Source organism: Telopea speciosissima, chromosome 1, assembly GCF_018873765.1.
Source record: "Telopea speciosissima isolate NSW1024214 ecotype Mountain lineage chromosome 1, Tspe_v1, whole genome shotgun sequence".
NCBI classification, from domain to species: Eukaryota; Viridiplantae; Streptophyta; class Magnoliopsida; order Proteales; family Proteaceae; genus Telopea; species Telopea speciosissima.
Window position 1 is genome coordinate 17,029,038 of NC_057916.1, and position 72,089 is coordinate 17,101,126.

The 72,089-nt window shown below is 39.4% G+C and overlaps 3 protein-coding genes across 7 annotated transcripts in view; all 3 read left to right on the forward strand.

The window, feature by feature from the left end:
- Positions 1-2,941: 2,941 nt before the first annotated feature.
- Positions 2,942-21,027, forward strand: LOC122662377 (probable aspartyl protease At4g16563). Of its 2 annotated transcripts, XM_043858004.1 has the most exons (3): positions 2,942-4,350; positions 15,685-15,692; positions 21,017-21,027. In XM_043858004.1, the coding sequence occupies exons 1-2, from the start codon at positions 2,966-2,968 to the stop codon at positions 15,686-15,688; spliced, it is 1,389 nt and encodes a 462-aa protein (XP_043713939.1). In that variant the 5' UTR covers positions 2,942-2,965; the 3' UTR covers positions 15,689-15,692; positions 21,017-21,027. The 2 variants fall into 2 exon arrangements, with proteins under 2 accessions (XP_043713939.1, XP_043713934.1); XM_043857999.1 differs by lacking the exons at positions 15,685-15,692; positions 21,017-21,027 and adding an exon at positions 4,595-4,643 and having other exon boundaries at positions 2,942-4,387.
- LOC122662362 (protein TRANSPARENT TESTA 9-like) lies at positions 12,322-60,706 on the forward strand. Of its 2 annotated transcripts, XM_043857980.1 has the most exons (20): positions 12,322-12,528; positions 17,479-17,530; positions 17,667-17,743; positions 17,847-17,980; positions 18,254-18,353; positions 18,558-18,615; positions 19,689-19,797; positions 19,913-20,033; positions 20,137-20,326; positions 20,472-20,854; positions 25,386-25,474; positions 25,551-25,621; positions 40,132-40,194; positions 40,397-40,537; positions 47,956-48,061; positions 48,157-48,231; positions 48,353-48,408; positions 49,796-49,949; positions 50,035-50,201; positions 60,217-60,706. In XM_043857980.1, the coding sequence occupies exons 1-20, from the start codon at positions 12,476-12,478 to the stop codon at positions 60,493-60,495; spliced, it is 2,478 nt and encodes an 825-aa protein (XP_043713915.1). In that variant the 5' UTR covers positions 12,322-12,475; the 3' UTR covers positions 60,496-60,706. The 2 variants fall into 2 exon arrangements, with proteins under 2 accessions (XP_043713915.1, XP_043713922.1); XM_043857987.1 differs by lacking the exons at positions 12,322-12,528; positions 17,479-17,530; positions 17,667-17,743; positions 17,847-17,980 and adding an exon at positions 18,026-18,145.
- Positions 60,707-69,750: 9,044 nt separating this feature from the next.
- The window catches only part of LOC122663327 (protein SMAX1-LIKE 3-like), a 3,685-nt gene continuing 1,346 nt past the window's right edge, over positions 69,751-72,089 (forward strand). Inside the window, exons 1-5 of one of the 3 annotated variants that reach the window (XM_043860775.1) lie at positions 69,751-69,880; positions 69,915-71,153; positions 71,690-71,735; positions 71,778-71,933; positions 72,040-72,089. The exon at positions 72,040-72,089 is cut by the window's right edge and continues 1,346 nt beyond it. In XM_043860775.1, coding sequence (XP_043716710.1) covers positions 69,922-71,153; positions 71,690-71,735; positions 71,778-71,933; positions 72,040-72,089 — 1,484 coding nt within the window. In that variant the 5' untranslated portion in view covers positions 69,751-69,880; positions 69,915-69,921. Of the gene's footprint in view, positions 69,881-69,911; positions 71,154-71,689; positions 71,934-72,039 lie in introns of all 3 variants that reach the window. The other 2 variants (XM_043860008.1, XM_043859286.1) reach the window with 2 other exon arrangements.

Below are 72,089 nucleotides of genomic sequence, written 5' to 3' on the forward strand. Positions count from 1 at the left end.
GCATCTGCTTTCCAAAGTCAACTTCAGGTTAATGTGGCTCATAACAATTCAATGGTCTAATGATTCTTGACCACTAAAGTCAGTTATTCACTACTAGAATGAGGCATGGTTTTAAGGAAATAAGACCAATAGGTGTGTCTCAACTTGCTTGACTAAACAACCCTTGTAGTCAGGTGAATTTGGTCATCATCTAGAATTATTTTTATTGCAGTCTAACAAAGCTATGAATTGTTGATGATATGATCTTGCCATGTTGGCTTCATCCAATTGTTTTTTACTAAAAACATCAAAATTAATGGGTGTAAGGGTAAAAACGAAGACTGCAAATTTAAGAGGAACATCCAGATCAAGAGACATCACAAATGTTATTTCTTCCCTGTTTTTTCCCTCTTTCTAGCATCTATAACAGAGGAACATCCAGATCAAGAGACAAGGCTCACAAAGCAATCCATTCGGCTCAAAAAATTCAAGGCTATATAACAGGGAAAATTCAAGGGCAAAGGTCTTCGAGACATCAAAACATATAGAATCCAAAAATTGATGAATTATCTTTATAATTTACACTACAGATCTCATGAAAAAAAAAAAATAGAAAATGAGAAGAAAAAAAAGCCTAAGATCCTGAACAGGGAGCGAGAGAGAGGGAAAGAGAGAGTGAGTGAGAGAGAGTGCATGATGGAAAAGACAGAGAGTTACCTTGAGAGTTGCAGAAAACCACCAAAATTCGTTCAGATCGAGAACCCTAGAGCGAGAGAGCGAGACGAGTCAGTGAGACCAGGGAGAAGAGTGCGTGAAGAAGCTCTTTTTGCGCCACCAAGATCCCTTCTGATCTGTAGGAGAACCCCCAGAGAGTTCCAGGCAGCGAGAGAGCGAGAGAACGAGACCTTCGTGAAGTTGTGAGATTGATCTGTAGGAGAACCCACAGAGAGCGAGAGATCAGAGCGAGAGATCGAGAGAGTGAGAGATCGAGGGAGCGAGAGAGCAAGAGAGTTCCTTCGTTGAAGAATAGTGTTAGGTTTTGGGGTGGGGTTGGGTTAAAAGTATCGTGCACAGTTTTTAATCAGTTTGTGCTGAGCAAGCAGAACATGTAAGACATGTTCTATAAAATGTCTTCTGGAGAGTAGAAATTCTGATTTATGCTCCAGAAAACAATTTATAAAGAACAGTGGTTATCAAGCAGTTTTTGTGCTCTGGTGTGTTTCTCAGCAAAAAAGAACACCAGAAACTGTTTCTGGGAATGTTATCAAGCGGTAATTTTGAAAACTACCCAAAACTAATCTGCATACAATTTTTTACATTTTTGCCCTCTATTTATTTTGGGTCGATGTTCTCTTTGGGGGAGTATGGCCAAAGCACGCGAGTTAGCACATTAGGAGATGGGATTTTCGCCTTCATGGGGGTGGGGCGGTCATTTCGCCCCCCCTAAACTAAGAGATTGAGAGAAACGTGGTGTTTTATGAGGTATCCCTTCATCGTCAGTGAGGAGTGAGGACCTGAGGGGATATTTGTAATCTCCAGGACATGTGGGGGCAGTTTATGTCAAGGTGTGTGATTCGCCTAAACGAATTTTTAGCCGTTAAAACTAGAACCATAGAAGGCATAGTAGTTTCGGTTGGTGATTGCCCATTGGTGGAGTCTTTGACGTGGCAGGATGTAGGGCCCGGGGACAACAATAATAACATGCAAATCAAATGCAAGAAATGAGAAATCCTCTCGCTGGAGCCTCTAACACTCTTGCAAACCTCATTTACCTGTAGTTGCGGAAATCAGTGCGAATCGCCGTAGAGGATTCGGTTGCACTTGCACCACGGCACCACCACCATCACCACTTCTATCATTAAATGTATGTTCATAACTGGTAATGCTGCACAGTCTCCGTGGGCTCTGTTGCAGGCTGAAAGCCTCTGTGCCAGGTCTTAGGCGTTCACTATGGCTCTCTGTGTCTGTCTCAGAGTAAAGAACAAAAACATGCTTTTCACAAGTTGGGAAAAAAGGTAGTAAGAACTGTGGGATCCCATCGCGGCTCGAATTTTATTTTTGAATATAAAGCATGATGGAGCTGGGGGTGGATTTGGTAAGGGCGGCGGTGTTAATGGAGGAATAGGCAAGGGAGGGGGACTCGGTGGTGGAATTGGTAGAGAAGGAGGAGTTGGAGGTGGTGCTGGAGGTAGGGCTTCATGATGGTGATGGTGTTAATGGTGGGTGGTGTAAAAGAAGATGATGATTTGGAGAAGATGAGGGCATTTTGATCTTTTTAAATTTTAGTAAATAGGTCAAGGCAATTAATCTCTCTCTTGAGGTATTAGAGTAAAATCAAATCCAGTTTTGAATAATCTTGTGAATTTTTTCAAAAAATTAGGGCATGCAGTTTATGGGCCCATGTAATTGAGAAGATACTGTCAACGAACCACTCTGAATCCAATTTGGATCCTCTACTGTCTAGCTGTTCGACAGGACCGTGCTGCCTAGACAAGGCGAGACATGCAATGACCGCTTTATCCCAATCCAAGTGCCTTACCCGAGTGGGGTTAAGGCGGTCATTGTGGCTTCACCATGTCAGGGCAGTACGATCCTACCGGGCAGCTCAGCACATCTGAATCCCTCTGATTCGCAAGCACAAGTTGATATCCCATTCCACGCAAGCATGTACGCCAAGGTGGCAGTTCTGATATTTCAAACCAACGTAATGATGGCATTGGCATTCCCTTGTTTTGTATTTTGTCTGGCTTACACGATTCCACTCCATAATCCAACCTGCCGCCTTCAACAACATACAAAACGAGCACCGACGAAGCGACGACAGTGATGAGTGATGAGTGTTCTTTCTCTACTCTTGAACTATTCTCTCCATAGAAAACCATGGCTTCTTATCTTTCTGGGCTCCTCTGTCTTTTATCTCTGCTCTTCCTTTTCCCTTCCATTTCCTCGTTAGCTAACTCTTGAACTATTCTCTCCACAGAAAACCATGAATTCTTATCTTTCTAGGTTCCTCTGTCTTTCCTCTCTGCTCTTCCTTTTCCCTTCCATTTCATCGTTAGCAGATAACAAATCCATCGCTGTTACACTCTCCCTCTCGAAATTCAACAAGAACCCATCTTCAGATCCGTGGCAGAAGCTCAATCACCTTGCTTCTGCTTCTTTAATCAGAGCACGACACCTCAAGAATCCCCAAAAAAGTTCCCTTGTCTACAAAACCCCCCTTTTCCCTCACGGCTATGGAGGATACTCCATTTCCCTCAGCTTCGGTACTCCACCTCAGACCGTCTCTTTCCTCATGGACACAGGTAGTGATCTGGTCTGGTTCCCCTGTACCCACCATTATACATGCAGCAATTGTTCTTTCCCCAATCAAGATCCCTCAAGCATCTCAAATTTCATCCCCAAATTGTCATCTTCCTCCAAGATTATAGGCTGCCAGAACCCAAAATGTGGTTGGCTTCATAATTCCGACGTTAAATCGAGATGCAGTGGTTGCGAACCCAATTCGAGAAATTGCTCGCAGATGTGCCCCAATTACATAATCATCTACGGATCTGGATCCACGGCAGGTATTCTGCTCTCAGAAACGCTCGACTTTCCCGAGAAAAAAAAACCTAATTTCGTCGTCGGTTGCTCTATTTTCTCGGCAAGAGAACCCTCAGGAATCGCTGGGTTCGGGCGAGGCCCATCGTCGCTACCGTCGCAGCTCCGCCTGAAAACATTCTCTTACTGTCTCCTCTCTCACAGCCTAGACGACACCAAGGAGAGTAGCTTACTTGTCTTGAACGGAGACGACAAGACCACCGGCATCAGCTACACACCGTTCGTGAAAAACCCAACCACCGGGAATCCTGCATTCTCCGTCTACTACTACGTCGGACTGAAAAAAATCACCGTCGGAGGGAAAACGGTGAAAATTCCTTACAATTATCTATCACTGGGATCTGAAGGCAATGGCGGAACGATCATAGATTCAGGGTCGACGTTTACGTTCATGGAGAAGCAAGTGTTCGACTTGGTAGCACGAGAGTTCGAAACCCAAGTGAAGACTTACAAGAGAGCTCTCCACATTGAAGCGCTCAGTGGTTTACGCCCCTGTTTCGGTGTATCGGCCGAAAAGAATGTGTCGTTACCGGAACTGGTCTTCCACTTCAAGGGAGGAGCCAAGATGGCTTTGCCGTTAGCGAATTATTACTCGTTTGTTGGGAACACAGGTGTGGTGTGCATGACGGTGGTGACGGAAGGTCTCGTCGGTACCGAAATATCGGTTGGGCCTTCGATTATATTGGGGAACTATCAGCAGCAGAATTTCCATGTGGAATATGATTTGGAGAACCAGAGGTTAGGGTTTCGGCAGCAGAGTTGCGGCAAGTCACACGGACGGTAATAGTATCGTATCGTGTTTCAACTCTCAATTGCTAATTTCCGATACGTTACATTTCCACACGATAATGTGACGGCTCGACATTTGATTTGATTCGTTAGAGCATTGGGTGTTGTTAATTTATTTAACTTTTTTTATCTTTTGGATTATTATTACGATTAGAGTGATTAAGCACGTGGTTTGGCGAGACTCCGGAGTCGGGACAGCCGGGAGGCATGGAAAAGGAATAAGGCCCATCCGCTCTGGGGTTATGATTTGCTAGACCAAGGTGTATACTCATAACAATAAACTGGACCAAAACCATTCCTTTGGAATCTTCTTTCGTAAAATAAAAATCCACAATATTACAAAATGTGTGCCACAGAGATGAGGAAAAATGCTTCTGTAGCTCCAGGAGTTAGGGTTTATAATTTTTTTTTTTGGGTGCTAAAATTCTCCTTAGTAGGCACATCTATTTTTGCCATTGAAAGAGTGTGTGGTAAATCTAGTGGCTGTTGGATTTCATGGAGTGATTTGAATAGATAGACACATGCCGTGCAAATGATCATTGTGTCCCCATAAAAAGGTAGAAATCCCTGAAGTCACGGTGATCATTTTGCATGACCCTATATCTAAGCACACGAGCCACACGCTACACACAACCAGGTAGCGTTCTTTTCCTATTATTTTTTGTTCCTTAATCCTCTCATCTCTCCCTAGGGTGTCAATCGGTTTTGGTTCGATTCATGGTATATTATGTTTAAATCAAAATCAAACTGACATCAAATAATTTTCATAACCTCATATTGAAACTTTTTATTCAGTCTCTGCAATTCAATTGAAATACAATTCAAGTGAAAATAACCAACTGAAACAAATAAAGTTGGGAAGCAAATTTACATATAAAAATTCTCTGTCGTACTGCAGCGTGTACACCCTTGTGGCACAACAAAGGCCATGTGTACCATGTACGGCAGAGAATCTGGATTCCAAATTTACATCCTCATGAAGATACAATCTCACAATATTAAATTTGGTATCTTTCTATGAGAATGTAAATCTCAGTTAGTATGGTTTAGGTTCCGTTTATTTGGGTTTCATGTTATTTTTAGTCTAAAACAGAAACTGAGAATCAAACCTAACCAAATGAATGAAATTTCACTTTCCAAAATCAAAACCTAAATCAAATTCCCTTTTTTTTTTCAGTTGAAACCGAAATTTTTTTGTTTCAAATCTAAATTAACACACTTACCTCTCCCTTGAAATACAATTCAAGTGAAATAACTAACTGAAACAAATAAAGTTGGGAAGCAAATTTACATACAAAAATTCTCTGTTGTACTGCAGCGTGTGCACCCTTGTGGTACAACAAAGTCCATGTGTACCATGTACGGCAGAGAATCTGGATTCCAAATTTACATCCTCATGAAGATACAATCTCACAATATTAAATTTGGTATCTTTCTATGAGAATGTAAATCTCAGTTAGTATGGTTTAGGTTCCGTTTATTTGGGTTTCATGTTATTTTTAGTCTAAAACAGAAACTGAGAATCAAACCTAACCAAATGAATGAAATTTCACTTTCCAAAATCAAAACCTAAATCAAATTCCCTTTTTTTTTTTCAGTTGAAACCGAAATTTTTTTGTTTCAAATCTAAATTAACACACTTACCTCTCCCTAGGCCTCAACTTTGAAAGAGTATATAAGGCTTACGTTTCCCAAATTTTTATCCTCTCAATTACACTGTCTGTACTTGACGTCAAGTATATCTAATAGAGGGAGATGGATCCCACCTTGGGTAGTGTGTTTGAACAGGGGATAAGATAATCATTTCTACCTCCTCTTTTAGATGTACTTGACGTCAAGTACAGGCAGTGTAATTGAGAGGATAAAGATCCCACATTTCCCCCTTACGCTCTAGAAATCCCCTTCTCTCTTTTCTTTTCAAGGGATGGGGCCAGGGGTGGGTGTGGGAGAATCAATAAAGAAAAGCATAATTTTGCTATTCATGTCATACTCGGTTGGTTGTTCAATCAAGTCGTTCACATGACTGGGTTTGGCCGATTATGGAGTTTGGAGTTTAGAGTTGCATTATTGTTGAGATACATTAATGGAGAGCTCTATCTTTAGCTTTGTCCGGACTCCAGACCAGATATACAAGTTGAACGAAGAATGGAACAAGTCTAGTCCGTCGTGGGGCTCGTGGTTGTCTCCTAACATGTTTAGCCTTTATGGTGTCGTATGGATTAGGTAATGGTAGGTGTCCTGACCATTCTGGTTTATGCGTTATTTATTTATTTGGTAATAATTTTGCCTGTTATGTAACCTTGGTAGGTGAAGTTTTTGAAAATCACAAGATAAATTTGGGAAAATGAAAACTAACCGGTGTTGTGTCTGAGCGTGTACCTGTGGTAAGACACAGTTCAGAGCGAAAAGACCAGTGTTGCCCCCTAAAAATGAGGAAAAAACCAGGGGCAATGTCAAACTTTTTGCGTCGGACTGTGTCTGACAACAAGTACACACCCAGACACAACACTGGCTAGAGTTCTTCCTCCCATATATTTTTAATCTCAATTATCTATTTCATTTACAATTGGAGAAATGCATGGTAATATCTAAAGTACTAGTACATATGCATGTGATGTGTACCAATACAAAATGGGGAATTAGATTGAATTAGACTCTACAATTTGACACATGGCTAATCTAGACCATGTCCTCTCTATCCAACTGTCAAAATGAACATATCATCTGTTCACGTAGCTGAATAAATGTTTTGTCACATTTGAAAAAATAAACTTTTGTGATGATAACAATTCGCCTATTTTAGCATGTTTGATTGTTACATGCTATTTATTCTAGGGGACAATGACATGCATGTTGGTAGTGCAATAGTGCATGCATTCTCATATCTTTCTGACATTTTCTCTTCCCCCTAACTATGTGGGTATGCAAACACAATGTATTCATTGATCGTTTATGATGAGTACATTTTTCGAATGCACGTTATGTCATTATCAAAAGCTTTCATTTTGTCATACACATTTTTCGAATACACATGTGAAATAACATTATTACCCTTCTTTGAAAAAAAAATATCTTATGTACTGAAAACTCAAAAAAGTAAGGTTAGAAATTATTTGAAAAATATATCTCTTATTCTTCAGTGTATGTGAAATTACTTGTCATATTGAAGATTGATTTCTCTTGTGTTATTTCCTTAAAGATTTTAAGGTGGGATGAAGTATTTCATTGACATATGTGGTTTTGTTTGTTTGTTTGTCGGCAAGGATCGCCTATGCTTGCCTTCTTTTTAATCAATTGGGAGGCAGTATAGGACTAATTGTGATGTTGCACCTTCCATGAATTTCCGTTAATATGGAAAAAAGCATAGAAGAGTATAATGGAACAAAAAACCAGAGCAGTGTATGAGAATGACAGATTTGATCAGTGAGCAGTGGTACTGGTGGTTGTGAAGATGGAACCCATGTGAATATGTGATGTCTGGTGCTCTCTCTCTCTCAAAAGCTGGTGGAAGCATCCTTGTACCCAATTAGTAACTTCAGCCAAGAAGGAAAGAACCCATCGCTGGGTTATGACTCTAGATCCCACTAATGTGCTCCTCTTGAGTCCAATTCCTCTGCACATACATGTGAGAGGTAACCACCTGTCTCATTTTTGTCATTTACAAGAGAGGAGGGGTATTAATGGAAACAAAAGGACAAGTAGTTACTTTTCACATGTACATTCACCAGTACATACATGCAGATGATCCATTCTCGCTCCCCCCGCCCACTTCTTACTCTAAAATGTGGATCTTTAGTATTTACCCGGTTCAGTTAACCCATCTAAAGCCTAAACCCCACCTGCTCTTTCCAGTTTGAAACAAGTTCAATGCTTTTATGAGCTGGTCTGGGGCATGAGAGTCCTGTCTATCTTTGAAACAGCTTGAGTTCAACAATTAACTTAATAGCCTAAATGTAATTATAAAGGGGAGCACAAGGGCCACGTGCATGCGACAGCCAATGAGAGTGTGCACGTTGGCATCTCAAGGAGCGGGATTTCAGCCTTTCATGGGGGGCAAGGCAATCATTTCGCTCGCCCCCACTGTGCCTAGGCGTGGCCTACGGTCCTACGCCCCCCTCTCCACAGATAACATTTTCCCTAATAATAATTAAGGCTAAGTTATGATAGACACACTTCCTATGTAGGATGATGATCTACTGTGCTAGGCCAATGGAGCATGAGAGGGGGCCTTGCACAGTTCATATAGAGACTGAACACACTATTAGTGTAGGATGGAATCCACCGTGCCAAGCCATTGGGAGCATGGGAGGGGGCATTGAATAGTTCATATAGAGGGGGAATTAATATGTTAGAGAAGAGAGTATGTGAGAGGACGGATGATACCCGTAGAGTGGAGATCATTTTCCCTAATAATAATATGGGAAAAGATTCTTTGAGCCGTTAGAGTAGGGTAAGCTAATACCTCTGTGTCTATTTCTTTCCTTATCGCAACCCTCCAATATTCGATACCATTTACCATACCTCACTAGTGCGCTCCTCAGTGCCACTTGCTCATGAACTATCTCCATAGTAATATAGAATAAACTTACATGTGTGAGAAGAACAGTGTAAGTATTTATATCTATAATGGAAGCTTCCTCTCCATCATATACATATACACATACACATACACATAAACACCAGTTAGTGGAAGCATCCATGAATCTAATTCATCCACTACAAAGAATTACCTGAGCTAAAAAGGAAATAAAACCCATCGATTGGGACTTATGACTCTAGATCTGATGTCACTCATGTTTTTTTTTTTTTTAATTTTTATTTTAAATATGTAACTAGGGGCCTTAGAGGTTGATGAGTTGATCTTTAGAGGTTGATGAGTTTATCTTTAGACTTTACCCGTCCGATTAACCCGTCTAAATCCACATGCTCCAACTAGTCCAAACCTCGCCCGACTTTTATGGGCTGGTCGGGAATGAGAGACCTGTGCCATTGTAGGGGCCAATGGGAGTACGCGTCTAGGCATCCAACATGAGAGGTGGGGTGGTCATTTTGCCACCACCCTACGTAGGGGCACATGACCAAGTAACATTGTTTTTCACATGTAATAATTATGAGATCGATTCTTGTAATACGAACTATAAAATATGAAAAAAATTTCCCCACACCTATACGAATGCAATTTCCTTCTCACTTGGCTTTTTTCTTATTTTCTCTTCTTTTTTGAATATGTGGGCTCTATGTGGATGATACCTTTTCCGGATAACCATTTCTATGGTGTGGAGATTCCTCTTTATGGTATGGGAGCCCTCATCCAATAAGGCAAATAGTTTCCCATGCAACGTGTACCATATACCCTCTCATATATTTTCTAGTATTTTGCCTAACCATCTGGGCTCGATGTGATTGATATGGTTCCCCAACTACCATTGGTGTGGCGTGGGTGAGTCTCCCTACACTAAGCTAATGGCATGAGAATCCTTTGCTTGAATTACAACACTATTAAACAACATGTTGAGAAAACACATTGATTTATAATTTAATGGGAAAAGGTTATTTGGGTCGTAGGACAAGTAACGCTCTAGCAAGTAGCACCTTCGTGTCTATCTCTTTCTTTCTCACAAAAATAATTTGTGACCCTCTAATAAATGATACCATTATATCGCTCTTCATTGATGTGCTCTCCTATGCAACTTGGCTGTGATAACCCTATCTCCAGCTAATTCCTTTAATATATATGCATGACATGAGAAAAGTTTTTTGTGTGAGACATAGAGGCCACACCCAGACACAATGGGGGAGAAATGACCACCCCACCCCCATATAAGGTGGAAATAAAATCCCACCCCGAAGATACCAGTGCGCATGGCTCCTGTGCTCCCCCACTAAGAACGCTCCCTCTACATGACAAGTGAGATTTTTCTACTTTTGAAAATTTTGACATGATAGTTATTGGCATTAATTAAAGAAATGTTTGGGAAGGGTTACTAAACCAGACTTACATAGGAAGTTAGGAATCGTGCCATTGATGGGGTTAGTTGAGACTTGAGAGATTGGGTTTTAATGATGTGGGGATGGATAAATAGGAAAGGGTGGGTGGGAAACTAATGGCTGGGTTCGAGCTATAATTAAGCAAATACAACAAGTGATAATATTAGGTACATGACTGATATGCCAAAAGTTTCAGAATTGATTGAATGCATTAAATCAAGCCTTTTAATCTATCCCATACTAGGCTGACCCAATCTAGTGTCCTTACACTAGAATAGGTCTTATTAGGCATATAACACACCACCATGCTTCTGTATCCCATCGTCCTTGGCGGCTCTCACTCTGGCGGTAGGTAGCCCTTTCCAAGCGGCTCCACTTTGTTCTAGGGTTTTTGTCTGGCGATAGATAGCTCTTGATTCGAACCCGTGATGTGGTGACTCACTTTGATACCAAATATTAGGTACTTGACCGATATGCCAAAAGCTCCAAAGCTGATGGAACGCGTTAAATCAAGTCATTTAATCTACTCCATATTAGGTTGACCCAATCTAGTGCCCATACACTAGAGTGTACCCCATTAGGCATATAACACACAACTTATGGGAAGAGCAGTTTTCAAATGGCCTTTCCCCAACCCATTGTTGTGAGTACCTCGTGGCTCGTGACTCGTGAGGTGGATACAAACAAGGGGCAATACCAAATCCAAAGCAATGACATAGCAATAGATAAGGGTGCCAATTTTGGGCGGAATTGGGAACCAAACCTTTAGGAATCAAAACCGACCCACTCAATAACCTATCGGTCTGGTTCTAGATTTAAGGATTAATTTATTGATTTCACCCCTGATGGTTCTAGAACCGATAGACCAATTAGGAACTGTTGGAACCGAAACCGGTGGAACCAGTATAAATCCACATTCTAACCCTATATATTATATAATTCTTAAGACTTAAGGTTGTGATAGTTAAGGTCAAGCCCTTTATTTTTTTATTTTTCTATTTTTGATTTGTACCTCTTGTTCCATATACTATTAATTTAAAGGTTCATTAGGGAATACTGACTTAAGAACATGCTTGAAAATAATCTTAACATAGGAGGGTGGTGGTGATTCTACTTATTAATTGAATATAAAATAAGAAGTAATATAGAATTGTTTTGTGATTTGAGAAAAAATTGATGGTGGGTTCCATCTCTCATGGTCTCATGTGATTGAAATTAAGGGTGCAAGTTTGGCCTTGACGGCCGGAGTCCTCCCTGAGCCCAAATAGGGCCTGGATTGAGATACCTTGGCCATGAGGGCGGGTTAGGGTTGAGAATTTCTGACCCTGAGTCAGGACTGAGCCGGATTAGGGTTGAGGCCTCGGGCTGAGCCCGGCCCGATCAACCTGACCCTGTCCTCTTTTTGTTCTTTCCCAGCCTGGCCAGCCCATGCATCTACCTTTCCCAGTTTGGCCAGCCCATGCATATCTCCCTTTCCCCCATGATCAGGGCCAATTAGGGTCAGCCTGGTCCAACCTTGAGAGCGGGTTAGGGTTGAATTTTTCTAGTCCTGATTTAGGGTCGTGTCGGGTTGGGTCGGGCCTGGGCCCAACTAAGAGGATTTAGGATTGGACTAGGGTTTTAAAAGGCTCAACCCAACCCGACCCTTTTGCAGCTCTAATTGAAATTAGTCTTATTATAATATCATTGAATATATGTAGCATGTGGTAGAGATTTTTTTTTTCAAATTTTGGACTACTTGGAATCGATTAGGAACCGAAACCGGCACACCCATTAGTTAGCGGTCTTGGATTTTAGGTTTGAACCGATTAGCTCTGTGCGAAAGCTAACAGCCAGTCTAACTGCCATATGGCACAGCCGCACAGGTAGGGAGAGAAAGAGAGAGAGAGAGAATCCTACCAACTAGACGACCGGAAGTTAACGTTGACGGGTCGTTGAAAGGTTTCTAAGTTCTCAAAATTAGTTGCAGCGCGCGCACGTTTGAAAGGTGAGAAGATCTTTAGTCCTAGGTCTCTGAATGGCAGTGCTTCAAGCCTCTGCTCCAATTCTAGGGTTCACTTGAAAGCTCCCAAACAGTAAGTAGGAATCCCAATGGTGGTTCTGTAAATCAGTTGTCATGTTCCGATCGTTTTGGCGGTCGGTTGATCGCTTCTCTCTCCAACGCTTCAGGTAGGTTTGGAAGTGAATGAGCGCTTCGTTCTTTGCATGCCATTAGGGAACTCTGTATTACATAGCTGCACAAATCTATGTTTCCTTTTTAGTTTTGTGTTGTCAATCTTCCTTTCCTTTGTACTGTAGCCTAATTGATTTGCTACCCATTTGATGAATCTAGCAATAGTTTTTTAATTTTATTTTTATATATAAATGGAACTGTAACGGTAGTCTTTTCACTTGTTCGTGACTTACTAGCATTTAAAGGATGGGCTGTTGAAAATTCTCTAGAGTAACTTATTATAAGTCTGTTGGGAATCCACTAACATAATTTGGTGAATCAGTTTCACAGCAATTGGTTTAATGGGAAGTCATTACTTAATAACAGTTAGTTGGGAATCCACTAACATATTTTGGTGAATCAGTTTCACAGCCATTGGTTTAATGGGAAGTCATTACTTTTGCTTGAGCATAATTAGATAAATGAGGTAGACAAGGTTGAAATAGTTAAGTTTTTCTTTTTACTCCTCCCCTCCCCCCTCCCCCTTTTGGAGATTTCTAGTTTTGTTGTATTAGGGATCATTCACTTAGATGGCAAATTCAATTCCTCATGAGTAAGACTTGGTTTTGACAATTTCAGAATTGCCTTAGTTGACAAACAAATTAAATATGAAATGCAGAGACTGGTAGGAGTGGAACCTGTGAAGACACCTATAACAAATTCCAGTTCTCACTAGTTAGTTTGACTCAGGATTTATAGAATTTCGGAATGGCATCAATTGACAAAAAAATTAAATAATGCAGGTACCGGTGGAACTTAGGGGACATCTTTAACCCTAGATTTTCCTCTTCTTGAGCTTCTAGAAATGCCTTGGATGTTAAGTAAGAGTGGCGATAGTCCTTTTCATTGAGTACTTTCTTTTTTGCTCCCTTCAAGTACCCCAAACCATGAATATACCACAACTGAATTGATTTTCATCTTCCAATTTTTTTTAAACTAATTGTTCCATTCAGAGGTTATCTTGAAGGTTCCTTTAAACCTTATGTGGATTCAAAGTAATCTCTCTTAAATTTCTCTTCATCTTTTTCATATTGCCTGTTTTTCTATTACACCAGCCTGGTCCAACTGCTCAGGAGGCCGTCTTTCACCACTATTTTCTTTATCAAGTTGATTCATCTTCCCACTCATAGTGCTCACATAAACCTAGTTATGTTCTCCATAGATGAACAGAGCTGGTTCAGCCACTAGAACCTACATTTAAATCGATCAAAATCCTACTTCTATTACTCCTGACCAATTCTACCCATCTTTTACTATTTTCCATTAACTCTAACCCCAGTTTAATAACCCTAGTGTCATTAGGACTCCTATATTTGCACAAAAAACAGTAATATTTCTTCGCTTTCTCAGCCAATTACTTTATTAGGCTTTGGGCCGTGTTGATTTTTTCTCTGTGGACTGGAAAGTGTTGTGCACCCTAGTTCTATATCAATTATGGGGCATCCCATGGTTGCCCTACAGCATAACATCATTGATAAAGATGAAGAACTCAGAAGAGGGGCATTAGGGTTCTCTGAATGTGAACTAAACAACAAATGGCTTTGAAGATATAATTATTCTTTGGTCCTCAAGAAAACATGTCTATGGTATGAGAAGCATCTGATTTGACATATAAAATCCAACCAGATCCAGTTCTATGTTACTTTTTTGGGGGGGGGGGGGGTAATCAGCATTTAGTCCCAAAAGTTGTGTCAGCCAACTTATTTTCTGTGTTTGAAGCTGAAGTATAGTGATGCATATATTTCTTTTGACTAGACTAGAAGACATTTTTGAGATGATGTAACATCTAAAGCTTAAGTCACTTGGCCAAGTTTTCACCCTAAACTCTATACTTGAGACAAACTTATGCATCAAGAAAAACTGCATCATCTTGTTTTGGTTAGCCTTACAAGATCTGAGGAAAAGGCAGTGCGCAAAGAGAGCGGAAGAAGGTATTTTTTTCCCATTGTAGAGTGCGGTTCTGGTTTTTTTTCTTCTTTCTGCATTCATGGAGTTGTTGGAGGAAAGAGAAAGAGAGAAATAGAGAAAGAAAGAGGTGTGCAAGAGAAACACTATACGATTCCGATTTTGGTACGTGGTGAGAAGAGAAGAAAAAAAAGAGAGGCAAAAGTAAAGTCACGTTGAAGGAGTGAAGAGGGAAGAAGTGAAAAAAATTAAGAGGAGTTCATGCGCGGGAGAGAAGGTTTATAAGACGATTTTAAAAGAAAAAGGGGCTTCCGAGCCAGTTTTGTATGGAAAATCTGATTTCATACAGAGGGTGCGATACAAAGGTTAGGTGTTCCTAAGGTTTTCTGGTGCTACAGATTTAGTGGAAGGATAGATCGAGCAGATTCTGCTCCATTGGTATAGATCGTGCGGGTTCATGCAAAGATCAACGGTAATTAGGTTCGTCGAAGTTGAGGGTGTGGTGACTAGTGTGAGATCTGTGGGAGGTTAGGGCAAGGAATTCCCAAGTACGATTGGACTACACCAGGGTTCAGCCTTAAGTCCTTACCTTTTTGCGCTTATCATGGATGATATAGCCAAGAGCATTCAAGACGAGGTTCCATAGTGTATGCTCTACGCTGATGATATTGTTTTGGTGGATGGGACAAAAGAAGGGATTAACTCTAAGTCAGAGCTTTGGAGGTCAACCTTGGAAACTAGAGGAAAGTATATGATGTGTAATTTTAGTCACACTATGATGGATAATGATACCGCGCGAATCGAGGAAAGAGAGATACCGCAAAGTGACTATTTTAGATATTTGGGGTCAATCATAAATAAAGAAGGTGACATAGAGGATGATGTTTCACAAAGAGTTAAAGTTCGATGGATGAAGTGGAGAGGTGCGTTCGGAGTGCTGTGTGACCGATGTATTCCTTTAAAGCTTGACGTATTCGTTTAAAGCTTAAAGGAAAGTTCTATAGGACTGTTGTTTGTCCGGCCATGATGTATGGGGCAGAATGTTGGGCAGTTAAGAAGTGTCATATTTCTAAGCTTTGTGTTGCAGAGATGAGGATGTTAAGATGGATGTGTGGAAAAACAAGGAAAGATAAAGTACGGACTGAACATATAAGAGCGGACTTGGGAGTTGCCCCGATCAATGACAAGCTCCGAGAGAGTTGTTTAAGGTGATATGGTCATATTCAACGGAGGCCTAGGGACGCCCCAGTAAGGAGGAGTGATATGATTCTGATTGAAGGAGCTAAAAGAGCTAGGGGCAGAGCCTATTGGAGGGCAAGGATCCATGTCGCAGACCCCATTTAGCTGAGATTATCCTGACGTGCTGGGCTGTGCCTCTTTCCTCTTACTATCTCTCATTTGTGTTTTTTCCTTTGTCATTTCTCATCTCTTTCCCCATCCTTGTTCTCCCATCTTTTCTTCACCTTTTTTTGAGTATAACTCTGTTTTCTCTAGTTTGTTTTGTTTGGATCTATGTAGCCGACCCCGTTAAGTTGGGATAAGGCTGAGTTTGTTGTTGTTGTTGTTGTTGTTGGGTACACTTTGTAATATTTTTCCGATTTTTATCCAATTCTTTGAAGTTGAATTCAGATCACTATTATGAGTGATTCTTCTGATGATCAGATCAGTTTATTTCATAATCAGATTCAAATCAGATAAAGGATAATTTAACTGAAATCCAATCAATTCACAGCCCTACTTAACACCTAGTTCCAGGAAGAAAGGTGTAGGAAAAAACTCTACAAAGATATCGCCTTTATCTCAATGACGATTCTCAGGTCTTGGATATCAGCCAAAGATTGTGAGACTTGATTTCTGTTGAGCCCTTCATCTTTGAAGGATGAAACAACTTTCCCATTGGGTAATGGACTCAGGCTTCAAAGAATAGAAAGGTTATCTTGAAGATATTCCTTAATAAGGACCTTATGCTCGGATAGGAATTAATGCAGGGCCAGGTTAGGGTTCTACATTTAACATCAAAGCATGAGTTCAAATGAATCATCAAAATTGATTGAGACCTAAAAAAGTTAGAAACACGATTTTTTTTAAGGGATTAGTTGGACTTGATGAAGGATTTGAGAGTAGAATGTAGATGCTTCAGATCCTAGATCTGCTCTGATGTAGCCAATATCAACCAGCACATTTAGAATCTGCTGAAAAAGGAAGATCTTTTATACGTGGAAGCTTTTACTTTAGCATTGCCTTTCAAATGTGTGCTATGATTTTGGTCTTGACTTTCCTTTATTACTGGAAAGATAATGAGGCTGTGCCATTGTTTATGGAGCAAGCAGTTATATACTTATTTGTTACCCTTCTCTAGTTTCCTTTAGATTCTCCTCCTGCCAGAGCAGGTAGTCTTTTGGATTGCATCTAAGACCAAAGTGAGCAGGCATGCTTTGAGAGGATTTGTCAAATAAATCTTATCTTATTCCTCTGATGCTTGAAGTGGCATTCTCCACACTTAACATCTTAAGTCTTGCCACTCAACTAGTTAATTAAGGACTGGATATTTGGTCATCCTGAAACAACATTTTTTCAAGGAAAATTTTTTTTCCAGTAACAAAGCAATTGACGTTTCATAAGTAATTCCTTTAGTTATCCAATATTGGTCACTTACCCTGCTGTATTTCAGAAAATCCGCCATTATTTTAAAATTTAATATCCTTGCCCTCGTCGTTGATGTTTTATTATTTATTATTATTGTCACGAGTATGGTCTGTCAAGGGTACTATGATGTTTTTAAATAAAAGGAGTTAGTAGGTTGTATTTCTTTGACTAGAAGGAAAAATTCTATATGTTTATTTAGCGAAAATATCGTCATAGCATCAACATAACTCCAGTAGTTTTAAGTAGGTGTCAGTGGTTATATTACTGGGTATAATTTTCTTTTGTAGTTTCTGAAGAATATATTTGCTATTGTGACTATTTACCTGAATCCAACAATTTTTGGCCTATGAATGTAGATACCTAATCAATGAACTCCAAGAGATCAAATTTGTTGACAGGCAGAACAGGGTATGGTTGTTAACTATACTTTATATTTGGTCATCCTCTCTCTCTTTCTCTCCCTCTTTGTTTTATTTTCATCTATTAATATGCCATCATAGATTTTTCTAATTATTTCTTGCAACTCCTCATTCTTGTTATTCAGGAGTTCGTTTTAGAAATACTGAGATCTATTGTAGAAATAGTCACCTATGGTGATCGTCATGACCCATCAATTTTTGAGTAAGGATTTTTGCAGTCACAGTTTTCTGTTTGTGGTCTTAAATCCTTCAGAGACATTTCCTGTATGATGACGATAATGAATCATATTTTTGTTCCTTGGCAGATGTTTCATGGAATATCAACTTTTAGCAGAGTTCCTTCGGATACTAAAAATTGATAGAAATGCAAGCATTGAGGCACCATTTCTTCACTATCTAAGCATAATGATCCAAAATTTGGCTAGTGATCATTCAATTTGTAAGATGTTAAATGCCATGAGTATCTACCACTTTCCTTATCCATAGTATGTTTGTTGTCCTTGTTAGCTGTCTCTTTGTTTTGGGGACTTTTGGGGTTAGGAGATGTGGTTGATCTTGCAATTTCATGTTTCAGCAAAGAGCACACTGTCTCCTTGAGCAATGGGTTGATTTTTTTCCTTCCTTTCTCTGTTGGGTATCCGTTATCTGTTGTTTTTGTTAACTCCATTAGCCATGTTTCATGTCTCTTACCTAGTATATTTTGATCCTGCAGACTATTGTTTTAGCAATGAATATATTAACAAAATCATACTGCATCCTTACAAGTTTGATGGTGGTGGAGATCTGGCTCTCTATTATGTATCCTTTTTAAGGTTGTGATGCTGCTCTTCTTCTACGCTTTTACTTTTTCTCCCTGCTTGACACTTTGGTCTGAATTCCATTTAGCTGAAAATTTTACAAAATATAGCGATTTGCATTCCCCAATTTTCTAAATTGTTGTTATTAATTTGATTCGTTATTAAAGTAATTAGTAGAAACCTTTTTTGACTACTTCCTGCTTTCTCTTATTTTCTCAGAACTGTGAGTGGAAAACTGAACAAAGATACTCTCTGTCTTCTTGTAAAGGTTCAAGAGGTAAAGAAAGGTCCATGTGTGCTAATTTATTGTCAATCTGGTTGATGCACTAGTGATTCTAGATTAGCATATATTGGTTGCTTGTCCTATGTAATTAGTTCTTCAGCTAATGTATATGGAAGTCATTTTTTTGTTGCCTAGCCTCAAAGGATGCATTGATGCTTAAATTTGTCTGCGCTAGCCATTTGTCATTTTTAAGTAATGGAGATAGATTAACAATGAATAGTATGCAGAACAATATACTGGTGTTTGAAATTCCAAACAAGTTATACTTAAACAGTTTTGCAAGCTGTAGATATCTGTAAGTTAATGTGGTTCAGCATGATCGCATGCTGATCAAAATGATCGACTATGTGCCCTTTTGAGTTTTGAAAGGCAATCATAATGAATTGCTGAATTATGACAGGTTTTCAGATATATAAAAAGACGAAAATATTAAACTATTCTTCATTCCTCTTTCTTGAAAATTCGAAGTCTCATACTATTTGCCCTGCTGACCCCTTACACTCTAAGGAGGATGAGGTGTGGGAAACATGTGCATTGTACTTGGCCTTGTTCCTTGACAGGAATATTTAGTTTACAGCCGTACCATTAGCAAAAGTTATAAGGGTATAAAACTTTAAATCCAAGAAGACAAATCTTTTCTGGTGAACAAATTGCATGAAGTATTTTGGTCATCAAATTGTCCACTTTGTAACCAGTGTAATCTTTATCTGAATTTCCATCTTTAAAATGAGATTTTAGTGGATACACATTAGTTATATTATCTGTATGGGATAGGTACATCACATCTGCTCCTTTCTATGCATTAAAAAACTAATATTTTAAAGTTGTAGGTGTATTTTGTAGAGTCTATGATACAGTTTTAGGTGTTTGAGTAACACAGGAAATGGAAATACGTTGTTTCCTTTTCTATTTGATACATCTGAGGCTGATGACATTTATGGACATCTAGTTTGAGTTACATGACAAGCAGTGATATTCTGGTTAATTATGGAGGTATTAGTAATGGATGTATCATGTATGTGCTGAGGGCTTTTGGCCTGACAATGTTTATCATGTTCCATATGCAGGATGTTGTAGTCTCATTTCCATTGTACAGTGAGGCTATTAAATTTGCTACTCATGAAGAAAAGATGATTCAGATTGCAGTACGTGCATTAAGTCTCAATATATATAATGGTAATTTCGGGATATTTTTCTTCCGGTTGCAAGAAATATCGTGTGAAACCATTCAATGTAAAATCTGTCTTTCTATCTTTTGGTATCTTGCAACAGTATCCTTTTGATTATGCAGTTGCTGATGAAATGGTCCATAGATACATAACTACTCCTCCAGCCTCAGAGTATTTCCTTGACATGGTCTTGAACTTGAGAGAGCATTGCTACCGTATAGATGCCGTAGTTCATGCTACCAAGTATGCTTCTTCATTTTATAAGTCGATGTAATTTTGGCAGATATTGTACTTGGATCATCTGGGTAATTCTTTATGTTTCACATAACTGGTGAATTTGATCCAGGGATACTTACCCTCATGGTTTGAGAAAAGGATTACTTCTGCAAACTGAGAAGGTTGTGGATGATCTCTACTACTGCAAGGACATTCTACTAGTAGGCAACTCCCATTTGAATATATTGATGACCCAAAATATTCTCAGCATATTGGTTGTACCCATGCTGTTACCATTGCTGCAGTTAGGCCAGATAAACGTAAGATATTCATGTTGATTTTTCCTTTGCAAAACTGCTATTCTGATACTTCATTTAGAAATTTTGGTTTAAGTTCATTGCTAGGTATCTGTTGGATAAAGCTTAATTGAGTTGAATTGAGTTGTATATTGCTAGGTATGTCCAGCAGGCCAGCTGCAGTCAATCTTTTGATCCATCTCCTACATGTCAGGATACACATATATCTGCTATTACTTCTCTGTATATGGTTTGTTGTCTTGTTCAAATTGTTGGTGGAAAATGGTTGGTGAACTCAGTGGCTGTTGCTGTTCTATACACTTATATGGTCTTGAGTGGGAGAGTTTCAACTGAAAGGACCCCAACCAGTGGTACCAGTCCTGCTACTACTTTTTTCGGCATTCTAAATGAACTGGAAGAAATCAGGTCCGACCTTAATTCTGAAGGAACAGAAAACAGTGATAAAAATCATATCTTTGGGCATTTTTCTGAGTACATTTCATCTAGTTTTCAGTTTGTCAACTGCACAACGGATGAGGCACAACAAGAAAGGTCTGAATATTTCTATCTAATTCCTAAACTTGTTCTGTTTGTCATGTTTTATAAGAAGTGAATGTGAATTAAATGACAGAATATTGTTGTATTTTCTTAAACGATCAAAACAAAGGATATTTTCAAAATTTTTCTACATTCAATCTGTATTGGGTGCATCAGAAAAATTGTAGTTATTGGTGAACACTTTGACGGAGGGACTTCCAATGAGTAGTTTCTTATCATAGGATACCTCTGGGAAAACAAGCTAGTGGTATATGGTCTAGCCTGCAATTGTCATCTGACGTGTCAGCATGACCTTTATTCAGTATTTCAGTGTCATAAATATTTTTTGAATTTGGTCTGCTCGCATGAAATTTATAGATGAAATTATCAGGAAAATGAGTAGAGTGATGGTTTCTTGGAGACAGAGAAGGAAGGAACTTTAAGTCATCACTACAAAGACAAATATGGAGTCTCTTTGATTCTCTTGCTGCTAAGTCATCGTTAGAAAGAGAAATACTGGAGTAACACTATTACTAGTGGTAAGGAAGCACCCATGGAGAAGAATCTCGAGGTGGTCGTCCATGGATGATTTTGTCTGCCAAGTGGAAGCTTAGTTGGTGCTCATATTTTGTGAATGGGTTGTCCGCATCACCTTTACTGATGATGTGATTTCCTATCCTAAACATTACACCATTTGTCACCATTAGGTCAAGATCTGGATGGCAAATGAAACTAGGGAAAGAGGTCCAATATGTGGTGGATCATTTGATTATGGCTTCGAAATTTGACGGATGTTAGATACTCTTTGTTTCCTATCTATCCAAGGGGCTGAATTTGTTGGAAATAATCCCACATTAGGAAACTCTGTGACCTTGGATTACTTTTTCTTATACTAGTTGGGGCTCTCCATCTAATAGCTTAAGCTTTTGGGTCGGACACATTAACATGGTATCAGAGGCACTAGGCCTGACATTAATTTTAACCTATGTAGGCCACCCTAAAGAGGGGCCTCATATGCCACATGTACTGCCAGTCTGCCACCCAAAGGAGGAGCAAAACGTGAGTGATGCAGTAACTGCACTCCATGGCCAGAAATGGGAGGGGAGTTTAGTCCCACATCGGTCAGGTAGTTTGCGACTGCTAGGCTCATGATCTCAGGAAGGGCCTCTCCACCCTGAAGATCGGACTTTTGGGTTGGATGTAGAGATGTAAACTGATCGGATTTGGTACGGCTACCTTACTATCCGCATTCGAATTTGGAATCCTATTTGATATCCGAATTCGGTTCGATATCCGTCGGAGATTTAAAAAAAATTCCAAATTTGAAGTCGACAATGTAACGGATATTCAGTACATTCGGACATCCGATTCGAAACAGCAGTCGCAGAGAGAAGAGTGATGCGACTGCTGGATGTCTGCTGGCCGTTCTCCGACTGCAAAGGCAAAAATCTCATTAGACACAGATCTGGGTTGTTTCTTCTGGACCTGTTTCAGAGATCCAAATCTATCTTCTTGATTAGATCGGATGATTATTTTCACCCACAGTTTTAGATCTGATGGTTATTTTCACCTACGGATTCAGATCTGATAAATATCTAAGTCACAACATATCTGTTTCAGAGATACAAGAATGATTCTCACCGCAAGCTCCTCCTTCTCCACCCAACAGCAGCACTTCCTCCAGATCAGAAACTTTCCAGGCTAGAAAGTTTTTTTACTAGTGAACTAATCAATGGGATCAGATCTACTTGCCTCATCTCACGATCCGATTTATTTGACTCTTCTCACAAACAGATCTGCTCATAATGAACAAATTTCTCTATTTCTTCATTTTTTTGATGCTTCTGATTTCTCAGTACAGTCTTCAGAGAGAAGTAAAGGAACAAGTCTCATAAGTCATACAAAAGCTTAGTGGCGACCTAACAGGCGAACACACCAGACAGAGTCTAGAAGATGAGCATAAAAATAATAAAATTATAATAAATGATAAAAAACTAAGCCCAAAATGCCCAAATGATGAATGATGGAATTCACAATGAGCCCTAAATGAGGTGGGATCCGGCTCACAGCCGTCCAGATGAAATCCACTCCATCCCATAGAGGGGATTTCATCTGGACAGCTGTGAGCCGTTCTTGTACGTTCTAGTACGAGAATGGGATCCCAACTCTCCATAAATGCCCACCGACTCCACTCTTGATTCAAGGTTATGTTATTTTAATTTTAAACCCATAAATACCTAAATGTCGAAATGCCCAAATGCTAAGCTTCCAATGAATCTACAATGTGTCCCAGGAAGAGAAAATTTGATGAACATATTTGATATTATAAAATATAATTTATACATTTAATTAGTTTTATAATCGGATAAATGGATACTGATATAATATTTCAGATATTTTTATCACAGTTGGATATCTAAACGAATTGGATAATAATTGGTTGGAAACTAGGATTACCATAATTGTATCTGATTAGTTTTCGGACAGATTCAGATAGTTTCTGGATAGTGATTTTCCGAATATGGATTCTCCTAAACGAATACGAACATGGATCGAATACAGATTTTTGACTATCCATTGACATCTCTAGTTGGACGCTGTCAAATGGTATTTGAGCGGGTTGTCCATGCATCAGCCATGTGGGGACCCATGACCCAAAGATGGGGGGAGTTGATGCCAAGATTCTAGATTTTGGTTTCAAGCCTGGTTTTCGAAATATTTCGAGAAGCCGCGAAATTTTGGTCAAAACCTAGAATGTTTCGGTGGATGGTTTCGAGGCCCAAATGGCCAAATTATGTCCTAAAATTTATTGGAAACCCTATTTTAGGCCCTTTAAACATAGTGGAACCCTTAGATTGTAAAAACACAAAAAAAAATGGTAGTTTGACTTCGGACCCTAGGTTGGTAGTACTAGTATACACTGTGCTATGTATGTTCTCTAATATGGCCTATTCCACGCAAAATTTAGTACTAGAACACACATAATTTAATTAAAACAACTAAAATATGTATTAGGAATGAATAAAGATAAAAAGTGAAGATTCCACAAACCTTAAAGAGTAGAAACCTGCGAAACCAATGAAATGGGTTGAAATCTCGACCCATTTCGTTCAAAACTATACATTTTATATTAAGGGTTTGCAACTTTGTATTATTTCAGTCGAAACGATACCAAAACCAAACATATTGTCGAAATTTCGACCAAAAGTTTGCACTTTTACACATTGCATGGAGTTTCATTTCAACATCTTGCGAAACCGAAATATTTCGTGAAATTTCATCGAAACCTTGAACATTGGTTGATTCAGTGAGTGCGCTCCATGGCCAAGAATGGGAAGAGGCAGTTTAGTCCCACATCAGTCGAGTAATGTGTGGTTGCTGGGGTTATGATCATGGGAGGACCTCTCCACCGTGAAGATCAGGCTTTTGGGTTGGACGCCGTCATGGAGTGTTGGAAATAATCCCACATTGAAAAAATCTGGGACCTCAGATGACTTCATATACCAGTTGGGCCTCTCCACCTAATAGCTTAAGCTTTTGAGTTGGACACTTTGACAGAATTTCCATATAAACTTCCACTGGTTTGCAGCTGAAAGCCTGAAAATGCAAGAGAATACCATGGATAGTGGGCCATGAAATTCAACATCTAGGCTACCCAATGGATGGTCTATCTATGCAACTGTCTATCTATGCAACTGTTGGAACTGTCCATATCAGCCCTCTGCATGGCAGAATAGCCTTGTCACCTAAAAAACTTATTGGCTATAATAACAAAAGAGGAATACGACAATTGGTAGTTATAATCTCTTGCTAATAACCATCCTTAGAAGCATTTGCATGATATGACATTATTGATCCATGCTACTGATTTAGAAGCTACTGATCATTGGATCCAGAACTTGTGTGTTTCCTATAATATTGTTGTATATTTCTATGAACATAGTTATTTATCAGCGACCAACTTTGCATGATTCTATGTGATTTGATATAATGTCTAAAAGATCTTCAATTTTTATCTATATAATCTTTTCACAGTATTGAGTTGTATTTTTACCTTGCGAAAGCACTTTGTACAGAAAACATGAACCTCATTTTGAGCAGTTGTCTGGTTTGTGGTGCAAGATTGTGATTGTTATAGTAAATACAGTTCATAAACATGTTGTTGTTAATTGCTTATACTTAATATTCATTATCTGTTGAATGCATTTCAACGGACCATGGCCAAACTTCTTTTTTTTTCTGTTTGTTCCTGTGATGATCTCCTTTTGTACATTAACTTTTCATGAGTCAATTTATTTTACATGTGGTATGACAGCATGTCTTCTACGTTTCTCCTGAAAAGAAAGAAGACCCTGACACCCTGTTATTTATTATTATTAATGAAAATCCTTCCCGGGATTATTTGAGTTCATATTTCTTTCTGTTAGTTTGGTGTCAGGTTGCTATTTGGAGCAATTTTGTTGTTTAGAAGTATGCCTTATGAGGACACACAGAAATATCTTTATTGTATTTTTTTGTGCTTATGAGAATATTCTCTTTTTTGTAGGGATACAATACTTTTACTGGGTCTCTCTGATAATTACAGTCTACTGCTTGCATCTTTGATGCTATTGCTTGTTTTATCCGAAAGTAAAGGTATGTTTCACCAAATTTACCATTTCAAGGTCCAAAGACAAAACTGCCTCTTATATTGTAGTTTTACATTTTGTAGATCTCCATTCTCATATCTCTTCTATGATTGGATTCACCCAAAAGAACACTGGGATGGAGGAGCAGATGATGGTACGTGTCAGTTGTCACCATGAATGTCCCTTTTATCATTGTAGTGGAGCTGTAATATCTATAGGGATGTTGAAAATCAGTGACAGTTAATTGATGTTGGCTACCATTCAAATTCAACTGTTATTATTGAACTTCCAAATTATATTGCATCTTCTCATCATACACCTACGTGATCCTTCCGAAGGTTGTTTTGAAAAGTGAACTTTTGTGAACAAGTGGTGGGTAAACTGTAGCTGGTCGTACTTCTGAAGAAAGAAACAAAAAAAAACTGAGGGTTTAAGAATTATGAACAATATGTTTTAGAGTAAATACATGGGGATGATGGGGCAATATTGAGAGTGAAAAGGGAAGGTTTGAATGCTGGATGAATGGTCTGAAGACATACCTTCTCTATGGACACTAAAACCAGCAAGAAATTATGGCTGGAAAAGTAGAAATCAGACTTTGAGATGGCATCCAGCTAGAGGGCTTAAGTGATTTATTGGGTATTCCAAATAGGCTGTGCAGGTGGAAGGAGTTGAATTTCCTGATTTGGATGATTGGTAAGATTTCTCTTGGCTGTGCGTTTTGGAATCGTGTCCTGGATTGTCATTTGGGTAGGATCGAGTGGGGTTTGCAGTGAATGGCTTAAGAGACTGAAAAAAAAAAAGATTTAAGTAATGGCAAGGGATTGATGGCATCGGTGGAAAGTCAATAAAATGCAATGGCATCAGTAGAAAGTGATGCAGATCTATCACCAAACTGGGCTTCTTTGCTTAGGAATAAGTCTAGGGTTGGGTTATATACATGTTGGGCCTTTGATCCAATGGGTTTTCAATGTAATGGGTCACTTTTATGGACCTAAAGTATGGATAATTAGGTTGCATACGGGATTTGCTTCTATACTTAATTTATTTTCCTGTTTTAGTGTTTTAAATTGAACCGATCCAAAACTGGTTTGAACCAGTGGTTCAATTTAAGTGACTTGAGTCACCTTTCTTTTATTTGTTTTAAGTTATAATTTGGGGTTCACACCTCTCCACGATTTTGAGGGAGGTTGTGATTTGTAATTAGAGTCGGCTAGGAGCTTTTAGACTCCTAGGCTGATTAGGACAACTGGCCTTTTGGCCATTATGTAAGAAATAAAATTCGTGGGAGGGGACACATTACCTCTGAATTTTGAAAATCTGATCAAGCTGCTCTGCAACTTTGCTCTCTCCTTTGGAGAATTGTCTTGTGTCTGATCAAGGCTGGTGGGATTGGTTTTGATCCAATCTACACTTTGCGGTGTGAAGCCCGGGTGGTTCTTTTGAAGCTCTCCTTCAAGTTCAAGATCTGATTTTTATTCAAGTTCTTCAAGTTGCTGCCAAGGATTTTCTGCAACAACTTTGAATTGAAGCATCCCCCTTCTACCTCTAATCTTCTAAACCACCAAAACCCTAGCATTCCTCCATCTCTGAACAACATTCCCAAACCCTAAAATCCCCACAGACCAAACCAGCCATCAGAACCAGCTCAAACTTGGATCAAATTTTCCTCTCACCCTAAGGGAGAACTCGATCCAAACCCCAGCCCAAATTGTCCCTGTAAAACCCTAGATTCCCTCATTATTCCTTTTTAAAAAACCCAGAAAACCTAAACCTAACCTGCTGCCATTTCAAGTTTACATACCTAACACCATTAAAACTTAACGAGACCTTCACTGATAGACTCCTCTACATCGACTTGACATAACCCACACATCAAACCCTAACCCTAATTTCACCAAAAACACCTATTTTAGCCTAGCCGATTGAGTGTTCATAGCAGATCCTGGTTTATTGGCTTCTAGTTGGTCTCCTACCAATCTAGAACTACATTAGAAAGTCCATGAAGGGAAAAGGGAAGTATAAAATTCACAGAAAAGATATAAAGAAGAAAATTATGTGGGCCTTACTCTACTTACCAGAACTGAGTATAGTGCCCCCTTAATTTGAAAAGGTTAAGATGGGTTGTTCACCATACACAAGCTCACATAGAATTGCCAACAACTAAACTGATGTCGCCTCAAAGAAAGGTAATCAAATTGGTTACAATGCTTTCTTTTACCCTACAAGCAATCCTTAGAAGTTGAATGCCTAGACTAACTATTATTAACCAGAACAATATATCTTAAAAAACCAATCGAAATTAAAGATATTAAAGACAATCTAGACTGAAAGAGGGCCGATGTTCGCTACCGTTTCACCTAAAAGCTAAAACTATTAGGGAAGGGCAGCATAAATGTATACATCAACACTCCCTCGCATGTGTAGGCCAAGATCACATGGCACCTAGGGAGAAGGAATGTCGGGAAAAAACCCTCTGATGCACTTCCTAGGGGTCGAACACATGACCTCCCTGCTCTGATACCATGTTCGCTACCATTTCACCTAAAAGCTCGAACTATTAGGAAAGGGCAGCGTACATGTATACATCAATAGAGGACCTCAGCGTAATGGTAAGGTTGCTCCATTGCGACCTAGTGGTCGGGGGTTTGAGTCCGGAAACAACCACTCTGCGAAGCGAGGGGTAAGGCTGCAAACATTATGACCCTCCCCAGACCCTGCAGTGGCGGGAGCCTCGTGCACTGGGTAACGCCCTTAAAGACAATCTAGACTGAACTTTAGCTGGCCCATGAACCAAAATTACAGAAATTCTCTTTAACCTCAACAAGGAGAAATAAACAATAAAACTAACAAAGAGTCCACAAATCGTGCAGTAGGTCCCAATAACCAATTCTTCTCTTCATCCCTTGATGATATAGTGTCCCACAAGGCCACAATTGACACTATGTGGACCTCACAAGCATTTCGGTCAATTTTGATCAAACAGAACTTGGCAACATGTGACCTTGCTAAGAATCATTAATGATTCAGTTGGTTTTAGTTGTCAATTATCTCATATGATTTCTGTATTTGATTGGCAGTTGAAAACCCTTTTATTACCAAGATTGCATCTGAGCGAATCATGGCATACAACATAGCAACTAAGTTATCATTCCTCTATGTGATGTTTTTAATTAGTCACTTTGATACCACTCACCTTGGCATCCTTCAGCAATGTTTTCTTTCCATTCTCTCTCTCAAATTGGTGTCCAAGTTTCATTTTGTGCTTTTTGGATTTAAGGCTTTTCTTTCATTTTAGTCATTAGCTAAAGAAAACATTTCATGTCTGTCAGTTCTTCCCCCTTATTGATTATCAAATGTATTTTTTGCTTTCTTCTAGTTTAGGTTCAACTTCGCATAGGTAATGTAATGTTAAAGTGGAGAGATTTGTCAGTGTTGGTGTTTGTAGCAACAGAGAACTAATAACCAGTCCATACATAGTTTTAAGGAGAGAATCCTACTATCCTAGAGCCGCGGTAGAATTATGAATGAATTCTATCGTAGCCTAGGCCAATTACTTATATTAAATCTAGAGTCCTAAACAACAACAGCAACAACTCAGCCTTATCCCAACTACATGGAGTTGGCTACATGGTTGCCCTCCAATCAGCTCTATTCGAGGTCATACTTGATACAAGGCCTAAGCTATGCATATCTTTCCTCACTACTACTCTTAGTGTCATGTTAGGCCTACCCCTAGATCTTTTAGATCCTTCAATTTGTCTGAGGTCATTCCTTTGAACAAGGCCTAAGCTATGCCATATCTTTCATCAGTACTTCTCTTACTTGCTCTTTTAGATCCTTCAAATTGTATGAGGTCACTCCTTTGAACTGGAGCATTCAAAGGCCTTTGATGACATGGCCATGCCATCTCAAATGACTTTCTCGTGGCTTATCGCGAATCGGGGCTAGCTCCCAAATCAGCTCCAATATATTCCTTACATTATCCTTCCTTAGTTTTGCACACATCCATCTCAACATCCTCATCTCCGCTACACTTAATTTATCTATATGAGCTTCTCAACTGCCCAACACTCTGCACCATACATCATTGCCAGTCATATGACTGTCCTTCAATGTTTTCCTTTAAGCTTTAAAGGAATGCGTTGACCATACAACACTCCAGGCGCACCTCTCCACTTCATGCAACCTATTTTAATTCTCTATGATACATCATCTTCTATATCACCTTCTTTATTTATGATTGAGCCCAGATATCTAAAATAATCACTTTACCAAATCTCCTCATCCATTTTCACCATCTCATTTTCCGTCATAGTGCCACTGAAGTTACACAGCATATACTCCGTCTTCGTTCTACTTATTTTTAGACCTTTTGATTCCAAGGCTGATCTCTATAACTCCATCTTAGCGTTGATCCCAACTTCCGAATTATCTATCAAAACAATATCATCAGCAAAAAGCATACACTAAGGAACCTCATCTTGAATGTCCCTGGTTAAATCATCCATGATAAGCACAAACAAATAAGGGCTTAAAATTGATCCTTGATGTAACCCAGTTGTAATTGGCAATTCACTACCTTGACCTTCCACGGTCCTCACACTTCCCGAGGCTCAAGGGCTCTCCCTCACTCAAAAATCGATGATTGGGTCTTTTTTGGTTGTTTTGTAGGGTTTTTTAGGACAGATGGGGGGCTTCCATTGGGTGAGTCCTTCTCGGGTGAGGCGTTGATGCTTGTCCGTGTCCGGTTGTTGTCATCGCCGGGGAGGGTGGCAATTTGCAGCGTCTACAATCCACCTATGATATTTAACCATTACACGTTTACTTTTTTTTTGGTAAAAATTTAATTTTAGGGAAAAAAGGGTATACCTCAAACTTTGAATCTTCAAGAAATCTAGCTCAAATGAACCAAATCTTCGCTATAGATATATTGTAGAAGCCTCCAACATGCTGTCCACCAATATTTGCAAGTGGGATGGCCAAAAACTCATAAGCAAGGGGTTAAAGTCAAATTCACGGGTTTTGGTTGAAGTCAAGGTACTAAAACTCGGGTCTCGGTGCCAACTCGACTCTTGGAAAAACCGAGACGAGTCGAGATCTCGCCGAGATCTCGCCGAGTTGGTGCATTTTTTTTTTTCAACTCGAAGCCTCACCTTTGGGTCAACCCGAGATCTGGACCCGAGATCCGAGATCTCGCAGAGATATGTCGAGTTTTGTCCAATTAGGTGAGGTATTTAAGTGGTAGGTGGGTTAAAATAATGGGTCAAAACCGAGATCCAACCGAGATCCGAGATCTCGGCGAGATCTCGCCTAGATATTGCACTTTGGAGACTCGCAAGCAATCTCGTCTCGAGATTTCGAAAATCCGAGAAACTCGGCGAGATCTCGGCAAGATCTCGAACCTTGGTTGAAGTATGCCGAAATGGGTTGAAAAACGACTCATTTTGATCGAGATTTGGTATTTCATCAAATGAATGTACCGTTTTGGAGGTATGAAACAGAAATGCCGAAACAGTACAAAATTTCGACCGAAACTTACATTGCATGCCTGTAGAGTCGCATGCAGTTTCATTTCAACTGTAGAAATATTTCGTGAGATTTCGGTCGTTTCAACTCTCTCAAACCATGCTCACCACCTTTGATGTAGGCCAAGTTCAAATAATAAAGAAAGTAGAAATTGAAGAACAAAATGGGAAATATTTTACTAATGAGACCAGTCACACAATAGATGGGGCGTGATGCAGGTCCAAGCATGCGAAAGAAGAAGAAAAGCCCTTAACTGGGCCTGTTTCGTTGGAGCCTTCTATTTTCCATAATTAGTTTTTAAATGTTTTAGTTAAGAGGGTTAAAATAGTCTTTTGTTCCCCCCCCGATTTTAGAGGGATGACTTATTTGTTTATTTGTTTGTTTAAGCTTGTACTCCCAGTTAGAGTATGAGTCTGCTGTGTTTTTATTAGGATAAGAGTCATTGCTCCTAATCTGACTAGGATTGCTTCTAGGATTTAGAACTGGAATTCCCAGATCAAATCTGATTATGTGTAAGGCCTTTTGGCCCCTAATTTTTAGTATAAATATATCTATCGTGGGCAGGCTCCCCCACTAATTTTTGCATAAAAAACTCTTGTTTCAATCTGAAACTGCTGCCTGCGTGCAGCTGCTTCTGCTCCTCTGCGAGCTTGCATCCTTGTGGACTCAAGGTGGTGAAGGGTGGGTGGACTCCTGCGACTCCTTGCACTGTGAAGGTCAGGAGGCTCTATCAATCTTCAAGCTGCTGCCTTATTCCTGCATTACAGTAAGTGAACCTGCTGCTCTTTGTTTTCCTTTATACAAACCTGATCTATTTCCCTTCTCCCATCACATTCGACCTCCATTAAAACTGCAACTTAGTTCTGCCCCCTACAGCAGAATTTGAAAACCTATACAAATCCTAACTTCTTTACATCATTAGGATCCCCTAAACCTGCATATTAAAACCCTATAAGCCCCTTTCCTAAAATCTGCCCCTAAACCCTAGATCTCACAAACAGTCCATTTTCTCAAGGCATCCTACCCGAAACCCTAGATTTCCAACCTCAACCAAATTCGATCCAACTTATACCATTAGACTCATAAAAACCTGCACTTCAATACCAAATAAGCCCTAGTTTGAAACCCTAACCCTAACCCTAGTTTGTGACCTAATTACCTAAAACTGTCCATTCGGCCAGCCTTACTACATAACCTTGTTCCCTTGGTTCCTAGTGGGCTTTGTCCTACCTAGGCTACATTAAATTGGTATCAGAGCCATGGAAGAACATGGCGACCCTGTTGTTGATCCACCACTACCGCCCCCACCTGATCCAATGGCTGCAATCATGACTTTGTTGCAGAAGATTTCAACAGACCAGCAAGCTCTTGGTAATCGAATGACAGCAATAGAACAAAGGCAAACTGTGCCTCTTGTAAACAATCCTCTATATGTAGAGGAGGACAGATTCCAAGTTCATTCTGAAGTACATGGAACTCTGGGAAGGGATGAAGATCATCGAGCTCATCCCAGACATCACAGAGACCACAGAGATCATTCTAGACATTACAGAGATCACAGGGATCGACGTAGGTATGACATAGATGACTACAGAGAAGACAGGGACAGAAATACTGAAGCACCTCGAAGACCTAACTTTGAGGAATACTTGAAGTCCTACTTCACTGGAGATGAAGCTACTAACAGGAGGTTTGATACACAGAAGGTCAAACTAGAGCTGAAAGAGTATGATGGACATGGTGATCCACAGAGATTCTATGATTGGCTTGCTGCCCTAGATGACTATTTTGACTGGTATGACTTGCCTGAAGACCGAAAGATGAGATTGGCACGTACCAAATTAATTGGCTCTGCTCGAGAATGGTGGCGAAAAACAGAGAGAGATTTAGAACGCGTAGGTGATGCACCTACCAACTGGGAAGATATGAAGTATGATCTGAAAAAGAAATACTTGCGTAGACACTACAAAGCTCAGATGCAAGATCAATTCAACTCCCTTCGGCAAGGGAATATGACTGTATCCGAGTACATGCAGAAGTTCAACTCTCTTTCATCCCGTACTGATACCATAGAGAGTGCTACTCAGATGTTATCTCGATTTCGGTTGGGATTATGATATGATATTACTAGAGCTATTGGCATTGCAGATGTTCTGGACATCAAGGACTGCTTTGAGAAAGCATTGAAGGCTGAAGACCTATTGAACACCACTAGAAGGTTTGGCTCCACTGCTGTCGACACCAAAAAATCTTTTCCAGCCTCCAAACCAACTAATGGTTACAATAGAAGTAATAATGTCACTGCTGGTCCTACACGGACAGCCCCCTACACTGGCAGCTCTTCTTGTGTGGACAAGGGTAAAGCCCCAATGACCACAAGTGATTCCAACACCTGCTATCGCTACAATGAAAAGGGACATTAGGCTAAGGACTGCCCAGTAAAACAGAGACAGATTCATGTAGCTGAAAAGGAAGAAGAAGACCCCCTGATGATTTTGATGAACAGGGTGTTTATGCATTACCCCCTAATGATGATGACGATGGGGCTGCTTATTTTGATGACCTGGGTGAAGACTTTGAAGATTCCCGAGGTGTACACGTAGTAGCACGTAGTTGAGTACTGAATCTAAGAGTGAAGATTGGCGACGTAGTTGCATCTTCTACACTCGCTTGCGGACAGGTGAACGCACTGCCAAGATAATTGTTGATAGTGGCAGCTGTGTTAATGTTGTTTCTGAAGACCTAGTGAAGAAGGCAAGTCTGAAGTTTGAAAAGCATCCAATGCCATACAAAGTCTCCTTATTGAACGGGAATAAGCTTGATGTGAACAAGAGATGTTACATTTCCTTATAGGCCCCCAAGTATTCAGAGGAAATTTGGTGTGATATCATTCCGATGAGAATGAGTGATATGTTACTAGGAAGACCATGGCTGTATGACAATGATGTTGCCCTCCTAGGAAGAAAAAACTTGTGTGTTTCAACATAAGGGAGAGGAGATCAAGTGGTACCCCCTTAATGTGCCTGAAGAATCATGTCAACGCCGTGTCATGCGTACCAACCAGAAGGGGACAGAATCTGGAAGTAAGTTGTTGGTTGTTCCACAGAGAGAGTTTGAACAAACCAGCCATGATACAAGGCTTGGTTCTTACCGTGGTGACTCATGAGGTTGCTGCCCAACCTGAAGTGAAGTTTACACAACCTATCAAAGACTTATTGCAGGATTTTTCAGATGTAGTGCCAGAAGAACTTCCCAACGAGTTACCCCCACTGAGAGACATTCAACATGCCATCGACTTGGTACCCGGTGCTATGTTACCAAATCTGCCCGCCTACAGAATGAGTCCCTCTGAGCATGAAGAGCTTACTAAACAAGTTGGAAAGCTTCTCAAGAAGGGGTTTATTGATGAGAGCATAAGCCCTTGTGCTGTTCCAGCCTTGTTGACACCAAAGAAGGATGGTTCGTGGCGCATGTGTGTGGACAACAGAGCTATCAACAAGATTACCATCAAGTATAGGTTCCCAATCCCTAGGTTTGATGACATGCTAGACATGCTGTCCGGTTCAAAGATTTTTTCCAAAATCTATCTTCGAAGTGGATACCATCAGATTCGCATCCGGCCTGGAGATGAATGGAAGACAGCCTTCCAAAGAGGGATTGTTCGAGTGGAAGGTCATGCCCTTTGGCCTAACAAATGCACCTAGCACATTCATGAGAGTCATGACATAGGTACTTCGTCCTTTCATCAGTAAGTTTCTCGTTGTTTATTTTGATGATATTTTGGTGTACAGTAAGCACCCAGATGAACATATGGACCACCTGAAACAAGTTCTAAGAGTGCTCCGGCAAGAGAAGCTGTTTATAAATTTAAAGAAGTGCTCCTTCATGCTGCCCAAGGTTGTTTTCCTTGGTTTTATAATTTCTTCAAAGGGTGTTGAAGCTGATCCGGAAAAGGTCCGAAGCGTTGTTAAATGGCCTACTTCGAAGACATTTACTGAAGTGCGAAGCTTCCATGGCTTGGTTTCTTTTTACAGGTGATTCATTCGCAATTTCAGTGCCATCATGGCACCCATAACCGAATGCACCAAACAGAACAAGGATCCGTTTGCATGGACAGCAGCAGCTCAAAAGGCCTTCCAAGTGATTAAGAAGAAGATGACTGAAGCTCCTGTGCTACGCCTGCCCAACTTTGACCATATTTTCGAAGTTGCTACTGATGCTTCCCATGTTGGTCTAGGCGGAGTTCTTATGCAGAATGGACATCCTATTGCATTCTACAGTGAGAAACTCAATGATGCCAAGACTCGGTACTCTACTTATGATATAGAGCTTTATGCCGTTGTTTAGGTCTTGCGGCATTGGAGACACTACCTTATTGGCAAAGAATTCGTCTTGTACACTGATCATAAGGCACTCAAGCACCTCCATTCACAGAAGTCCATTGGCACCAGGCATGCTAAATGGGTTGCATATTTACAGGATTTCAACTATGCCCTCAAATACAAGTCAGGAAAGGAAAATACAATGGCTGATGCACTGAGTAGAAAAGTCCTGACCTTGAGCACTTTTTCAGCCCATGCACTGCATCGAGCAGATTAGAGATGAGTATGCTAGTGACAAGGACTTTCAAGTCCTATATGCTGATTTGAAGCAGGGTGGACAACACCCTAAATATTCATTACATGATGGTTACCTATTCTTAGGAACTTGGCTTTGTATTCCCGACTCGTCCTTACGGCACCACATTATCAGGGAGTTACATGGAGGTCTAGGAGGACACTTCGGGAAGGATAAAACCATCTTGCAGGTGACTGATCAGTACTATTGGCCTCACTTGGCTAAGGATGTAGAGCATGTAATCCGGAGGTGTCGAGTTTGCCAGCTAGCTAAAGGTACCAAACAAAATACGAGCCTCTATTCACCACTGCCGATCCCTCACCAGCCTTGGGTTGATCTCAGTATGGATTTTGAACTTGGACTACCTCCTACCAAAGAAAGATTTGACTCCATCATGGTGGTAGTTGACAGATTCACCAAGATGGCTCACTTCATTCCTTGTCGAAGAACACTTGATGCTTCCCATATTGCCAAACTGTTCTTCAGGGAGATTGTTCGCATCCAAGGGTTACCCAGTAACATCGTATCCGACCGTGACGTGAAGTTTATGAGTTACTTCTGGAAGACTCTATGGCTGAAGTCAAACACCAAGCTGTTGTTTTCTACTGCATTCCATCCCTAGACTGACAAGCAAACAGAAGTAGTTAATAGGAACCTTGGTAATTTGCTGCGGTGTTTGGTCCGAGATTATGAGAGGACGTGGCCCTCTATCCTTGACATTGCTGAGTTTGCATACAACAGCTCCGTGAACAGGACCACCGGTCGTACTCCTTTTGAGATTCTCCTTGGGGTACAACTCCGCCGTCCTATTGATCTCATTCCCTTACCCCCTCAAGCTCGGGTAAGTGTTGAAGCCGATGAATTCCTTTGCCATATCACCGAAGTGCACGCAGATGTTCGACGCAAGATTGCACTCAGCACTGATCACTACAAGTCCACTGCCGATAAGCATCGCCGGTTCGTAGAGTTCAAGCCGGGAGACATGGTAATGGTACGGGTGAGTCCAGAAAGACACCAACTGGGTGTCAACAGTAAACTACATCCAAAGAAGATGGGTCCATACAAGGTGCCGAAACGTATTGGACCTAATGCTTATGTTCTAGAGTTGCCTGATGATATGGGCATAAGCAATGTTTTCAACGTGGCTGATCTATACTTGTATACGGGGCATCATTCAGATGATGGCGATTCAGAGCACATGTTGCGACTACCCCAACTGAAGCCACCTATGGAAGATGTGATTGAAGAGGTTTTGGATGATATGCGCAAGACGACTTGTCAAGGCGCCGGTTACCACTCCTTCCTTGTCAAGTGGAAAGGTCGCCCACGCTAGGACAGCACTTGGATACATGCTGATGATTTCAAGAGACTTGATCCAGAGTTGTATGATCGCTACATGGCATTCACCCATTCATCGGAGATGAATGTTTCTAAGCCGGGGAGAGCTGATGCAGGTCCAATCATGCGAAAGAAGAAGAAAAGCCCTTAACTGGGCCTGTTTCGTTGGAGCCTTCTATTTTCCATAATTAGTTTTTAAATGTTTTAGTTAATAGGGTTAAAATAGTCTTTTGTTCCCCCCGATTTTAGAGGGATGACTTATTTGTTTATTTGTTTGTTTAAGCTTGTACTCCCAGTTAGAGTATGAGTCTGCTGTGTTTTTATTAGGATTCAGGTTAAGAGTCATCACTCCTAATCTGACTAGGATTGCTTCTAGGATTTAGAACTGGAATTCCCAGTTCAAATCTGATTATGTGTAAGGCCTTTTGGCCCCTAATTTTTAGTATAAATGTATCTATCGTGGGCAGGCTCCCCCACTAATTTTTGCATCAAAAACTCTTGTTTCAATCTGAAACTGCTGCCTGCGTGCTGCTGTAATGTAGTCCTAGGTAGGAGTAATCCCACTAGGAACCAAGGTAATAGGATCTCTTAACAAGGCTGGCCGATTGGGACAGCTTAGGCTAATTAGGGCAGAATTAGGGTTATGGTTAGGGTTTCGACTGAGGGTTTTATTTGGTAATGATGTGCAGAATTTTATGAGTCTAATGGTATAAGTTGGATCAAATTTGGTTGAGGTTGGAATTCTAGGGTTTTGGGTAGGATGCCTTATGAAAATGGACTGTTTGTAAGATCTAGGGTTTAGGGGCAGATTTTAGGAAAGAAGTTTATAGGGTATTAATGGGCAGGTCTAGGGGGTCAATATGGTATAAAAATAATAGGATTTGGGAAGGTTTTAAAACTCTGCAATTCTGGACAGAATTGAGTTGCAGATTTTAGGTTTAATGGAGGGGTTGTAGTGGAGACTAAGGGCTGTGTTTAAGGACGAGTGTAGGGAGAGGTGTGGAGAATATAGGTTGGAAGTATGGTTCGAAATTGATGGCCAGATCTGTAGTTATGAGGGAGTCCTAGTTGAGGTAGGAGTTGCAGGTTTCATGGAAATTAGGGTTTGATGGATGGAGGGGGGTGTGGATTAGGTTAGAGGATGAAGAGGGAAGGATATATGTAAGAAACTAAGATTACTTGCTAGTTTGATCTCCTTCAAAGGCAGCACCAGCAGCTTGAAGAAGCTCGATTTAATAAGAAGAAAGACCTCCCGATCTACAAGATGCAAGGAGTCGATCGGAGTCCACCAATCCCTTCAACCTTGATATTACTCACAAGGCACACTCACGATGGAGCAAAGGCAGCAACAAAGGCAGCAAGCATAAAGCTAATTTTTATTAATCAAATTCGTATCCAATGCTGGCCTCCCTTACAAACTTATATAGAAGACTCAAAAATAGACTTAGACATTAAAAAGGAATGGCCTAACCTTATCCCTAACCTATTAGGCAACTTAAACTGACTAGGAAACCCAAATAGACTCAAAATAGAGTCCTAATGACTTTAAACAACTTAAACAACTTAAAATAAAGAAGATTCCCTAGTAGCCAATAGGATATAAGAACCTCTTAGCCAATAGGATCACTTCACTTGAATTAGACCAATTGAACCAATTGGATGCAACCAATTTAAACTGGTTCAATTAAAAACACAAAATAAAAACTAAGTATTGGGCTAATCCCGTATGCAACCTATATACCCCTATTTCAGGCCCACTAAAGTGGCCTAATACATAGAAAACCCTTGGGAACAAAGGCCCAACATATATATATCCCAACCCTACACTTATTCCCAATGAAACAAGCCCAATTTGATGATGAATCTGCATCATGCTGCCTCTGCTCCTCTGCGAGCTTGCATCCTTGTGGACTCAAGGTGGTGAAGGGTGGGTAGACTCCTGCGACTCCTTGCACTGTGAAGGTCAGGAGGCTCTATCAATCTTCAAGTTGCTGCCTTATTCCTGCATTACAGTAAGTGAACCTGGTGCCCTTTGTTTTCCTTTATACAAGCCTGATCTATTTCCCTTCTCCCATCACATTTGACCTCCATTAAACCTGCAAATTAGTTCTGCCTCCCACAGCAGAATTTGAAAACCTATACAAACCCTAACTTCTTTACATCATTAGGATCCCCTAAACCTGCATATTAAAACCCTATAAACCCCTTTCCTAAAATCTGCCCCTAAACCTTAGATCTCACAAACAGTCCATTTTCACAAGGCATCCTACCCGAAACCCTAGATTTCCAACCTCAACCAAATTCGATCCAACTTATACCATTAGACTCATAAAAACCTGCACTTCAATACCAAATAAGCCCTAGTTCGAAACCCTAACCCTAACCCTAGTTTGTGACCTAATTACCTAAAACTGTCCATTCGGCCAGCCCTACTACATAACCTTGTTCCCTTGGTTCCTAGTGGGCTTTGTCCTACCTAGGCTACATTAGGGGGGGGGGGTTCACTTGACCCAAAGGTGGGGGGACTCACTCAACCCAAGAAGAGGATTCACTCAACTCTCAAAGAAACTTGAAGTTCATACACAGAAAATAAGATTCCAAAGCTGATTTTCAAAATATCATATACATATTTATAGGGGATGGGGAGAGAGACGTTAGAGGGAGGGGAAGAGATGAAAGAGCCGTTGGCTCTTGGGATTAAATAAAAAGAGACGGTGGGGGGGTGCTCTTGGGAACTAAAAAGGGACATTAGGAGGGGGAAGTTAATGCAACGTCATCAACCTTCCTATTATACTCTTTTACCTGATTATATTCAGCTTTGCCATCCCAGCAATGAAGAGTCCTCTTTCAACACACTCTACAAGAAGGGAACAACCGAACAAGTACTGATGGAATGGCCAACCTAGGTTGATCTATTCCATTAGCTTATATATCTAGATAATCCTCCAGCAGAGTTACATCTGTTGTTTTATGCTGATGTTATGGGCATTTGTAAGGGATGCTTAGTAGTTAATTACTATATTTACCTTTCCATCCAAAAAGGAAACAATAGTTTTATGAGACAAAATTCAACATAATAGTTTCCTCATGATCTGGAATTTATACCTATCTATGTCAAGTTCATAGTTTCTTTGACTAGTTTTTTTTTTTACCTGATATCCTTGAAACATTCATTTGCAGTCCTCCGGCATCTTACTCTCACATTCAATGGATAGATATATATTTGCATGTCAGATTCCTCAGGTATGTACTATGCAAAGTACTTGCTTAATAGCTATCATTTTTTTCTTTTCTTTTCTGTCTGTTTACTATTCCTTTTAGTTATGGGAGCAATTTAAATATGGGTGAAGCAACTTCTAGTTTGTCCAAATTTTGGCCATTTTTTTTTTCTGTCCATATCAGTTTGTTTTCATTGTCATGATTATCTTCATTTTTTTTTCTACAGATCTTCAATGCACTACTGAAGGTTTTGGCCAGCCAACCGGCATATTCAGCATCAGCACAATGGAATACAGGGTGGGTGGTGCGACGGTTATTGATTTTCCACGAAAAAAAGTTGACTGACCATGATTTTGATCTATTCAATGTAAGGAATCAACTGATTCAGCATATTATCTTTCTTATTCTGTTCTTTGTTTTACATGAGTGAAGTAATACTATACTGGATGGACTTATTGAAAATTTTAATATTTCCATTTGTTGCTATTATGATCTAAGATGCAAGTTTCCTTCATAAATTCTTGTTTTATGTCTTGCTTAGAGCAAGGTTTGAAAACTTGGGTTTCGGTCTCATTTCAGCCAAAAGTAGTGCATTTTTTTTCAGTGAGTTTTGGTTGGCCATTCGGGGGGGGGGGGGTGGGTGTTAAACGGCCATATTAAGCTTTGATATTTGAGGAAAACCTTATGTTAGCCTATATAAACCATATGTAAACTTGTATATTGCAAGAAAAGTCACACAAAATGGTAGTTTGGATTGGCACCATTGGTTGGCAATATACGTCAAACCCTATAGTATACCTTGTGTAATATTGCCTATTCTACACATTGTTTTAGTACTAGAAGACATAAAAGGCAAGTAAAACAAATAAATTATGAACCATGAATGAACAAACATAAAATTGATTAACCTTGAACTGTTGAATGTGGCCACTTCACCAATAAACAGCAAACAATCATGTTGGAGTGACATGGCAACCCGCAGAACCGTATTACAGCAGTGTGTAGAGGTGAGGTGGCAAAAATCAGACGAGATTTAGGTTTTCCTTCTTCCTGCAAAGAAAAGGGGCGAAACAGGTGAAATAACTCAAGTTCGGTCGAAATTTTGACCAGGCACATTCGAAACAGGGTATTATAAATACCCTGTTGAACCGTATCGCTGAAATGATATGATATAGGTTCGATATTTCGGCAAACCACCAGAAATTCAACTGTAATATTGCTGATTGTTTTATTCGTATGGTATTTTGACTCGGCCACTTCAAAATCTCCGCAGAAATTTCGGCGAGATTTCGTCGAGTTTTTGAACCATGGTATAGAGAATACCTAGTATGTTCAATACATCCTCAGTGATGGGAATTGTATTCATTTGCTACTAGCTAAGAAGATTTAATGATACTCATCCATGATACAACATGATTTGTAGGAGGTTTCCTTAAGATGCATTTGAAACTTGAAGGGTCATCCATTTGTTGAGTTTGGGGGAATTATAGTGGGGTCAGCAAGCTACACAACCTCTGCTCTAGACCCAGTGGAACAGTTTTCATCAATAGGAAAATATGATTGAATCAATGCTTTGAATTCTGAAATCTGAAATGAGATTGTCAGTTTACATAGTAGTTGTTTAATGTACCTACTTTCTAAAATTTGTAGACATTTATCAATCTTGTGGAGGAGAATTGCATATCCGTAAAGAAAGTTCTAAAGGAATCTTCTCAATTACAAGCTTCTATGATTTAGTGATGAGGAGAGCAGTGGAGGTACAAAATTCTAAAGGAATCTTTTAGTGATGAGGAGAGCAGTCGGGGTACATAATTTTAAAGGAATCTTCTCAATTACGAGCTTCTATGACTTGCTAATGAAGAGAGCAGTCGAGGTACAGTTTATTGAGAGGATATGAAGTGATATCTCTCAAGAATGTTCTCAGCTGGAACTTGACCAGTGGGATGGGCATGAGGTCCTTTTCACATGGATCTGCCGATGTACTGCCACTTGTCGGGTTGTGAAGTATGAGATCATTTTAAACGTCTCTGGGCATAGTGATGCGTATATTTGCAACAAAACTTAAAAAAAGGTAATGCCCAGATTCATGGTCTTGGATTCAAATCCTTATTGGATGAATGAAACTGAAGATTGGTTGCTACCGAAACTTGATATCCATCATCGACAGTGAAAATGAGCTTATACCATCTGATCACTTTCATGTAATCAGGGATCAATTGAATGTGAGAGATTGTGATTGCGAATCCCCTTGAGTGGAAGAGATTGCGCTTTAGTCATCATTCATGCTGACTAGGTTTGATTAACTGATTGGGGTAAGAGATGCTTGGTCAATTGTTGGATGTGGGTCGTGGATCATATTTGATTCTAGTCCGATCAGAGATGACTAGAGATGTGGGTTAGTTACATGGAAGTGTTGGACAGTTCTCATGGGGTAGCCATCGGAGCAAGTGAGACTTGGCAATGGTTTGCCATCAGAGATGGCCAAAAGCAGTGTTTATTCTAAGCAGGACATGAAAAGGTAAAAGGGTCATGTGCCAAAAAACCTACTTGGCCTTGAAGGGTGTGGAGAAGTGGGAATATTTGTCTCTGTTGGATCCCACATCGGCTGTGAGTGGGATCCTCGTTCCATTCATATACCTGGTAGTACCTCCACTTAATAGACCTGTCTTTTGAGATGGAAATCTAAGATGGTATCAGAGCAGGTCTCGATCCTTTTGCAGATCCCAATCCCACCTCCTTGTGTCCCCTTCCCACTGTTGGAGGTTTCGGTCGAAACTGAAATTTTGGATGAAGCTATGTATTTTTTTTTGGGAATTTCGAGGCTGGGTTTTGGGTGCCAAATGGCCAAATTTGGTCATGAAACTTGTAGGACAGCCTATTTTAAGCCCTCTAAACACAATGGAACACTTGGATTTTAAAAAATACACCCAAAATGATAGTTTGACTTCGGACCGTAGGTTGGTAGTTTACGCTGTATACATTCTCTAATATGGCCTATTCCACACAATCTTTAGCACTAGAAAACATATAATTCATGTAAAACGACTTGAATAAGCATTAAGAATGAAAAGACATCAAATTATAAATCAGTTCGTAAATCATACATCAAGCATTGTTTGTTACAAAGAGTGACATACACAAGAGTCAACAATAATACAATACAAGCAATGGTTCACCCTTATTTGTTATAGTTCATGTAATAAGGATTCTTTGGGTATTGATACATTATGTTGTATTGTGCTTTTACTTTTTTACTTGTTAATCTCCCTTTGTTACATTATGTTAGTGGGGGGGGGGGACATATTGCAATTTCTCCTCTTATTGGCTAAGTGAAACAATATAGGGGAGAGAACACTTCTACCGCCAACTTCTTTTCTTCTTCTACTTCTCCTCTCATCTTCTTCCTTTGTTCTCTTACAACCCTTAATTCTAACTTGGTAGCACCGTATCAGAGCTCCACGGTTGGTTTGAGAGTTGTATTACAAGCTCCACATCTCTACCCTCTCTTTGGAACCCTAGGATACAAAGGGGTTCCAAGGATGAGATTACTATGTGAATAGATTGAAGAAAGTATGCAATAGGTTTTTAATGTAGGCTACAAGAGCATCAAAAGAAGACCCTATGTGAGAGTGTGAGATCCTTGAAGCTCCAAATCGACAATGACAGATTTCTAGGGTTACCTCCAGCTTTTTTTGATTTTTTTCTGATTCTTTCCCTTCCGGCATCATTTGGGGCTGGGGTATGGCCCATGTGAATCGCCTAGGGTCCTCTTTGACTGCTCCATGGTCTCCATCATTGGAGAAAGGAGTTGTTAATACAACTCAATCCCTTGTGGTCTTCCTGGTACTGCCGGTATCCTCTTTTCTGCTTCTTTGTGCATTTGAGATGCAATGTGTGATGGTTTCTGTTACATAATAGTGGTGAACTAATTTGTATGGATTCTTTGAGCCACCATGAGATGATGTTACCCTTTGACAGGTGTGTTTTAGTGGAGTTACTTCTTCAAGTTTGGTGCTTGTTTCTACTTGCTGAATTTTTTCTTGAGTACTGGCGAAGTGTGTACTCCCCACTTGCTTTGGATATCATTCCCATATTTCTAAGAGTATTTTTTCATGGTGTCTGTGATCAGTGGACCTATGAATGCTTTGGCCAGTGTTTCAAATGGTTCTCAGCCCACTATGATGGCCTTTGATAACCCCAACACCCAGATTTCCATTATGAAGTTGGACAACACCAACTACTTGGACTGGGCCCATTCGGTAAAGCTTTCCCTAAGAAGTAGGGGGAAGCTAGGTATGTTTACAGGTACCATTCAAGCTCTTGACCCCAGTGCCCAACGTATCAGAAATGGGACACCGAGAACTCCATGATTATGACTTGGCTGATCTTCTTTATGAAACCTGAGATTGGGAGGAGGTTTATGAGAAAAGAGACTGCAAAGGATATATGGAATCGTGTTTCCAAGCCTTTGACCGAGTAGGTTACTCGGCTAAGCTTTACCAACTCCTCCAGAGAGTCATTACAATGAAGCAGGGAGATTACACCATTTCTGAGTATTATAATGTTGTTATTGTCCTATGAGAGGAGTTTAATCACTATAGGGATCTCCAACTACCCAACCTAGAGGATAAAGCTATGGTTTACCAGATACTTGAAAAGGAGCATGTCCTAATTCTTCTTGGTGGCATGAACCCGAAATATGAGTCAATCTAGATACATATTTTGGGCCGGCCCCTCTGTTAGAGTTGTTGTTTGGTGTGTAAGGGTAGTTCTATCGTTGTCTTATTATAAGACATGACTTAGTTGTTATTTCTTCTTTCCTCCCTAGGGAGGCTTATGTAATTTCTATAAATTTATTAATGAAGTTAATATGTGTGTTGAGAATCACTCAACACACATAACCGATTATCTCCCATTCATAGTTGTCACGTCGTCACGGCGATCCAAGTCGGTGGAGGGGTGTCATGTCGATATATCGACATGTTGCCCGCCATGGCGATCATATCGACCATGTTTTATTTTTTATTTTCTCTATTTTTAATGTCATGTTGTATGCTATAATATATACCCTATAACATGAAAAATTAACATGAAAGTGTACTACTAATCTACTATGGTTTAATTCATGAAAGTGTAATATCCATTAGTGTATATGAAATCATGGATTATCAAATAATTGATAGCAAGTCTTGCTGATAATAAAGTTGAAAAATCATGAGAGTTGAGATATGATTCATATGAAAGTGACTACAAAAGTAACAAAACAAAAAAACAATTACAAGAACGTAATTTATATTGAGTGAATAAAGCTAATAAACAACCCATCTAAATAAAAAAAAATATTTGCTGATGTGAATATGTGATTGTGTATTAGTTAATAGTGTACTAGTATTTTCTGTTTGATGTTTTTTTAATTTTTTTTTATGTTAAGGAAAAAGCATTAAAATAAAAAATGGTTAAAAAAAATTATTGTTAAAAAATTAAGTTTTATAATTTGAAACAACCATGTCGCCCGATATGGCCATATGTCGTGGTATGGCATCCATGGCGGCGCCATGGCGACGACATGGAAGCCATATCGGTGGTCGATATGCCCACTTCTCCAACGATATGACGCCATGGCGTCGATATGGCGACGCCATGACAACTATGCTCCCATTCTTCTCTCTTCTCTTCTCCTCTTCTCCTCTTCTCTTCTTCTTCCCTTTCTCCTAGCTGTTAACCCTTTGATATCTCACTAGAATCGATCCATTAAAAGATTTAACTTGGTATCAGAGCTAGCATCTCTGGTTTGAGAGTCGACTGAGCTCGGTTGTTGTCCTCACCTCTCTTTGGAACCCTAGAAAGGTAGAGGGTTCCATTAGAGGCTGTACTATGTGAGATACTATACATTTCACATTTTTTGGAGTTCTATTCTTCAAACCAAATCCATATGGAGAGAGTTTAGGAGCTGCTGAAGTGGATTGAATCTCTAGAAGGAGCATACCTTGCTACCGCAAGCTTGTGGAGTGACTGTTTCGATTCTCCCTCATCTCTCCATCATTTTGAATGAGACCTAGTGCATCTGAATTGCCTAGAGGTACTCTATCAGACCCCTAACCTCTCGGTTGTTGAGAGGAGTGTTGCTTGGCTAGAAGCTGCTGTGAAGACCTTGAAGATAACCCAGAATTTCCGCCAGCCAAGGGTTGTTTGAGCTTCGATTCTGCCTTTGGCAGACTGTTTTGCCTTGAAACTGGGCTTATTTGAGTCGCATAGGAGTGCTGTTTTGAAGCCCTAAGAGCCTGGTTCTTGAAGGAGGAAGATTGGAGAGTATTGCTCTCTTTTTTGATGTTTTACAGGTATCGGCAGCTCTGTTTCTGCTTCTTCTTTGATTTTTTTTGGGAAGCTGATGCATTGGATGGTTGTTAGTTGATGAGAATGAAAGGTTTGCACCTTGTTACACTTGGTGGGTGTTATAAACTGAAGTTCTTTGGGTGTTAGAAGAATTTTGTTTGTGTCATGCAAGTTTTTGCTCTCTGTATGCCTGCTGTTTTTTAGGCTTTGCCCCTGCCTAGTTGATTTGGAACCATTTGTGTACTGGTTTGCTTTCTTTGTTTGGGTTGAGTGTACTCCCTATTTGAGCAAAACACTAGATTGACTGTTGAAGTGTTTGCATATCATGTCTACTATGTCTGGGCATGATTCTGAGGTCAGTGGACCAATTACAGCTAGTAGCCTGAGTAGTGGTTCCCAAACTATGGCTTCCTTTGATAACCCCAACACCCAAATCTCTGTTGTGAAGTAGGACCATGCCAACTACTTAGATTGGTCTCGTTCTGTGAAGATGTCCCTGCGAAGTAGGGGAAAGTTGGGGTATATTACTGGCTCTATTAAGGAGTCTGCCAGTACTGATCCAGGATACTTGAAGTGGGAGACTGAGAACTCCACAGTTATGACATGGTTGGTTTTCTCCATGAAACCTGAAGTTAGTAGGAGGTTTATGGACAAAGAAACTGCTATGGCGATGTGGGATAGTATGACCAGGACCTTTGATCGAGTTGGTGACTATGCAAAGGTGTACCAAATCCATCAAAAGGTCATCAATATGAAACAGGGTGATAGAAGTATCTCTGACTACTACAACACTGTTATTAGCTTGTGTCAAGAGTATGTGCATTACAGGTATCTTCGATTGTCCAACTTTGAAGATGAAGTCAAGGTCTACAAGAACCAGGAAGTCGAAAGGATCTTTTCTCTACTTGGTGGGCTCAATCCAGAGTATGAGCCCATTCACCTGCAGATCCTAAGGAGGTCCCCCTTTCCATCCTTGGATGGAGTGTGTAGTTACATACAAAGTGAGGAAACCAGGAGAGCAACTATGGATACTACACCATCAATGGAGCGATCTGCTCTTGTTTCTAGTTCCCATCGAGATTGGAAGAGTGGGGGAAAAGGCCAAGGGCCAACTCGTGGAGATCACCGTGAGAGATTTAAATGTGATCACTGTGGTAAATTGGGACACACTAAGGACAAATGTTGGGACCTTCATGGGTAGCCCCCTAGTATGCGTGGTGGTTCTTCTGGTGCCCGTGGTGGCAAGAGAGGTGGAACTGGGGCTCACTTTGTGACATATGAGACTGAGACATCTGGACCCCCGCTTGCTCCTAACATTTCTACACGGAATACCATTAATAACAAACTTTATGTGCCTAAAACTTATATGTCCTGCAAGTAACTGCATATTTTAAGTACATCTGTATCATGTAAGCACTCAAAAATTCTATATTTCCTACTTCGTGTATGTAGATTTCTTATGAGCGGTCCCGTGAAAGGCTTCTTAATGAGCTCAGTGGCTGCTGGTTTGATTGTATCCCAATTGCTTTGAAGAATGAATGGGAAAAATGTAAAACAGGTATTGGTTCTTATTGAAACTAAAGCTTGAAGTCAGTTCTGTGTTATATGAATGACTTTTATATTCATGAGAATAATGGTGAAGTAATATGATAGTGCTTGAGGAATCATCACTATTTAAGGATCCAGCTTTTGCGGTGGAGCTTTCTTTCAACAGCCATGTGCTTGACAGTAAGCATATCTTCTTTCAATGTTTGGTTTCCTTTGAGCTGTTTGTTTCAATTCTTTTGTTTTTCAAATATGACACGGAAATAACCACCTGCTCCAATACTAAATTATTTACATTGAGCAGTTGCAGGGGATGTGTCTTCTACTCTAGCCTGGGAGAGGATGATCGATGCTGTCAAGGTTGGCATTGTCATTTTCTTTAAGTGGAGAAATGCCTGGTTTGCGTTACTGCATATATGTTTCTTCATTTGATCTCCTCATAAAAGTTGCCTGTTTCCCTTATCCTTTAAAATATATTTTTGTACATAGATAGTTTAATTTCCACGCCACTTTTTTTTCTCCTTAACTCTGTGACGCAGGCGGAAGGTTCAGATCTGCAATAGAGAGATCAGATCTAGTTTATAGAGAGGTTGGGGATAGGACAAAGGGAGAAGACGAGGTTTCAAGATCAGATTCTGATCTTGGATGAAGAGAGAAGTTGCAGGCTGTTGGGAGGTAACAGTAAAGTTCAAAACAGACCATGGTTTTGAGGGATCGGTGAGGGAAGAGGGCTGGTGTGTTGTGGAAGAGATGAGGAATAAAGGGGGCTAGGTTTAAGAGCTGGAAGGCGTTTAAAGGAATGGAAGATGAAAGGTTAAGTTGAGTTTCAGGTTTAACGGAGATGGGTTGGAGGTTGAAGAAGATGTAAAGAAGGAGATAGCTAGGATGGTTGAAGATGAGGATAGAAGAAAAGACGGGGGGATGAGAGGGAGTATTGTGAGAGAAAGGAGAGAAAGAAGAGAAGACGTTGAGGAGAGGGGAAGGGGACTGCTTCAACGCAGGTCTGGCCACCAAGGCTCCAACTTTTGTTTCATTCAATAATTTAATTCAACATGTTACAAAAGGTTGGATACATGGGTTTTTAAAGAAGAAAATGACTCTTGGACTTTAATAACTCCTAAAAGCTAAAACCAAGAAACATTAATGACTAGCACACTATTTTAAGCTAATTACTCACCTAGAAACTAACTCCCATAAAATATTAAATACTAGTCTTCAATCTCTTGGACTTCTAATCTAAGAATTTAAAGAGATACATTAATACACCTAGGAATATGAAAAGACAAGTACCAAAAGAAAAGAAAAGACACATAACTAGAGACTCTAAAATTTTGGAAACTTCAAGGATTGGATCACATGGGCCCCACTATCAAGGGAAATGCAGGGGTTGACCCCTGACCAGCATACACCACGTCTGGGTTTGGTTCTTGGCCCCGCGGTTTTGGTCTGGTTCTGATGTGGACCAAAACAGCATGAGGGATCTTCTTCAGATTTGATACTGCATCACTCTGCGTGTGTTTGTTTGTGTATATGAGCACATGTGCATTTGCATTTGTGTAGTTTCTAGGTGATGTTTTTTAATTGATATTAGCTAGATACTCCTAGCATCCTTTTCTATTTTTTATGTTTGACTATAAACAATGCTACCAAAATGTATCTTCCTTTGGTACATACCTGCTATACGAACCTTAACCTTTTCATTTGGTCCTTGGTGATTAGAAGTTCTAATAAGAATTGAAATATTCAGGTTTTTGTTCTCCATCATCAGCTCAAGGCATTTATCGAGGGAGGTTCTCTAGAGAATCCTTTACTACACTCCAGAAATAATTCTTTTGGAATTTCAAGAAGAACCAAAAGTTATGATTTTTTTTCTTCAACATTTGGGACAGAGCTTGGCCTAGGTTTGACATCTCTCTTTCAATGCTTGGTTGGTCATCATTGTTTTTCTCCTTGGTGATATTGACTTGATTACCTAAATTTTCTCAGGGCCTAGAATTCTTTGCAAAATTGCATTTTCCAAAACCCGGGTGATGGATATTTACCTGATTCCAGTGGTGAAGGACATCTCAGGCATACTGCTTCTTGTGGAGAAACCTCCCCTTCCTTCTCAGCTGGGAGATATAATTGCTGTTTCTCCATTGGCAGGGCTGTGTGTAAGTCCATTTGTTACTACGTATTCTTGTCCAGGGTCATTGAATTTCACATTGCATGTCTTTATACTGTATATATTGAGTATTCATCAAACTTTCAATACATGGGCAATGGAATATGTTGTATTGAAAATTTTCTTCCTGTATGATATCAGAATTAACTGAGGTTCAGGCATCATTTCCGATATAGTTGATGAAGAGCTGAGAGATGATCTGCTAGTGATGGGAAGCAGGGATAAGAGAAAGGAGAGGGAGAAACATGGGGAAGAGAGAGGGGAGAGAGAAGAGAAAGGCAACAGCCTCACTTTAAAATCTAAACTAATTCTTAATCCATTCATTCAAATTGTGGGGGGCTTGTGAGCCTTTACAATGTATTTATAAAGTTGCAAAATAGAAGAAAACAGAAAGTAAAACTGGACTAAAACTATCAATCAACGGGCTGATGTGACAGTATCCTAAATTTACTAAAAATAATAACGAGAAGATAAGAAAATTTTTCCTCCAAACTCTTGAAGAAAGAACCAAACAGAAAAAGGAATAACTCCTCTGACATTGAGAGACTTGGAGTGTCCTAAATCAGTTTACTATTACCATAAATAAATAGAGAAATAAACTTCCACGACTTGGACTTAGGATAAGGTTCCTGAAAATCAGAAAACCACCGACTGCAAACCTTAAAAATATCTTCAACTGGGCTTCACAAATTTATTGACAACTTTCTACTATGATAACTTCCTAAGTAATAGCTGATGGGCCCCACTACTCATACTAACTACCTAATTAAAAATACTAATTTCATGTACCCTCTATGGACCTAAAATTTGGGCCTTATAATTGAGCCCATTACAAATAAAAACACTTAAAACATAAAGCACATAACCAAATACTATCAAAACAGGCTTAAAATAAAATATCAAACCACATCCAGTGGTGTTGATCATACTCTTGTGTTATTCTCCCCTTGTTAGAAATAACTCACCCTTGAGTTTTGTATAATGGGAGGATCCTTAATGCACGATCAAGATCCATCCTTGACCCTATGAAATCAGCGATCGTGTCACATTCTTGCATGGCTTGAAGTTGGTGGTGGACAGCAAACAAGAGGATAGGATCCATGGTATCTATGGCCAGGTTTAGCTCTGATACCGAGTTGATGCAGATTTGAGAGATGATCTACTAGTGGTGGGCCCGCAGATATAAGATTAAAGGAGAGAAGGAAACATGGGGAACAGAAAGGGGAGAGAGGAAAGTAAGGAGAGAGAAGGGAAAGGCAACAATCTTACTTTAAAATCTAACTAATTCTTAACCTATTCATTCAAATTTGGGGGCTTGCGAGCCCTTACAATGAATTTATGAAATCGTAAAATAGAAAAAAACAGAAAGTACCAGATTCTAAAATTACCAATCGACGGGCTGATGTGGCAATCTCCGAAATTGATTAAAGATAAGGAAACTTCCTCCAGCTGTAGATTACTTTTGGAAGAATTCTCAACTAACCAAACTCTTAAAGAAAGAAACCAAATATAAAAAGGAAGAACTGCTTTAACGTTGAGAGAATTGGAGTGTCTTAAATCAGTCCGCCATTACAATAAACAAATCGAGAAATATTGTGCATTCTGAAACCACTAGCCGCAAACCTTAAAAGATTCTTCGACTTGGCCCCACAAATTGATTGACTGCTATCTAATAAGATAGCTTTCTAACTAATAGCTAATGGGTCCCACTACTAATAATCATAGTTGTCAAGGCATCCAGACGCCTTGGCTGGCGCCTTGGTCGCCTTGTTGGTGTCACCTTGCATCTGGACCCCCTCCAACACCTTGGGTCGGCTAGTCATCATGACAACTATGCTAATACTAACTACTAATTAAAAAATGCAGCATATAAAGGTGAACTTTAAAAAAAAAAAACACCCCATAAATACCCTAAAGCGGCCGTTTTTTTTTTAAAAATTAAAAAACAGTGTATAGAGACGGACTTATGGACCTAAAATTTGGGCCTTATAATTGGGCCCATTTCAAATGAAAACACTTAAAACAAAAGCCTATAACCAAATCCTATCAAAACAGGACCAAATTATATTAAACCACATACAATGGTGGTGATCATACTTCTGCATTAATAGCTGCTCAGATAAAAATTGTTCTTTACTAGATCTCAAAGTGTTATACTTAACATGAACTAGTATGCTCTCTATACAAATTAAGCATGGACACTTGCAATAGAGTAACCCAGCCATAGGTCCCACCATTTTGATTCACTCCCACCGGTTGGATGTTGTGTCCTCTTGGAGTCTGATTTAAACATTTCCCATTTACCGTTCTATGACTGTTGAAAGTCCAAGCTACCTCTTTTATTTATTTATTAGTATTATTATTTTTTTTGGGGGGGGGGGGGAAGTGGTGGAAAAGACCAACCTAACTTGGTAACTCTAGGCTTGGACATATATACAATAGACTACTTTGCACCTTTTCCCATGAACTCTTAAATTTGTTCTTTTGATTAGTTTTAAGGTTTTAGCATTTTAGTTGATATGGTGTAAAGTATACTACATTTGTTTGCTCAGTAAATAAAAACTTTTAGAAAAGCATCAAACTTAATTTTTTTAACAGATGATACATACATATCAGAAAAAATAAAGCACTATGGAATAGCATATGCAGAAATTTCATTGACTAGGTGATCACTTAGCTAAAATGGCAGCTTAGATGCATCATTAGTCACCTAGGCACTCACTTAGTTGACCATTGCCTCATCAAATGTTGCCAAGCCCCTCTGAACTGCCTGGTTGCATAGGCCATGCCAAGATTAGCCCTTGGCAATCAAATTGTATGTTATTAAATGTAAGGAATTTACATTTACTTACTGCATTTTCTTAAAGTTTTCCTTCTAATTGCCTTGTTTGGACCAGAAAATTTTAGGCCTAAACAAGCCCACGATTACATTTTTACTTATACATGCCAAGCCTGGTTAGAGCCAAATCTAGAGTTGTATTTGTAGCTGAGTCATGGATTACTGGGGGCAAGGGAATTTCATATTCTTATTTCTTACCATGAAGCTTCAGTTTTACTGTTGAGAGCCGTGGGATTGGAATATTATCTCTTTACTTTTAAGGTTTTATTATTTTCCCTTTGTGACTAGTTTACCCGTAGGCTGTAATTCTCATTATAAATAAAGTGGACCTCTGTCATTAATGTCAAGTCATATTATTCTCCCAACTATGATTCTGAACTTGGTATCAGAGCCCAAAACCCTAGGAAATCTTTCTTGTTTTTTGTAATTTTCTTCTCTACCACCGCCGCCACCACTCGTTGGAGACCGTAGCCTCCTCATCTAGCAGTGGTAGACGATCATCACACCATGCACTCTTGAGTTTTTCGTTATATTGTGCCTCGATCATCGTGCATTCCGTTGACTTATCTACTAGCCTTCCATTCCTTGTCACCATTGTGACATGACTAGCATCACGTCGCTGCGCCTTCTCCGCCGGATCCTCTAGCTATTGGTGTTGCCGCCGCGACCCCAGGTCGTCGCGCCCTTTCTCCACCGGCGCTACCGCCGTGACCCACAGGTCATCACGCCTCATCCACCGACTCCTCTCTGTCAGTACTGCTATTGCCGTGACCCATAGGTCATTGTGGCCCTCTCCGCCATCTCTCTCTCTCTCTCTCTCTCTCTGCCGGATGCCGCCACCGTCGTGATCCATAGGTCGTTGTGCCCTCTCCGTCGACTCTCTCTATCTGGTGCTGCAATTACTGCTACCACCGCCGGTCGTTGTGCTTGTTCTTGCTGGCCTCTCACTCTGCTAGTCTCTCTAGCCGCGATTGGTTTCCCTTTACTGGTGCCACCATGATATACCTACCTAGATCGCCATGCCGCTAAGCATTCTAACACTCTCCAACATGGCCCCATTAAGTTGAATGGCCAGAATTATCTCACCTGGTCCCAATACCTGTCTTCTCACTCTTCAAGAAAAACTATGCTAGGCTTGTTACAAGAGATATTCCCAAGCTTACAAATCCTATTGCAGCTGCTACATGGTCATCGAATGATGCTTTAGTAATTTCCTTCCTGATTAATTCCATAGAACCCTCTGTTAGTCCCAGCTTTGTCCTCTTTAACTCTACCAAGGACTTATGGGATGCAGTCCTCCAAACCTATTTGCACGTAGGAAATAATGCCCAAATTTATGAGATTCGTCGACAGGTTTGCAATACTACTCAGAAGGATTTATCTCTTACTGCCTGTTATACTGCCTTGACTACACTTTGGCAACAGTTGGACTTCTATCATTCCGTTCCCATGGTTCATCCTGAGGATAGTGGTACTTTCCAAAAGGGGAGGGAGATAGAACGTGTGTATGATTTTCTGACAAGCCTCAATCCAGAGTATGATCAAGTTCGAGTGCAAATATTAGGGCATGAGACATTCCCTACTCTTCTTCAGGCTTACAATTTGGTTCAGTCTGAGGAACATCGCTAGACTGTTATGATGCCCTCCACTGTTCCTATTCGGTCTGTCTTGCTCACCACACCACCTGCATCTCTTCCTGCGGATTCCTCAAAGGTTCCTCCTAATGCACGGGAACCTGTGAAATGTGATTACTGTGGTCGACCGCATTACACACGGGAATCTTGTTGGAAGCTCTATGGACGCCCCACGATTTTTATTCTCTAAAGTATGGTGCACCTTACTTGAGCATCCAACCGTCCACCCAATATTTGAGAGGATAAAAAGATGCCATTGCCCATGTTTTTACGGTTGGATACTCAGGTGAGGTGCACTACACTTAAGAGGATAAAAATCCAGGCACCCTAAGGGTGGACGGAATCTAAACCAGGCAGCACTCGATACCAGGCTCATCTTTCTGAAGCATCTGACACAGGCCCTGCTCCTCCTGCCACAACACCTTTTTTCTGGGGATCAAATGACTGTTATCAAAAAATTGGTGACACAACTAACTACTAGTTCTTCACATTCTCCTGTTTCTAACCTTGCTCAGTCAGGCAATTTCTGTGTTTCTCTACGAGTCCTTTATGGTTAATTGACTCTGGCGCTACTGACCATATGACTACTAACTTAGAGGTTTTTCATACATATACTCCTTGTTACGACCAGGATAAGGTACGTGTTGCTGATGGGTCTATGTCCTCCATTTCGGGTAAAGGTTTTGTTTCTTGTGGTTCCCATCTTTCTCTTTCCTCTGTTTTGCATTTCCCAAAATTCTGTGCCAATCTTTTATCTATTTATCGTTTAACTAGTGAATTAAATTGTTCTGTTGACTTCTCTACCCATTGGTTGTTTCAGGATTTGGTGATGGGGTGCAACGATTGGGTATGGTCGAGTCTGTGATGATCTTTACTATTTGGAGTCTACACCAACTGTCCCATTCCCATCTTCTGGTCACACCCTCCCTTCTAATAGTTGCATTGGCAAAGCTTTTTCACTGCCACCACTGTTTGGGACACCATTCTTTTTATATTTTACATTCTATGTTTCCCGATTTAGTTAGAATTTGTGGTTTGGAACAATTAAATTGTGATGTGTGTGAGTTTGCTAAACATACGAGAAATTCGTATTCTATTAGTGACAGTAAAAGTGATGGTCCTTTTTCAATTATTCATTCTGATATATGGGGTCCCTCTAGGACTGTTGATCGTAATGGTTTTCATTGGTTCATTACTTTTATTGATAATTGCACATGCCTCACATGAGTTTACCTTCTACATAACAAATCTGATGCTTTTTCTTGTTTTCAATCTTTCTATACCATGCTTCGTACTCAATTTAATGGCCACTAGTAGAGTTCTCCGAAATGATAATGGTACGGAATATGCTAACCTTGTTTTTCAAAAATCTCTCTCCCTCCCATGGCATACTCTCCCAGACTTCTTGTGTTAGGACACCAGAAAAAAACATCCTTGAAAGGAAGAATCGTCATCTCCTAGATGTGACCCGTGCTTTGATGTTTACCACTGGTGTCCCTAAGACCTATTGGGGAGATGTTCTTACTGCTGCCTATCTCATAAATAGGGTTCCCTTCAGTGTCCTTAATTTTAAGACACCTCTCTCTTTTCTTCTGGACCTACCATTGCCTCTTCCCTTCCTCGCAAAATATTTGGGTGTGTTCGCTTTGTACATAATTCCTCTCCTTCTCGGTCCAAGTTGGACCCCCGTGCTCTTCGATGTGTTTTCCTTGGTTACTCAGCCTCTCAAAAGGGTTACAAATATTATCACCCTCCTTCTCGCTGTCTCTATGTCACCATAGATGTCACCTTTCATGAGTGTGAACCATATTTCACAACCATAGTTGTCAAGGCGTCGCCTAGGCGTCTAGGCCCTTTGGTCTCCTTGGTCGCTTTGGTCGCCTAGTTGGTGTCGCCTTGAATTTTTACCCTCTCCAATGCCTTGGGTCGCCTAACCGCCGTGACAACTATGTTCACGACACCTCTTCAGGGGGAAAGTCTCGAGGAAGAGTTGGTACCAGGTCCAATTTACCCTTTGGTTGTTGATAATAATTTTCCGGTGACAGTTCAGAGTGAAATTTCTGTTTGGGGGAGCCTACAATTGATGGTAACGGTAATAAGGATGACACTGTTTCTACTCCTTTGGAAATGAGAATCTACACTCGGAGTAGATCTAAAAAATAGAGTACCATGAACAACCAACCATTACCCATTGTAGCGCCTCCACTAGATTCTCCCTCATAGCCAGGTAATAATTCTCCTACTTCTGATAATTTAACTGATCTTATTGACTCTCTGCATGATGACCATCTCATTGCTATCAGGAAAGGTGTTCGTTCTTGCACACAACATCCTATTTCTCATTTTGTGTCTTATGAATGTTTATCACCCTCCTATCGAGCCTTTGTTTTGTATTTGTCTTTTATGTTTATTCTACAGGATTTGAAAGAAGACATTAAAGATCCAAAGTGGAAGGCTGCTATGGTAGAGGAAATGCAAGTGTTGGACAAAAATGGTACTTGGGAACTTGTCCCTTGCCTGAGGGAAAGAAATTGGTTGGGTGTAAATGGGTGCTCACAGTCAAACAGAGGGCAAATGACACTGTTGAGAGATAAAAGGCATGTCTGGTTGCAAAGGGCTTCACCCGAATCTATGGGATCAACTACCAAGAAACCTTTGCCCCTATAGCAAAGATGAATTCGGTGAGGGCGTTAATGTCTTGTGCTGCAAATTTGGGTATAGGTAGAGTCAGGCTTACCACACCTTGTTTGTGAAAAGAAATGCATCCCAGATATAGATAGAGTCAGGCTGACCACACCTTGTTTATGAAAAGAAATGGAGCCTAGATCACTGCCCTCATCATGTATGTTGACGATATAGTGATCACTTGGAATAGCAATGATGAAATTTCCCATCTAAAATCACTACTTGCAAAGGAGTTTGAAACTAAGGATTTGGAATCTCTTTAGTACTTTCTTGGGATTGAAGTTGCAAGGTCAGACAAAGACACTTTCATCTTCCAACGGAAGTATGTCTTAGACCTTCTTTAGGAAACCGGCATGTTAGGTTGCAAGCCTGTGGATTCTCCTATTGAGGTCAATCATCAGTTATGTAGTGATATGGGTGACCTTGTTGACAGAGAGCAATACCAGAGACTTGTTGGGCGGTTGATTTACCTGTCTCATACTAGACCCAATATTGCCTATGTTGTGGGCATCGTCAGTAGATTTCTCCATGATCCCAGAACATCTCACCTTGATGCAGTACATCGTATACTGAGGTATTTAAAATCTTCCCTTGGGAAAGGAATTCTCTTCTCCAACAATGGGAACCTAAAGATGGAAATATTCACAGATGTCGATTGGGCTGGATCCATTGATGATAGGTGATCCACTTCTGGTTATTTTTCCTTCCTTGGAGAAAATCTTATCACGTGGCGTAGCAAAAAACAGTCAATTGTCTCTCACTCCAGTGCAAAAGCCAAATTTCGTGCCATAGCACAAGGGATTATTGAGTGATTTGGGAATAGTTTTTGAAGATCCTATGCAATTCTACTGTGACAACAAGGCACTTCTTCAAAAAGAAGCTTGAACAAGGAGTCATCTGTATTCCATTTGATAGTTCTGTTAATTAACTAGCTGATGTATTCACTAAGGGCTTGAATTGTAAGGTGTCCCACTCCCACCACTGGTCTCCAAGTTGGGCATGTTGATATATTTGCACCAACTTGAGGGGGAGTGTTGAGAACCGTGGGATTGGAATATTGTCTCTTTACTTTAAGGTTTTATTATTTTCCCTCTTTGACTAGTTTACCCTTAAGCTGTAATTCTCATTATAAATAAAGTGGACCTTTGTCATTAATGAGAAGTCATTATTTTCCCAACTCTGATTCTGAACTTTACTCTTATTTATTTTTCATTCTCTCCCCCCCCCCCTTTCTAAAGAGGCTAGATTTGTTTGAAAAGGTTATACACAAGCATAGGAGTATCTTATGAAGAGATTTATTTCTATGGTGATCTAGAGGAAGATCATACATGAGAGTGCCCGTTGGTTTAACTTTCCGTCAAGTGATGCAAAGATTTGTGATTTGAAGAAAGCTCTCTATGCGTTAAAGCTGCACCGTAGAGCTTGATTTTGAAAATTTTAGCAAGGTAGTATTGAAGCATGGAACTATCATGGAAGAAGTGGATAACTCGCAAAAGTTTTCTCAACTAGGGAAAATTATGGCTTTACCTCCCTTGCAACTATTTCTTAATTAAAATTTGGAGTGTATGTTTGAACTTGCGTATTAATGTTAGGCATCTTGGCGGATAAAATATAAAAATACTGACTGTGGGGTGTGATAGTATGTTCATGGAATACGTAATTGATGGGTTTAGGGTCATATCCTCCTAGAGCACTATGATATTTTGAAGTGGTAGATAATTTCACTGTAAATCTTTGTTGATATTTTCCTCCTACTCTGGAGGGTGATGAAATTGATGGAAGTCCAAAAGCCAAGATTTGGTGAGAAACAAATAAGAAATCAAAATGCATTTCAGCTGTCTTGCATGCCAGGCCCAGGTTTTTTTTTTTCGAAATTTTTTTATTGAGCTCATTTATAAGATCAGATTGTAGGGGGCAGTTGAATAAAACCTTATTCATGAGATGTTAAGATATTTATAATCTCCAATGTTTTGGGTTGTACAGCTGTTTTAGTAGATACTGAGTACGGGTCACTAAAGTTAATTATCATTTAAGTCATGAAGGTGATTGTCTTTTCTTTTCCTTCTTTGAGTCAAATGTCCAGCGTGGTAGGGTTTTCTTTGATTTGTAATGGTCCTTGGTGGTGATTTGGGTCATAACTCAAAAGAGGGTTTGGAAATAGCTGTAGTGAAGATAGTTTGACTTCAAAGAGTCAATATGGTGTATCTGGAACACTGTATTTAAGCTTATTGGTGTATCTGTAACCATAACATCAAGAGAAGCCTAGTTGATTGTGTGGATTTGTATCCTACATGCAAATCATTGCCTAGTTCCCCTGGAAAATGCCACCATGCAGTTATTGTGGTCTTCTAGGTTCATACTCAAGTTGTTTTAGCCACCGGCTAACTTGATGGATGTGAACTTCGCACGCTGTTTTAGATGTTTCTTTACCTTCGCGGGGTACTATCTGTCTTTGTTTTAGTTTTAGATATTTTTTTCCATTACTGGCTCTCACAATGTTCTTTTTATTTATTACACTATGGCAATATAATTTTCCTGAATTTTATTTTTGTTGTTAATGGATCTATTGCTCCATCACTGCCTAATCATGCATATTTTCATTTATGGGCCCACAAACTATAAGTTCTAGTCATCTCCATATCTTCACTTGCGTTAATAAAGAACTATAACTGTTCCCAAAAAAAAAAAAAAAGGACAAAGTTCCCCCAAATTCATATGTAATGGTAGCATGAGAAGCAATTGATTTCTTGATAAACTTGTTATGTGCACAGCAGTTGGTAGAGCATCTTAGACTACACAATTTCTACCATGTTGTTTATATTACCTTTGTCTACCATCTGAAACAGCCGAAAGTAGATGAGAACCATCCAACATGGTTGCATCTGAGAATAAGGGAGTTTGATCTGGGAATGGAGGCAAGTAAAGCCAGCAGGCATCCCTCCAATGCTTCTGACCATGAGGTGGATGGAAGATGGACTCTTGGTTTTCCGGATGCCAAGTCATGTGAGGCTGCTCAATCATTGTTACTGGAAGAAATTTGCAAGCAAAAATCCTCAGTTGAAAGTGTGGTTATTCCATTATTCCAAAACGACTCTGGAAGCTTGACAGATTACCACAAGAATTGAAGATCTCCCCCCCCCCCCCTCCCCCATCAAACTTTTTGTTCTCCTGGCTTATTTACATTTTCTGGCACATGTAACTCAACGACTAGATTTGTAGCTTATTCATTATTAAGTTTAAACAACAGGATCTGACAGCTGTATTTTCAAGTAATGGATAGGTTCTTACATCAAATGAAGGAAAGAAATTTTGTACAAAAGATATGGTTCATCATGATATAGTGCACCACAGTATAGATAGCTGTTGCCCGGGATTTGGTCTAACCATGTACGTACAGTATAGATAGCTGTTGCCCTAGATTTGGCCTAACCATGTACATGCATTATAGATAGCTGTTGCCCCGGATTTTATCTAACCATGTACATTGACTACTAACCAAGATCTAAGCTTAAGGTTACCACTGTCTCTTTTCTTCTTCCCTCTTAGCTCTCACCCGTTGAGATTCATCATGACCTTAAGCCAAATTACTGGGATATCCATTCTGCCTTGAAATCTTTTCCTTAATATTGTTTTAAGATGGAAAGACAGTGTATTACTATTGCTCATAATTTAGCAGTTCAAGCTTGCATAAGTAGTGTATCTTTATGGACAATATTGTTAATCTGTTATTTTCTTAGTTTTAATGCAGTTTCATTATCACCAAAAAAAAATGTACTGGGATACCCAATGCACTTGTTTTGATTACTTTTGATTATGGAGGAGGTTTTGGACTGTCATTCCAGCAGTTCTCTTGGAATATAGTATGATAACTGTGTCTATCAGTCCCATATCAGCATCGTAAGAAGGGACACATAGATATCTATTGGATTGGGATATTCCAGCACTCTGAAATGAATCCCTAACGGATGCAACTTGCAAGTGTTCTTAGAATGTTTTATGTTCCCAAAATCATCTATCAGGGAATTACAGCTTTGGTGTAAAACATCCCATCTAGGGCTGCTACTCCCATATGGTTAGAGTAGCATTGGTTGAACCCATTCCAAAAGCAGTTGCTGGTCATTGGATAAGATATAAACTGAATGTGAACCTCTCCAGGGAGAGTGCAATTTTCATTTGGCTGCTCAGAAATAAGCTCAACTATGTAGAGCCTGGGAATGGGATACTATTTTGCTAGCATTAGTGCTGTAATCATCCTGATGGTACACAATGTTTTGGGAGAGTATCCATTAAAAGAAAAAGATATTAAGGAAAAAAGTTATATTCTTTCCTTTTGCTTTATATAGGTGGTATAGACTAGCTTTAGTTCAAAACTCCCTTTTTTTGGCTGTTTAGGTTGGATTGCCATTAGTTGAAGCTGAAACAACATTCCAGCTTATGAGCCAAGACTGAGATGAGCTGCAGTAGGCTTTGGCTTGGATGATTCAGTTCATTATGTTATAATAGTATTACTTTATATGATTTAAACATTTAATGATAATTTTATACTGTAATTATGGCCTTGGAATGAGCTGTAAACATTAGCCCTATAAGTTCTTTCCTCTTGTTTTCTGAGATATGGATCTTTTTTGTGGGCAAGCATAATTGGGCTTTAACAAACTTGATTATGCTTGAAATAATGCAACCTGGGCTTAAGTGAGCTGAGCCTGGGAATCCTATTCAAACATGAGCAAACCCTACAAGGCATATGTAGAGCAGGGAGTTAAGAATTCACGATTCATTAGATCCCAGGTGGAGATAACAATACCAATACCAATACTCATACTCAATAACCAATATCCAATAAAACTAGTAGCCAGTAATCAATCCAAATCACAAACATGGTAGTAGATATCTACTACCACCAACAAATTATCGACTTACACAGAAGAATAAGAGAACAACTAGGTCTACTTAATATTTAGATCAGGAGAGCATGCTCATGAGTATCTCTCTAATCAATCAAAATTTTCCATATTCTAGGAATCTATTTATAGTATTATTAGCATCAAGTTCCAAAGACAAGGGCATGTAGCTGTTCTACTTGATCAGGTCATTAAATAGTAATGACACTGCTTTGCAAATTGGCATGAGCTCCACATGCATAGGCTATACTTTTACGGACACAACAGATCAGAAACCGAATCCATTTCATTATGGACTAGACAAGAAGGATATTGGGGGTAGGATATCTTGTATTTTGGCATATGGGTTTATGGGTTGATTCCGAAGGACACCTTTAAAAACCCGTAGTAGGATCCAAAGGATTGAGGAAAAAAAGGGGGTAAACTTCCAGTGATTGTGTTTATCTAGCAGCTATTGATACGGTAGAAAGCTTGGCAAACCATTATCATGAAGCTTGTTTTAAACCATATAAGGATTTGTGGAGACGCTCCTTGCCATTGCCGCTTCTTGTATTTGATATATCCATCAACTTGATATTAATAATGCATTTTTGCATGACGATCTAGAAGAGAAAGTGTATATGTGATACTTCCACCTGGCTTTTCTTGATAGGGGGACGAGTTTAGCTACAGGAGCAAAAGTTTCTTTATAATCAAGCCCCTCCTTAATCAAGCTGCATTGCATATTGCTGCTAATCCTATTTTTCACGAACGAACAAAACACATTGGAGTTGATAGTCACCTTTGTTCCTGAAAAATTGCAAGTTGGATTATTTTCTTATCATCCCATCAACAATTGGCTGATGTATTCATCAAATCTCTTGGTGCTTCTCAGTTTTAACCTTTTAGTTAAATTCCAAGCTGGGTGTTCGGGTTCCTCACACGCCATCTTGAGAGGGAGTATTACCTATACATGGTAACCTCAATCACCTCCATCAATTATTCAATCATCTCGATCCATCTGGGATCCATTGTATATATGATGTATATTCTTCTTACCTTGTTTTATTTTCCTTCTTACTTTAATCTCATTATAGAAACCTATGATTTAAGTTACAAACAGAAAAGCCAGTGTGTGTGCAAGTGATATTATTCACTTCACTCCAAACGTATAGAACACCTCTGCCACCTTATCTGTTACTTTTTTGTGGTGTTGTTCATCAATTGGCAATGGTACTCTCCACCTTTATCCAGTCGAAGCTGGATTTGGATCCAATGGATCGTTCCCCCAAGTATTAAAAGAAGGAGAAAACAAAAGCCGAAGTCTCTCAGTCAAAGTGGGTACTGTCCCTTGTTTGAACCACATCCGTTTGGTTTGATTGGTTATAGGTTCCTTTCTATTCACACTTTGGCAATATCATATCCTTAACATATATTATGAGATATAATACAGACTGACAGAGAGATTAGAGGATTGGAATAAATCAAAGTAGAAAAGTTGAAAATAGTAACCATATATTCTCATTGGCTTGGCTTAGATAGATGATGAACAAGCTTTTTTTTTTTTTTTTTTATTTATTATGAAATAAAATAAGGGAGAAGGTTTTATGGACATGCTTGTTCATAGGGTATGTATGGTTGGCCAACTATTTGTACTACATAGTTGCGAGTTAAAATTAAGTAGAAATCGAAGGTCTTTTGCTCACATGTCATGTTTTAACTCAATTGAAGTTGGCCAAGTATTTGTATTACATAGTCGTTCTTATGGATGCTAAATCCATTGTAGATGATGTTCTTTACCTTTCAACTCCTAGGTTTGGTGGCTTCGGCCTTTGCTTGCTCTTGTACTCTCTATTGCTTCCGACAAGAGTTTCTCCCGCGCTATGTTTGTTGAATTAAATTGTAAGCTTTTGACCTACACAAAAAAAAGTAAATAAAGTGGTAAAATTAAGTTGTAAGAGATTACTAAGAGGGTGCATGACAATATAGAACGACGATGATGGAGAGGGTATATATGATTCAATTTAAATATGAAATTTAGCAAGTGATCAATCCGAATCATCTCTAGATATTCAATGGTGAGAATGGTCACATAAGTCGTCAAAATGACACAAATTGGTCACCCATATATATACTGAAGATTGTCCAATTAATGTCCATAGAATAATGGAAGCTTTTGGAGAAAGGAGTGTAAGGTACGTAATTCCATCACCTTTACATTAACAAGGCTGTCATATCAAAGTTAGAGACTTTTTCTTTCTTTAAAGTTTGGACAAAACTCTCTCTCTCTCTCTTCATCGATCTTCCTCCTTGTATCTGATTATGTGAAGCCTTAAAGCATTAAATGAACAACACTTTATAGCAGATAATGCCATATTTTACTTTTAAATGCTTCTTTTGGTGAGAGTGCTTTACTTTAAGAGAAAGAAGGAGATGATAGTTTATTTTCATTTCGATCTATGCAAAGTTTGATAGTGAAAGAAGGGAAAAGAAACTCTATAATTTTCACTTTAACACACATTTCAGGGTCCCCTCTCAGCTTAAGTACACTGTTGTTACTCATAACCGTTGTGACCAAGAAGAGCCAGAGAGAGAGAAAAAAAAAAAAAGAAAGAAAGAAAGAGAAGGGGCCATGCATGAGGGTTTCTCAATTTGTAACTGTAATATTGCTTTCTTTCTTTCTTTCTCTCATTCTTCCTTTCTTTCATTCAAATACTACTCCTTCTTTTCTAGCATTCTTGCACTGTACTTTGCCCCTCAAATATTCTTTCTCCTTTATATGTCTTTTAAGATCAAAATGAGATAATAGCTTTTTGACTGAGACCTAAGAAGACTCCCTTGGAAACAAGTAGCACATGAGGTCCTCCCTCTGCAACTCAACTACATGTTGTGCTTTCTCCTGTTTAATCTGGTGTCACTCCCATCACATGTTACTATTACATCATATAACAAATTATGAGTATTTCAGATTTGGGGTTCCGCAAACATTTTGCTATGGATTTGGTGTTCTACATACAAATCTTCATTTTTCAACTACCAATACTCTCTCTTTATAGGAGCCATGACAATAATGGGAGTTGTTGGAGAGAGCAACGGTTCTTTTCTACAAACACGAAATCGTCCATCCTTATTGATTTCTCTCTTTATCCCTTCTGTTACAAGATAATGTTGGATAAGGTTGGATGAGGGCAACGGGGCCACATCCCTAACGGTTTCCAGTAAGAAGAAGATCAGGGTTAAGATCACTTGAAAAGATTTGATTTTAAGCTGAATATAACAAATTTTAGACAAATGAAATAAACCCAAGTTGTTTATAAACTTTGATTGCATCCAAACCTATGCAAAGAAAGCATATGTGTGAAAATGTGGTCCAAAGTCCAAATTAAAGTAGTCTTGGTCTTATACCAAGGATAGATGTAGGGTACAATTATAGGGCACATGCACACAAAGTTGAGAGAAGGTGGGAAACATTCCCAACCATGACAAGGCCTAGCTAGGTCATATCAAGACATGGTAGACCTCCTTGGGTTCCTAAGGAAGAAAAAAAAAAAAACATTCTCATCGTTGTTTGGGTGGCTACAACTTTTGTTCTTGATCAATGGTAGTACCCCAAGAGTTATTTTTAGTATTTTTGATATTTGTTACATGTGAATTCAAAAAACTACTTTCTCATATGGGGGAACAAAGAGAAGAGAATGAAAAACATTTGGAGTGCAAAATGAGGTTTGTGGGGACTAGTGAAATTATGGTGGGTAATAGTAAAAGTGGATCGAAGATGATTGAAGAATGAAGGGGAGATCTCTCGTTTGGTGTTTTTTTTTGGGTACATAGTTAATTGGTTTTCATCTTACACCACCACCCATTAGGTTCAGAGAAATGGTGGTGGAGCTCTTCTTTCTATGCAAAGGCACGCCAAGGAAGATGAGCCATTCATCTAACATGGACCATGGCGGACCAGATTCAGTGATTCACATAGTAGCTTGCTTAAGCCGAGAATAAGAAGAAGAATCCCTTTTAAGAGATAAGCCCTTCCAAGAATTTTGGCTTGTGTCTAGGATCCATTGTTCTATTAATTTCCTTTTTTTTTTTTTTTTTTTTCTTTTTAGCAATGTCGAAGGTGGAGTCTCATATTTTGTAAGGTGGTAAGGTACTCTGTTGAGAGGGAAAGTTTGATTTTACTGTTTCGGATTGGGATAAGGCAGGTATGTCTCTCCCCCCCCCCCCCCCAAGTAAATTCAATTTGGATTATCATATTAAGCGTGATATGTTGTCCTAAGGTTGTACCAGCTTAAAGTGTCCACAACTTGGTAAGACATGCATCACTAACATTAAAATTATGAAAATGACCTAAGAAAAATGTTTACAAAATTCGGACAATAAATAATGATAAAATTACCAAAATGCCCCTATTATACCAAGAACGCAAATATTCATGGAATTGAGTTTAAAACACAATAATCTCATAAAAAATGATTCCTAAGGTTTTGAAACATCAAAATAAGGGATTATAAGGTCTTAAGACTAAGGTTATGCCTAAATTTATGAAATGACTAAAATGCCCTTTAGAGAAAAAATGCATGAAATGCACAAAACCCCACCCAAAATGTAATTTCATGCTAAAAGTATTTAAATAATGGAATTTAAGTGATAAAAACATACATAAAATCCGGGCAAAAATATTAAGTGTAAAATACCCAAAATGCCCCTCATGCCTAAAAATGCAAAAAAGTGCATGAAAATGAGTTGCAATTCTCAAGAACCTAAATGCATACTAATACTATTTTATCAATAATATGTACAAAATAAAGTAAATGAAACGTTTATTTATTGCCTAAAAGACCTAATATGGTGGCAAGACCAAATTGCCCCTAGGGGAAAAATTGGTAAATATGATTCCTAAACTGCCCTAAATGCATGAGAAATATTTAATATGCCTAAATGTACCCACAAACATCAGTATGCATGAATAGAATCAATTTTCATGATGTACAATGCAAAAAATTGTCAAATGACCAAACTACCCTTAAGTATCAAAAGTACTAAGTATTACTAAACATGCTTTTTTTTTATTATCAAAGAAGACTGGAAAGCTTTCAAAAATAGTTTTAAAATCCTAAAACAATGAAACATGCAATATTTAAAAACTTAAAAACAAAATTTACCCCAAACATGGTGAAATGACCAAAATATCCTTTTAGGGCAAAAATCACTGTTTATGCAAATTTGACCTTAAATACACATACGTATACATGATAAATTTATTAAAAACATATGTTAAACATTATGATATACATCATATAGAATTAAGATTATTTTAAACAAATTTCTCTATATTTTTAGGAATTAAAACTAGAATATTACAAAAATACCCTAAAAAAACAAAAGGGCAAAGTACACATTCACTGATGTCCATTACAGAGACCACATGTACTGATATGAAGGGTATATCACATAGGATATTCATAGGAGTGGAGTAAGAAACTATCTGTGTCTTCCAATAGATGTAGTTTTTGGAGGATAATTTAATGGAGAGAAAATATTGAATGAAGGTACCTGTAGAAGGAGGGGAGGGGTGAGCCAAGATGGGGCAGCAGCCATAGTGGAGGTGGCTGATGGTGGGAGGATAGAAAAGTCGGCCATAGAGGAGTCAGTCAAAGTGGGATCTGCCATGGAGGGATGAAAGGGGGGAAAAAAGGAAAATTAAGAGAGAGTTGTTAGCCTGGTGGCTTTGATACTATGTTGAGACTAAGATTTGACCTTCAATATTATTCACTTCAATTGATTACAATGTTTGTAAATATATATATATATAGATAGATAGATAGATAGATAGATAGATAGATAGATAGATAGAGAGAGAGATTGAAATCCTAGAGAATGGAAACTCAATCTAGAAAATGTGATAAAGCTAATTAATTGAGGCAATAAAGGAAAGAGAGGATTGGTTGAGGCCAGCCATATCACATCACAACATGTGTAAAATGTGATAATGCCGGCCAAGGCCAACGATACTCGGTTGATACCACTCAATAGGTAGTTAGGTTTTTCTTGGTTTTCCTTACAACATAAATAGATTATGGGGCATAATTAGTTCAAAAGTAAAAGGATAAGGATTGCTTTTGCTTTACTCACAAATTTTTTTGATCTGTTATTTCATAATATTTTTCAATTGGGTCTTTGTTTTATATAGGATATGGTGGAAGCTTTCGATTCTTTATTCTTCCCCCAATGTTCATGGAAGAATTCTGAAGAATAATCATCCATATTAGTTCCCCCTCCCCTCCACCTCTTTTTGTTTAATGCAAAATTTCATTTTATTAAAAAAAAAGTTGAGGAGATCGAGCTAGGTTTATGGTATGATTGTAATACTTGACTGGTAATAAATCAAAAAGGGTTGGCCTTAATGGATTGATGGGCAAAGGCAAAAGCTATAATGGAATTTGGATTTTAGGTATGAGTTACACAATTAATCTTTTACAAAACATTTATTATGCCTAGCTAGTAGTATTCTAGCTAGCATTCCAGCCACCTTGGAAGCTACCTACGTTGTTCGATCTTTCACCTACTGATTGGTTTGTTTATTTTTCATTTTTTGTTTTTTTGTTTTTTTTTTTTGGAAATAAAGGGTTTCCAAAAGCCAAACTTTATAGGAGAGAGAGAGAGAGAGAGAGAGAGAGAGGGGTAGTGTTGTTGGATGGATCACAGTTCTCAAGCATTTTAAGTGTCAAAAAATAAGTGATAACATAAGAGTAGAACACTTTATTCTCCTTGTCATTGGAGTCCAGAAGAAAAACGTACACAGTTCCCGATTCTTTCTTACAGACACTCCCCGCGCCACTTTTCAGGCTCTCGAAATTGGTGGAAAAGAGAGAGTAGCCAAGTTGTGTGTGAGAGTTTATTTAGCTAATAAGTTTTTCAAAGATTTGTTACAAATAGAATGACTTATCCATCCGGACCATGGTACAATGAACCACAAAATAGATTATTCTAAAGCTGTATAGAGAGAGAGAGAGAGAGAGAGAGAGAGAGAGAGAGGACCCACTCACAAATACCTCTTTAGCTTTTTCTAATAGAGTGTGTATTTATATAAGTAGAGAGAGAGAGGAAAAGCTGAGTTGCCTTTGGGACTGCGTTAGTCCTGCTTGTCAGCACATGCTATCCACTTTCCACTACAATATCAACTTTAGACCCAAAAAAATTTCCCTCACCCACAAGAAAAGCATAGCCCACATCCCATAAAAACTTCACTCACACCCACTCCTCTCCTCCCAAGTCCCAATCCACATTACATTACATTACTTACTTCTTCAAGTACTACCTACCTACTTACTTCCACACTTCCCTTCCCTTCCCTTCCCTTCCCTTATAAACTACTTCCACCTAAATACATCCCTACCTTCCTCATCCATCCTTCAATTCCCTCTCTATATCTCCCACTACTTGAGACTCCGATTGAAACCCCTCACCCATATCTCCTCCCAATTGAACTCCAAAACACCCCCAATTCTCATTATTCTTCTTCTTCTTCTTCTTATCCAAATGATACCATACTCTCTACAAGCTCTTCTTTGATCTCTCTCACCTCTTCTTGGCCTTTCATCTACTATTATCATACACTAGTAGAAGGAGAGTAGAAGGAGAGAAGAAGGATAACAACTTAGAAGAGGAAAAATGAGAACAGGAGGTTGGACATTGCAACAAGCTCTAACTGCAGACGCTGCCAATGTAGTAAAACAAGCTGTAAACCTTGCAAAAAGGCGTGGTCATGCCCAAGTAACTCCACTCCACGTAGCCAACACCATGCTTTCATCCTCAACTGGCCTTCTTCGAACAGCTTGTCTTCAATCTCACTCTCATCCTCTCCAGTGCAAAGCCCTTGAGCTCTGCTTCAACGTTGCCCTCAATCGCTTACCAGCATCCACTTCTAGTCCCATGTTAGGTCACCACTCTCATCACCCTTTCCTCTCCAATGCTTTGGTTGCAGCTTTCAAGCGTGCACAAGCCCACCAACGCCGCGGATCCATCGAGAACCAACAACAACCTCTCCTTGCTGTGAAGGTAGAGATAGAACAGCTCATAATCTCTATCTTAGATGACCCAAGTGTTAGTAGAGTCATGAGAGAAGCAGGTTTCTCAAGTACCCAAGTGAAAAGCAATGTAGAACAAGCTGTCTCTTTAGAGATCTGTTCTCAAAATCCTCCTATTAGTAGTAGTAAACCCAAGGAAAGTAGTAATAACAATAATAATAATCTTCTAGTACTTGGAAGTGTTTCCTCTCAACCCCCTCCTCCTCCTCCTCCTTCTTCTATGGCTCAGTTTGGTGTGAAAGTTAGTAAACCATTTAGGGCTTTTGATCAAATTAGGAATGAAGATGTGATGAGTGTGCTTGAGACTTTAATGCATAGAAAAAGAAGTACTGTGATTGTTGGAGAGTGTCTAGCTAGTATTGAAGGTGTAGTTAAGGGAGTGATGGATAAGGTTGAGAAAGGAGATGTTCATGAGGGTTTAAGGGATGTACAGTTCTTTAGTCTTCCTCTTTTCCCTTTTGGTCATTTCTCAAAAGAAGATGTTGAGCAGAAACTTGCTGAGCTTAGGTGTCTTTTGAAAAGCTGTGTTGGCCAAGGAGTTGTTTTGTATTTGGGTGATCTGAAATGGGCTGCTGAGATTAGAGCTAATTCTATTGATCAAGGAAGGAGCTACTATTGCCCAATGGAATACATGATTATGGAGCTTAGAAGGTTGGTTTGTGGAATTGAGAGTGGTAGGGTTTGGCTCATGGGAATTGCAACTTTCCAAACTTACACGAGATGCAGGATAGGAAATCCTTCCTTGGAAGCTATTTGGCATCTTCACCCTCTTACAGTTCCGGCCGGCAGCTTGAGTTTGAGTCTCAACTCTGACAGGTAAAATTCATTATCAGTTTTTTAAATTATTCATCACTATTTAATTTAAACTATCTTCTCTTCTCACTAATTAGTCTCTGCAAATCGATTTATAATTGTATTTTTTTCTGCATCAATTGGAAAAGGCTTGGAGTTTTAGTTTTCCAAAGCTAAGGCAGATACATGGGAGTAGTGGAATCAATTTTTTGCCTATTATGTTTACTTATTTATTCATCTAGTTTTGATGATAACAAAACTATCAATTTCTTAACAGTTCTTAACTTTAACTTTTCTACCCCCCCCCCCCACCACCACCACCACCACCACCACCACAAGAAAAAGAAAGAAAAAACTTTTGCAACATGTAAAGAAGTGAAAGGAACAGTTGGAATTCAATTATTTACTTAAACATTAAGAATTCAAATTGTTTAATTAAGTTCAATGTTGAAGTACATTGCATGGAATTAATTGAAATTTACTCTTTAAGAAAATATCATTGAGATGACAAAATTCTTTGATTTTCTCAAAATGACTTACAAATTCCTTTCTTCCTTCAGTGATTCACAAGGCCAGTTCAGAAGCAAGAGAACTGGAGATGGGTCCAGTTGCTCTTTCCTTGAAGGTGGAGTAGAGAAGCAATTAACTTGCTGTGTTGATTACTCGTCCAAGTTCAATAATGAAGCTCGAAGTCGAGCAAGTAGTACTTACAATGACTCTACGACGACTTCGACCACCTCAAGCTTACCTTCATGGCTTAAACAGTACAAGGAAGAGAATAAAAGATTGATCAGTAATGAACAGGTAATTAACAATCTTATTCCCCAGTACTGGTCCTTTCCATACTAGAATTAATTAATTAGTTCAAATTTTCATTAATTTCCTTCTGCTCTTGTCTTCTCCTTATCAGGATTGTATCCAAGTCAGAGATCTCTGCCATAGATGGAACTCAATTGGCAG

What these genes read in the sequence shown, in the direction of transcription:
- LOC122662362 (XM_043857980.1), top strand. Translation starts at nt 12,476, where the DNA reads ATGTTCCGATCGTTTTGGCGGTCGGTTGATCGCTTCTCTCTCCAACGC. An exon ending in GGCTAGTGATCATTCAATTT is followed by an intron (nt 17,981 to 18,253) that starts GTAAGATGTTAA and finishes TTGATCCTGCAG; the next exon opens with ACTATTGTTTTAGCAATGAA. An exon ending in AAGTCTCAATATATATAATG is followed by an intron (nt 19,798 to 19,912) that starts GTAATTTCGGGA and finishes TTGATTATGCAG; the next exon opens with TTGCTGATGAAATGGTCCAT.
- LOC122662377 (XM_043857999.1), top strand. Translation starts at nt 2,966, where the DNA reads ATGAATTCTTATCTTTCTAGGTTCCTCTGTCTTTCCTCTCTGCTCTTC.